The 72089-nt window shown below is 31.6% G+C and overlaps 4 protein-coding genes across 4 annotated transcripts; 1 reads left to right on the top strand and 3 right to left on the bottom strand.

Annotated features, from left to right (window-relative positions):
• Positions 1-17579: 17579 nt before the first annotated feature.
• Positions 17580-21053, bottom strand: LOC115712018 (triacylglycerol lipase OBL1). The gene is made up of 5 exons (XM_030640220.2): positions 20555-21053; positions 19325-19518; positions 19042-19075; positions 18128-18756; positions 17580-18029 (listed from the first exon to the last, which is right to left on the bottom strand). The coding sequence occupies exons 1-5, from the start codon at positions 20883-20885 to the stop codon at positions 17739-17741; spliced, it is 1479 nt and encodes a 492-aa protein (XP_030496080.2). The 5' UTR covers positions 20886-21053; the 3' UTR covers positions 17580-17738.
• A 9942-nt stretch (positions 21054-30995) lies between these two features.
• On the bottom strand, positions 30996-47773 carry LOC115712346 (triacylglycerol lipase OBL1-like). Its single transcript, XM_061114462.1, has 5 exons — positions 47222-47773; positions 39312-39505; positions 36611-36644; positions 34837-35447; positions 30996-31425 (listed from the first exon to the last, which is right to left on the bottom strand). The coding sequence occupies exons 1-5, from the start codon at positions 47526-47528 to the stop codon at positions 31153-31155; spliced, it is 1419 nt and encodes a 472-aa protein (XP_060970445.1). The 5' UTR covers positions 47529-47773; the 3' UTR covers positions 30996-31152.
• Positions 47774-56228: 8455 nt separating this feature from the next.
• LOC115715075 (uncharacterized) lies at positions 56229-56755 on the top strand. Its single transcript, XM_030643865.2, has 2 exons — positions 56229-56418; positions 56502-56755. The coding sequence occupies exons 1-2, from the start codon at positions 56329-56331 to the stop codon at positions 56625-56627; spliced, it is 216 nt and encodes a 71-aa protein (XP_030499725.1). The 5' UTR covers positions 56229-56328; the 3' UTR covers positions 56628-56755.
• On the bottom strand, positions 56450-58100 carry LOC115715074 (uncharacterized). Its single transcript, XM_030643864.2, has 4 exons — positions 57911-58100; positions 57654-57786; positions 57483-57555; positions 56450-57021 (listed from the first exon to the last, which is right to left on the bottom strand). The coding sequence occupies exons 1-4, from the start codon at positions 57936-57938 to the stop codon at positions 56749-56751; spliced, it is 507 nt and encodes a 168-aa protein (XP_030499724.1). The 5' UTR covers positions 57939-58100; the 3' UTR covers positions 56450-56748.
• Between the last annotated feature and the right edge of the window lie 13989 nt (positions 58101-72089).

Raw genomic sequence — 72089 nt, 5'->3', positions numbered from 1 at the left:
TCTACATTATTATGAGTTTTTTAATTTTTGATTTGGCATTGTGTTATTTATATTAGATTATATATATGGGTTTTCTTATTGACAATTATGGCTAAATTATGAATTGGGTTTTTAATAATTAGCATTATGTTGTTTAATAGACTAAAAATCTCAATTATGTCATTGATATCTTTAGTTGGGTCTTGCTATGATATGCTTTTGTAGTATAACTTTGATCATATAAAAATGCTTTGAATCCAATTTTTTAACATTTCTTTATTTTTTGGTATTGTATATGATCAGTTTCTTGAGTTAATCATTTTACTTTGATTTCACTTTGTAAGTGTTTTGTTGCCCTGTAATCTCTTTCTCTATCTCTCTCCTTCTTTGCTAAAGAAAGGTTTTTTAGTCCTATTTTCAATTCTTAACCACAGAAAATTACTGCTTTCCTTTATTTGGAATTTTCATTAACTTAATGGGGGTCTTCTTAAAGTATGATTGTCATGCCTCTGTCATTAGTTTAGACTTTTCTTACGAATTGGAAGAAGATTAAACTGGTGTTTTTTCTTTTTCGCTGAATAAAGTTTTTTTGATAACCAGATTAAACTAATGTTATATATTTTTACACTGGTATATATGCTTTGATATTAAATAAAAACTTTGATATGCTTTATATTTTTGCTTTTTCAGGCATACTATTTAACTTTGTCATTTGTTTACAAATTTGAAGAAGTAGCAAAGAAAATATGTGTGGACTCAAGTTAATGTATGATGATTGAAGACTCTTTGTAAGATTATTATACACTAATTGCTTTGAATTATTGACATAAAAGAAAAAACTACTTGAATAATCTAGAAGAATAGAGATATTATGTGTAGGTTAAAGTCTCTGGTCATTTAATATTTTCCAATCAAACTGACTAGAAGACTTACAGAGTTCAAGGGCTTATAATAAGTCTCTGGTATGTTTTCATCTTGCTTGGTTTTTATTTATTGGTTTTACTCTCCTAACTAATGATGTTTGTTTATTTGTTGCAGGACATGAGGAACAACGCACCTCCATATCTAAATTCCTAAAAGACATATGGTAATTTTAGGTATAAGCAGTTTTAGATTTTGATAACTCTCTTTTGTTCATGGTAAATTTTTGTTTAGCTTCAAAATAATTTTTTAGGTAAGGACTGAAATACAAATTCTTAGTTCAGTGTCAAGGCATTATGTTTGTCCTTATATTTTTATATTAGGTCAACAAGGCACTATGTTTGCACTTGTTGGATCAACTTTACTTGTAAAGGAAGATGAGGATGCTTCTGTGATCTCTATTGAAGGGGTTATATCATTCCCCTCAATGTGGTGAAGAGTGATGATAGTTTCAACTGATCTCACGGCTTTGTGGTTTGTTGTTATTTTATATGATGTTTTTGTTAACATTTCATGTATTATTATTAGTCCAAATACCCTTTAATCATTCACTTTCTTTGACTTAATCTAAGTATTTAATTAGTGTATTTTTACAGTCATGCTATTTGATTATGGATGTACTTGTTAGACCCTAAAACAGTAGAATATGTTAAAAGAAAGTAAATAAATGAGTAGATGAGTTATTATGGTGAATGATATTATTAATAGGTGAATGTAGGAAGAGTGAGAGTTACTCAATGAACTGAGTAGTTTCTAATTGTATCATGGAGAGTCTAGGCCTCTCGAAGGTGAATATAGGCCTGTGATATTCTTCTGTAATTCTTTTTTTTTTTTCTGCAATATCAAGTGTGATCTATTAGGCTAGATCAGTACTTTGATGAAGTTATATTTTTATATTAGATTTATAAGCTATTGTTTTGGTGTTCTCTACTTGTTCTTACTACTGTTATTACCTATAATATTAAGTGTAATCTATTAGGCTATATCAGTACTTTGATGAAATTATATTTTTATATTGGATTTATGAAGCTATTGCTTCTTGCAATGCATAGGGATCGACTTTAACAAAGAGAAAACAGAGTCGGTAATGTGTGTCACTGATGTTGATCAGCAGCAACACTTTGATATGTTATTCAAGGGACGTTATGTACATACATAGTCAAAATTTACCTAACATATGATGGATTAATTTAAAGCTTAAAATAAAATTAATCATACGTGGCTTACCACGTAACATCCACCTAGTATCTTTATATATTAAAAGTGTCTATCTAACGACAATTCTTGGTTTAACGATTCTTGGTTTAACGATTCTTTTTTTTATTTAGCCTATTAACTTAACAGACTGTTAACGTTAAACGTTAACAAATAAATAAACCCAATAATTAAACCCAAAAAATTAAACAATCTTTTTCAAAATTAAAAAAAATATCTTACCCACATATCTCTCTAACAAATTACACGGCTTCATTCCAATTTCACTTTTGGTAAAAATTACACCTTTATAATGAGCAGATGAGATTTCAGTTAGCATTGTTAAAATTCATGACATCTGGTAGGCTGACAGTGGTAGCTTCTTAGGAATACTTGTACACATTAATTTTGATTATGCTCTGTTTTTGACTCAATATCTAAGATTTCTTCACGCCCGGCCCTGGGCATAGGCGGGCTAGGCCTGTGCCTAGGGCCCACCTATCCCAGAGGCCCAAAAAAAAATATTTACCTTTTAAAATTATACCATTTTTTTACTGATTTTGAAAAATACCATATTTTTTTCTAAATAAGGGCCCAAAATATTTTTTTTTTCTATGGCCCACTAAAAGTCAGGGCCGGCCCTGGATTTCTTCTTGGTAGTGAGAATGTTCCTTTAAGTGTTAGTTATTCTTAATTTTGTAATATTTGAACTGGAACAAATGCAACATATATTATAACCTTATTATTATTGTTTCCAATATGTTTTTACTAATATTTGTAGTTTAATTTAAACTCCATTATACTGGACTTAAATGTTAAATTTAAATTTATTATGCAAATCTCTCTAAATTAAATATTATTTATTTTTGATTCATTTATTTTCTTCCGAACTCATAATATAATACTTAATATAAAATATAGCATACGTGCATCGCACGTAACAATATACTAGTATATATATATATTCATAAATAAAGTTTAAGTGAGGAATATTTAGTGGCAAATACTAATTCATTTTACATGTCACGTGTAAAGCAATAATAAATAAGTAAAATAAAATTAATTATTAAGTGAGAAAATAATGCTACAACTAAAACAAAGTTAACTAGTAGAGAAAATTTAATAATAAGTTGGCACTTTATTAATTAAAAAATATTAATTCATTTTTTTAATAAATAGCAATGATTCACATTTCCAAAAAAAAAAAAAGAACAATGATTCAGCTCCACGTTTTTTCTTTTGAAAATGAACTGTGAAAAGAATGGGGGAGTTATATTTACACCCCTAATATTATTAAGTACACTCCAAAAATTTTAATACATTTTTATCATTATTTGAGATGACAAAATTAGATAATTTGAAATTAATTTTTTATAAAATCATTCTTTTTTTAATAAGTACATCCATACATTAATCATTTAATAGAAAAGTAAATTATATAATTAGTTATTTTGGTCTATGTATATGATTTTATATACCATGAATCCATTTAGTTAATAGCTTTCAAATTTTTTTCTCTGATTGGTGATGGGGTTTGATATTTTTCTAGAATCAAATACATTGTAGATGTCACCGTTTTAATATATATAATTGAGTTTTAAAAATGTATACATAAATGTATTCACATGGATTTTGTTTTGTGTACCGTATAAAATTCTACATACTATACTATGTGAGATCAGAAAATGGGTAACAGGAATAGATTTATTTTCTTGTTTTTTTGAAAGTTGTAACAGGTATAGATTAGGATGGAGAGAGGTTAATTAGGAGAGGGAGGTGAAAAAATGTGGGGTGTAATTTTTTTATTTAAAGAAGGCCTAATTTTGTAACAAAATGGGGTGTTTTATAAAAAAGTTAAGATTTTAAAATTAAAATGGGGAGAATTAATTAGATATGGGGTGTATTTATATTTTTTTGGAGTGCAAATATAAATCCCCAAAGAATCTTATTTTATAATTACCTTTATACCCTACATTAGTGTCCAATCTTTAAAGCAATTCTACCTAGTTATTGCTTTTTACAGTGCAAGTAATCATTAATGAAGCAATTATATATATGTGAAGAAAAGTCTCCCACTTTTTTAGATTTCTCTTTTAATAGAACAAAAAAAAAAAAAAAAAAATTATGTGCGGACACATTAATTGTCAATAATCTGAATAGACAATCTACGTTAAGTTTAAAATTTTTTGCGGTGCGATTTGATTTTTAATTTTAAATAATTACAGTTCAAAATGAATCACACTATATATAAAAAAGCTATCAATTTTTATAATATAATTTTTTATCTTTTTATATATAAATATAAATATAAGTAATATGTGTATATTACATTATTTTTGTAGGGACAATTCAATATAATCACTTGATGATTAGTATATATGTTATGATAAAGTTTTTAATAAGATTTTTTTTGGTATCGCTCGTATTGTTAAAACTTTATTAGATTGATTTTCGAATTTTATATTGTTGACCGAGATTTTCGGCAACTACCAAAATATGATTATAATATTGAGCTGTAAGAAAGTGAGAGAAGGATTTTTACGTGGTTGGGGCGTTAATGAGCCTTAGTCCACGAGTCTTTGTTATTAATGGATGTATTTAATACAGATTCTACACTTGAGAGAATGTTACCCTTATAAATACAGAGAATGTTCTTGGTGAGTATTTACTCTTCTTGCTCATATGCAGCCCAAGATTCTCGATCCCATTTAATGAGCTTTGAGGGGGTATTTATAGTGTTTTGGTGGGGTAATCCCTAGAATTGTTCTTACAAACGTATCTGTAAGTATCCATAAAGTTGGGTATTCCCAATGAATATACCATGAGTAATGCATGGTCAAATCCACCAGTCTTTGTAGGGTTTTTATGAGGAATGTCCTTTTTGCCTTGTGATTGATGTGACTCTTCGCGGAAGTAGTAGTCGGCCCAGACTTAAATGATCATTACTGTGGCGCTGCTGTTTGGAGATTGTGCCGTCAGACTTTATTGCGTGTTGCAGCCCCAACACGCTTCCTCCCATGCAGCATTAAATGCGACTTGATTGCTCAGGAGAAGCCTGACACCTCACGGAGAGGCTTTATGTTATGCGAGCTTCCGGGAGCACCTTGCACTCCGGGTGCCTCCTCCGGGACCTATGCCCAGGGTGCTTCCTTGTGGCATACAAAGACTTAGCAAATATTTACAAGTTGTCTGATCCACGTGTCCCTATTCGATTGGTCCACGTATATTGGGTGAAATCAGGGGCAACATTTACCCCCCAAGCCTTGTTTACTTGGAAAATAAACCAAGGCTTGCTCAAGTGCCTCCGGTTGACTCCTCGATTCCTTGGCTCAAGCTCAAAGCGCGTGGGGGCGTATTTAATGATGGCATTTAATGCAGCGATTCGCTTTTTGCAGAGGTGTCTCCGGCCGACTCCTCGGTTTCCCGGCACGAGCTTGGGGCGCGTGAGGGTGCGTCTAATGATGGCATTAAATGCAGCGATTCGCTTTTTGCAGAGGTCGATTCATTTCATGCCCATTGATTGATGCGGCGCATTAATGGTGTCAGGCGGATACTCAAACGTTTCCACCGCCTTTATTGCAACTCAATCTGGCCCGTTGATCTTTTGGGTATTTGAATCGTGCGTTTCCCCCACCGTTCGATTGGTAGGTGGTGACGCCTGTTCCTCATGCACTTTTGCCTATAAAAGCCACCACCTTTCCTTCATTTCGGTTACTTTCCATTCCTTGCCATTTTTGCTCGAATTTCCCAGAGAGAAAATTCTTCAAAAACAGCACGAAACTTTTGAACACTTTGCCATTTTTCCCAGTTCTTCCTTGCTTGCTGTTATCAGTCCTTCTCGTCTTTACTCGACTAAAATCAGGACCCCCAGTTCAACACTTCACTGTAAGTTTCTTGCATCCTTTGGTAATGACATGCTTTTACTTGCTTTGTTTGTTTTTTAAGGTTCGCATTTTGAGATTTGCAGGTATGCAAGTGTTTGGGTTCTTCATGTATTCTGTTTCGTGTTTACTGCTTTAGTTGTAGGATCGCCATTATCATGCCTCTGTTATTATTGTGCATTTTCGTTGAAGAAAACCATACGTTCTTCGTTCAACGGTTGCTTAGGGCATAGAATAGGGTCTTTTTCTTTCTGTTCCCCTTACTGTGTAAAACCACCTTCTGCGATTTTACTGCACCCGACACTTGTTCAGGGAATCTTTCTAGGGTTTCCCATGTGACACGTGTCCGGAGGGGGCCTCTTTCCAGCGGTTAGGGGACCCCCATTCCCTTTTTCTCGACTTAGGGTTTGGTATGAGACGTAACTGCTGGAATTTTCTCTTTCTTTTTTGTTTTTCACAGAATAGAAAATGTCTGCCTCTGGTTCGAAGTCTTCGAAGAAGAGCGGGAAACGCATGGCCACTTTGGAGGAGGTTTCCCTGGGACCCGTTGCCCAGGAGGGGTATAAGTCCCGAGCAACTGGGTGGGAAGCGGCTGAGCTTCATTCCACCTTAACCTGTCCCCATCAACTGGAGAATATTGTGGACGTTTCTGGGATCAAACCTTCCACTTCGGGGACCTATCACCGGCCACCTCGCGACTCGGAGACGCCTAACCATAATTACAGCGGCTTCGGAGCCTCGAGCCAGACGCACCTGACGGCCGGTGCCATGCTCCCACTTCAGAACTACTTTGTTAATTTTCTTGTTTTTGTCGGCCTTGCGCCATACCAACTCATTCCTCATGCTTATCGCCTGCTCTCAGGCTTATTTATTTTTTATGCCGCCCGCGGATGGGGATCTCCTCGCCCGGCGGAAATTTTGTATTTTTATGAACTTGTATCCGTCCCCAAGAAAGGGGACAAACTTAAGGACGGTTTCTATGGGTTCCAGATCCATCCCGCTAACGAAGGGGTGGTTCCGTATAATAGGTAGACTCACGTCAAGGAGTATCGCCATCGCTTTTTCTTTTCCTCCGGGTTCAGGGCAGTGGATCACCCGGAGCTCCTTAATGAGTGGGTGAGGATCCCACCCTATCAGCGGACGGCCCCTACACAGACCTTCCTCCGGAGGGCCCAGGCCTTTGCCTCCTACGACCGAGCCGATCTCGACGTCGGGGGTTTGGTCACCACGGGAAACTGCAAGAAGGCCAAACTTATCTTTCCGCATCAATCCGTGGAGGACTCTAACCTCTCACGGGTCATCTGTCCCAATGTAAGGGCGCCGGTCGCGGAGACGACTTTCCGGGACGAGATTATCGCCACGGCAGAGAAAAAATATCAAGACTATCTCTACCGGAAGGCCCAGGAGAAGGCATACTCTCAGGCCCAGGCGGCCTCGGGGAGGGGACTTCGCGTGGGGAGTCCGGTGGTACGAAGAAGCCAGGCGATTGCCGGGAAGTCCGAGGCTAAATTTTTTGACAAGATTCTTCAAGAAGAGATTGGGGATCGTCCCGCCGGGAGGCCCCTTCGCATTGAGGATTCTTTGGAAAGAAAAGCCCCCAGGCCACAGCCTTCGGTTCCAGAGCCAAACTCAGGGGCTCCTGGTGCTAGCACCTCCGGTGCCGGCGGTAAGTCTCCTTTGATAATTCGTTATGTTCCTTCCGTTGGCGAATACGCCAGTCCTAGGCCTGTAGGGTTCGACGAGTGTCTTCATAGGTTTAAGATGCCATCGACCCGGTGGGGGGATCGTTTGAAGGAATTTTACTTTTCAAACTTAGGAGATTTTCTAGGTCGGTCCCGGATGGGCTCTGGCCCTCCGGAACCTATTCCCTTAGGTCCTTCAGCTTACATTACGTCCAGCTGGTTCCGGCCTTCGGACAGCTATCTCAGAGATGATGCTGCAGCATTAAAGTTCAGGACTTTGCTAGGGCCGAATTAGGAAGTCCGGGTAGGAGTAGCTTATTTGCTGTATCTTGTGTAAGTGGTTTCCCACGGATATCTAACACTTGCTTATTTTTGTGAAACAGGTGTCTCCATGGATGCCATCTTGGAACAGCTTGCCGGAGTTCACACTCCCGTGGCTCCTCCGGCCTTTACCTCTTTCCCCATAGCCCCTTCCCTGAAGGTCTCTTCTAGCGCTCCCCCTGACACTATTGATTTAGTGGACGACGAGGAGGTGCTTCCGGGAGAAGGCCAAGGAAAGCAATGGGGCTTTTCTGAGGAAGTCGCCGAGGGTGCGGGAGAGCTCTGGGCCCTTCCGGAGGAGGCTGAAGAAGGCGAAGAGGAGCCTGAGGTGGCTCTGATTCGTAAGCGCAAGGGCAAGATGATTGCCCAGGACGAGCCCAAGAAGCCTCGGAGAGCCGACACTCCTGCCCATGGTCTCGACGGCGGGGTCTCCCCCATGGAAGAAAATCCTGCTCCCCCCAATATAGTGCTAACTCCGGTCCCCGGGGATGAGGTGAGGCAAGAGCTCCGGATAGTAAGCATAACTATGCCATGGACGAATACTCCCGGGGGTATGCCGAGGTGGAAGCCCTTAGGAGGGTTTTGCGGGTTGAGGTACAGGAGAGTATCAACAACCTGGAGTACCAGGATCCGTGGGACCTTAACTTGGACCCCCTGTCGGACTGGTTCCGCCGCTTCCTTGGGCCCACCTTGGCTCCCTTTGCCGCGGAGATGACCGGTGGGTTTGCTTCTCAGCTTACCCGGTGCGCGCCTAAGCGGTTCGCCACTTGTGCCTCCCTGAACTCTATCTTCCAGGTCCATTACCTCAGCCATTCCCTCACCGTGGTAAGTACTTCGCAATTTTGCTTTTCCCTTTATTTTTCTTCTTGGGAATTTTTCTCTTACACTTGTGCTATTGTTCAGCTTGCTGCTGAGGCTGACCGCCTCTCCAAGAACATCATAAATCACGGCTTCGTTCTGTCTGACTTTGGGGACATGAACGACGTCAGGAAGGTCCTTCAGGACCTTACTGCGGAAAGGCAGATCTACCAAGAGGCTGCTGAGCGCCAGGAGGCGGCTGCCAAGGCCAAAGAGGAGGAGGCCAAACGGAGGGAGGCTCAGGCAGAAGCCATGATCCGGGACGAGGCCCAACGGAAGGACAGGTTGGAGGCCCATCACCAGGAGGAGCTGAGGGCACAAAGCGAGGCTGCTGATAAGGTCAGGCGGGAACTCCGGGAGGCCAGGGAGGCTTTGGACGAGATGGTTGCCAAGGTGAGATCCTTAGAGGAAACTCACCAGGTGAACATAGAGTCCAAGGCCGCTCTAGCTGCGGAGCTGAAGGAGCTCAGGGACTACAAGGAGCAATCCATCAAGAAGGCAAAAAGAGCCGAGCTCCTTTCTACTGTTTCCTGCGCCCGGTGTCCAAAGCGCTTCGATGATGGGGTCTACATGGCTTGGTCTACCAACGACCAAAATATCAAGCTTACCTTTTATCCCAAAACCGAGGAAATGATTGCCAAATTTCGGGAGAAGAAGAAGAAACTTGATGCCATGGTAGAGGCACGTATCGGACCTCGCCTTCCTCCGCGCATTGACTGAGCTGCCTTATGATTGACCCAGTATAACCAAGATTCCACCCGCTTCTTTTATTATTCTCTTTTTTTTTTTTATTTCTTTGTACATATTTGCTGCTGCCTTGGAACTATATATATAGGTAGCAGTTTTTATTCGAAGGGGAGACAATATTTTTTAAGGCCTATCCCCGGGCCATTTATATGTATATGACCTGCCCTTTCGGTCAGGATATTTTATATGTGATCTTTCTTTTGCCACATACTTCTCTTTTTAACCTGTCCTTTGGATCAGGGTTTTTATACTTATGCTTTTTATTTTTGCGCATACTTTTTGACCTGCCCTTTGGGTCAGGATATTTTACTTAGTTTGTTTTTACGTAAATAGTGCGGTATACCCTAGTACCCCCCTGAGTGGCATAAAAACTTTGTTTTTAAGGCACTCAGTTTTATTTAACATGTAGAGGGGGTATACATTTGGACGGTACAAACCCTTTGAACAAAGTCTAAGTTTTATTTCGCTACTGGTAATATCTTCTGAGGTGATCGGCATTCCAGGCTCTTGGCACGGTGGTTCCGTCCATTCTTTTTAGTTTGTAAGTGACGGAACCGATCTCGTCCTCGATCTCATATGGTCCTTCCCAATTTGGCCCAAGTACCCCCACTCCGGGTTCCTGCGTGGCTGGGAAAACCCTTCTTAGGACCATATCCCCAATAGCGAATTTTCTGCTTTTAACCTTACAGTTAAAATACTTGGTCACCTTCTTTTGATAAGCAGCCATCCGTATTTGAGACTCATCCCGGAGTTCTTCGACTTGATCCAAAGCTTCTTGAAGCAGTGCCTGATTCGTGGCAGGATCGTAAGTTGTCCTCCTGTGGGATGGGAATAATATTTCTACCGGGACCATTGCTTCACAATCGTACGCCATTGAAAAAGGCGAGTGACCGGTCGTGGTTCTGGGGGTCTTCCGGTAGGCCCATAATACCCTTGGCAATTCTTCAGGCCAGTTGTTTTTGCAGGCCAGCAGCTTCTTCTTCAAGGTGACCTTCAGCATTTTATTGGCCAGCTTTGGCCGTTTGTTTGAGGCCTGGCTACCGCGGAGAAGCTCTTCACTACTCCGTGTTGGTTGCAGAAGTCAGCAAATTCCTCGCAATCAAATTGCTTTCCATTGTCGGAGACTATTTTGTGAGGCAAGCCGTATCGACACACTATGTTTTTGATAACAAAGTCCAATGCTTTCTTGGCAGTTATTGTCTTCATAGGCTCAGCCTCTGTCCATTTGGTGAAGTAGTCTACTGCTACTATTGCATACTTTACCCCTCCTTTTCCTGTTGGCAGAGACCCGATGAGATCTATTCCCCAGACCGCGAAGGGCCAGGGACTGGTCATCAGGGTGATCTCATTTGGAGGGGCTCTCGGTATGTTCGCGTACCTTTGGCATGAGTCACACTTTTGGACATAGTCTATACAATCTTTTTTCATTGTTGGCCAGAAGTACCCTTGCCTCAATATTTTCTTTGAGAGGCTGGGTTCTCCCGTATGATCTCCACAGAACCCTTCGTGGACCTCTAGCATGATTTGTCTAGCTTCATGGTCCGATACACACCTTAAATAAGGCATGCTGAGTCCTCTCCGGTAGAGAATTTGGTCCATCATCACATAACGATGAGCCTGATACTGAATCTTTCGAGACAGTGCCCTCTCTTGGGGCAACTCACCTGTTGTTATGTATTTTATGATGGGGACCATCCGGTGGGTTCTTGCCCAAGCTTGTTTGTGTGGTCTCTTTTATTTTGATGCTTGGTTCTGCCAAGCGTTCCACTGGTACTACCCCCAGCTCTTCGATTTCGCTGTCCGAGGCTAACTTAGCCAGACAGTCCGCGTGAGCGTTCTTTTCTCGGGGGATTCTTTCTATTTTGTAGTCTGCGAACACGTGGAGCAGTTCTCGGACTATTGTTACGTATGCGGCCATCCGCTCGCCGCGGGTTTGGTATTCTCCGGATACCTGGTTTACGACCAGTTGGGAGTCACTGTAGACTTCCACTCTTTTGGCTCCTACAGCTTTTGCCAATTTCAGCCCTGCTATCAGGGCTTCATATTCGGCCTCATTGTTTGAAGCTGTGAAGTCAAATCGGAGGGCCGCCTGGAGTCGCAATCCAGTTGGTGATATCATAGCCACTCCGGCTCCTGAACCGTTCTCATTAGAAGCTCCGTCTACAAATACCCTCCAGGTGGGGATTGGTGGTACCGGCGTATTTGTTGTTGCCTCGGCTTCGTTGCATTCAGTAATGAAGTCTGCCAAGGCTTGGCCTTTTATAGAAATCCGGGGGACGTAGTGCAAGTCGAATTGACTTAGCTCCATTGCCCACTTGAGGAGTCTTCCGGACGCTTCAGGCTTTTGGAGAACTTGCCGGAGCGGGTGGTTGGTCAGAATCTTGATCGGATGGGCTTGGAAGTATGGCCTTAACTTCCTTGACGCCATCAGGAGGTAAAATACTAGTTTTTCAATGACTGGGTACCTCGTCTCGGCTCCTATCATGCGCTTACTGACATAGTACACGGGATGCTGAGTTTTCTCTTCTTCCCGGACCAGGGCAGCACTGACCGCGTGCTCGGAGACGGCCAAGTAAAGAAACAAGTCTTCTCCAAGGACGGGTTTCGATAGGATAGGAGGCTTGGCCATGTGATCTTTTAGCCTTTTGAATGCCTCCTCGCACTCGTCCGACCATTCGAACTTTTGGCATTTCTTTAGCACGTTGAAGAAGGGTATGCACTTGTCCGTGGACCGTGAGATAAAACGGCTCAATGCAGCTACCTTTCCGGTCAAGCTCTGCACATCTTTATGCTTCTTGGGGGATGGCATATTCAGGAGAGCCTGGATTTTTTCCGGGTTTGCTTCAATCCCCCTTTGGCCGACTATGAAACCCAGGAACTTTCCTGATTTGACCCCGAAGGTGCACTTCTTTGGGTTGAGTTTCATACCGTATCTCCGAACAACTTCAAAGCATTCTTTTAAGTCGCTTGCATGGCTGTTGCATGCTTTGGATTTGACGAGCATGTCGTCCACGTACACCTCCATGTTTCGTCCCAGGAGGCCTTTAAACATCCGGTTAACCATTCTTTGATAGGTTGCTCTGGCGTTTTTCAGTCCGAAAGGCATGACTAGGTAGCAGTATACCCTCTTATCGGTCCTGAAGCTAGTGCACTCCTGGTCTGCCGTATGCATTTTTATTTGATTGTACCCAACATAGGCATCCATGAAAGATAACAGTTTGAATCCGGAAGTGGCGTCTACCATTTGGTCAATCCTGGGCAGCGGGAAACAGTCCTTTGGACAAGCTTTGTTTAGATCAGTGAAGTCTATACAAACTCGCCAAGTTCCGTTCGGCTTGGGCACCAGGACCGGATTGGCCAGCCACTCCGGATAGTACACGTCGCGGATCATGCCGTTGGTCAAAAGCTTGTCCACCTCTTTCTCTAGAGCTTCGGCTTTCACCGAGTCGAGCGGGCGTCTCTTTTGCTGTACAGGAGGCATGTCCGGGTTGACATTGAGTACATGTGTGATGACATGAGGGCTTATGCCGGTCATGTCTTCTTGGCGCCATGCGAAGATGTCGATGGCGCCCTTCAGTGTTTTTATTATTTTGTCCTTTTCCTCCGGGTCCAGGTTCTTCCCTAACCGGAGTACTTTGGTGGAGTCGACGTCGCACACTGGTATTTCTTCGACGTCCTCCATTGGTTCCACGATCCTTTCGGACCCTACACGAGGATCCAACTCATCCTCTTCAGCCATCTCTGGCTCAGCGGACTCCCGGACCATAAGTACGGGTAGGTGGGTGGCAACATTATAACATTGCCTTGCTTCCCCCTGATTCCCCCTCACAGTCCCGACTCCGGCCTCCTGGGTAGGGAATTTTAGGCACAGATGTCGGATCGAAGTGATTGCACCAAAGTCTACTAGGGCCGGTCGGCCGAGGATTGCGTTGTAGGCTGTCGGACAGTCCACCACCACGAAGGTGCAATATTTAAATGTGCTTTGGGGAGTGTCCGGGCATAGGGTGACCGGGAGCCTCACTTTTCCCATTGGGATAAGTGTCGTCCCGTTGAACCCTGTGAGCTGGGATCCACTAGGCGAGAGGTCACGGTCGGTCAAGCCTATCGCGGTGAAGGCTTCTTTGAAGAGTAGGTTCACGGAACTCCCATTGTCAATTAAGACTCTGGCCACCACTTTATTCGCGATGGGGGTCTCTATGACCAACGGGTCGTGATGAGGGAAGCGCACCGTCTTGGCGTCTTCTTCCGTGAACGTGATGGGTTGGTCCATCAGCCGAGGCCTTTGAGCTGGGAGTTGAGTAACTTCCCATATCTCATTGTGTTTTGCGGCCTCGGCGTATCGCTTCCGCTCCTTGCGAGTACTCCCTCCGATATGGGGACCTCCGGAGATCATGGCTACCCGCCCGTTAGGCCGGGGCGGCAGTCCGGGAATATGCTGGGCGTCACCTGCGAGAGCGGTGGAGCCAATACTCTGCCGTACCCCTGGTGTTCCCGGAGGCATACCCCCAGCCACCTGACCCGAATTAAGGTGGGGCAACCTATTCTTGATCCACTCATAGAGGTGGCCCAATCGGATTAGATTTTCGATCTCGTCTTTGAGATTCTTACATTCATTGGTACTATGACCAATGTCGTTTTGGTACTCGCATCTTTTGCTCAGATCTCTCCGGGAGCTGTCTTTGTACAATGGCTGTGGTCTCCGGTAGTGCGTATTTTGCCTAGTGGCGAAGTACACACGTTCCTGGGAGTCCGATAGCTCCGTGTATTGAGTATATTGGGGGGTGTACCCCTTTTCGGCGCTTCTCTCCGTTCGGGTGCTACCTTTGGAGGACCTTTTACTCCTCGATCCCTGGGAAGGGCCTGTTAAGCTAGCAGTCGGGGCAGCATGTGAAGGAGCTTGCCCATTTACTCCGGACGGGTTGCCAAAATGAGAAGATGCTGGTGCCAAAGCTTGGCCTTGGCTATACCCGGGGGTAGCAGAGAATTGTATGCCACTCACTTGTGGAGTTGCGCTCGGGGCGATGCAGGGGCGATACTCCGGGCATGTACCCTGCTATCCCGGTGGGATAATAGCCTCCATAAGCCACGATTTGGGCTTCTTCGAGGTTGATATATTTTTGGACTCTTTTCTGGAAGTCCTGGAGGCTGGCAGCCCCTTCTTGCTGCAATTCATTCCAGAAGGGAGTCCCAGTACGGATTCCTGCTTGGAGAAGTGCAAGCTGTTGTCCGTCATCAACCTTCTTAGTCTTCGAGGCTTCCTCTCGGAACCTCTTGATGTAATTCTTCAAGGTCTCGGTGGGCAGTTGCTTGATATTAGTCAAGGCACTGACCTCCAAGTTGACCTTTCTTGCGGCGACAAACTGTCTCCGGAAGTTGGTCTGAAGCTTGTTCCAACAGCCCACGGACCACAGTTCCGGTTTTGAACCATTCCTCCGCGGACCCACTTAGAGTGAGTGGGAAGCACAGACACTTGGCGTCATTGCTGACCCTCATGACCGTCATGACACGGTTGAACCGTGACAGGTGGTCGCTGGGATCGGAGTTCCCGGTATATGCCGCCATTTCGGGCATCTTGAAGTTTTTAGGGAGCTCCGCCTCCAGGATGTGCTTGGCACATGGCTCCCGATCCTCGCTGTCTGAATCGGAGTCGTCTCCCTTCTGCCTCCGGGAGACTCGAGCAATGTCTTTTCGGAGTATGGCGAGTTCCGCCATAATTCCTTCATTTAACGTACCCGAGGAAACCACATGCCCGTATCTTTTTTGGTCAAGGTGATCCCGGAGGTCACCTTGATTCCTATTGTTTTAATTTCTCAGATCAATTGGAGGACATCTCTGTCCTCTTCTCCCTCTACCCACAGTTCTGGTGCACGAAACGCTTTTCGGTCCCCTCGATCCTGAGGGCCAAGACTCCCTTTTTGGGGCTTGTCCCTCTGCGGACCTTTCCCTTTAGGGAAATCTGAGCGGACCTTTCGCGGATCCTGCACCTTTTTCTTTCGCCCAGGGGTAGAAGTAAGGTTTTTTGTTTGATTTCCCTCAGCAGGATACCTTATAGGGCTAGGCTCCCTAGATTTCTGCTGCTGGGAATTAGGCGAAGATGTCGCTGGCTCCCTGTTGAGTCTAGCGGTCATTGCCTTGGGGTGCACGTGAATGCCAGCTGCTTCCATGGCTTTTTGCATGGCTAGCATCACTTCCTGCATTTTCTGGTTTTGCGCTTTCTGAGCTTCGATCTCGGCTTCGTGATCGATAGCTTTTTGTCTAAGAAGCACCAGTTCTGAGTAACTTCCTTCGTCATAGGCATACTCGTCGAGGTTTCCCTCGTAGTCCTCATCGGGGACTATTTCTTCTTCCTCGGACTCCTCTGCTGCTCTGGAGGCTACATCTTCCTTGTCTGGGTCTTGAGCATCTTCCAGAGGGCGAGGCTGACGTGTACTTCTTGTCTCCACCATATTTGTGAAGTCAAATGCTTGTTGTGTAGCAGCTCTCTTCAGCTCTCAATGAAAGCACCAAAATGTTGACCGAGATTTTTGGCAACTACCAAAATATGATTATAATATTGAGCTGTAAGAAAGTGAGAGAAGGATTTTTACGTGGTTGGGGCGTTAATGAGCCTTAGTCCACGAGTCTTTGTTATTAATGGATGTATTTAATACAGATTCTACACTTGAGAGAATGTCACCCTTATAAATACAGAGAATGTTCTTGGTGAGTATTTACTCTTCTTGCTCATATGCAGCCCAAGATTCTCGATCCCATTTAATGAGCTTTGAGGGGGTATTTATAGTGTTTTGGTGGGGTAATCCCTAGAATTGTTCTTACAAACGTATCTGTAAGTATCCATAAAGTTGGGTATTCCCAATGAATATACCATGAGTAATGCATGGTCAAATCCCTAGGTGCTGTAGGGTTTTTATGAGGAATGTCCTTTTTGCCTTGTGATTGATGTGACTCTTCGCAGAGTAGCCGTCGCTAGACTTAAATGATCATTACTGTGGCGCTGCTGTTTGGAGATTGTGCCGTCAGACTTTATTGCGTGTTGCAGCCCCAACACGCTTCCTCCCATGCAGCATTAAATGCGACTTGATTGCTCAGGAGAAGCCTGACACCTCACGGAGAGGCTTTATGTTATGCGAGCTTTCGGGAGCACCTTGCACTCCGGGTGCCTCCGCCGGGACCTATGCCCAGGGTGCTTCCTTGTGGCATACAAAGACTTAGCAAATATTTACAAGTTGTCTGATCCACGTGTCCCTGTTCGATTGGTCCACGTATATTGGGTGAAATCAGGGGCAACATATATAATGTTTGATAATGATGTAAGCGTAAATTGCTCACCGCACCGCACCGTATTTTCGCAGTGTGATTTTTGTAATTTTAAGATCTCGTGATGCGGTTGCAGTTTGAGAAATTACAAAACCTGCATATGCGGTTTGGTTCGAAAAAAAAGGTTACTCTTCGCCCTGCGAAAAGCCCTAATGACGTATATGTGTCTCATTTGTGTGTGCACATATTATTACTTCTTTAAAAACATACCACTTCAAATTTTCGAACCAAAAATTCCATGGGCAGTTAACATTCCAATAAAGTAATTTGGAAAAAATATGCAGATCAAAACTTCTTTTGAGAAAGAGGCTTGCGAAAGTGAAATTGCATTGGACAATCTTACAAACTTTGTAGTGGATTACCGTGACTTCATCATCAAGGGCATTAAGATCTATAACTGTACTGGATAAAATAGCTATATTGTTATCCCTAAAAAATTTCAATATAAATCAGCAGCCTTTTAGTTACAACGTAAGAATGATGTTTTATAATAAGTCATAATTTGTGACTAAAAGTAAAAAAATTTGTAGTGAATTAGTAAAATAAAAGTGTCCATGGTATATATATGTAGTGTGTAGTGTGGTTGATCAGATAAAAATTGTAGTCTTTGTTAATTTTACTTTTGCTAAACTAAAGTGATTATGTTTTCACATAGGTTATAATAATCGTGCCAACTTAATTTGTTAATATGGGCTTCATTATGCTTTCATATTACATTGATAAATATTATTACACTAATTATTAAGAACAGATCGAGATAGCTTATTATCACATATATTAATATACATAATAATATGAATATAATAAATAAATAAATAAAGATTAACTAATTTATTCCTTATTGAATTTTAGTATGTGAAGTAGTAGCATTGGATTCCTTAGGTGGTAGAAAAATATCTGGAGAGGTTAGGCGAGTGGCATTAACATAATCTTGAGGACAATGAGCTGGTACTCCTGGAATGACCAAACCAATTACCCTAAACAATCTCAAAAAACCACCTTCTCTATATTCAGGACCCATACTCCTTGGAATAGTGAAGCTTCTCACTAATTCTCCAATAGCATTTCCCATCATTGGTATTGCCTTCAGTGGTGAGAAATAGTTTTTGTTTGGCTCCTCTGCTACTATCTGCACGTGCCAAGTAAATATCATTAATAGGCCATTAATTTTTTTACGTGCATGCATGCATGCATGTGTAAATATATATAAATAAATATAACACGTACCTTAGCTTGGTAGTGTCTGTTACTATATACGCACGTGCCAAAATGCTTAAACATAAGGGCATTGTCATCGTAAGGTAGCCTAGGGACCAAATCATTACCATAAACAAATCTAAAGTAACGAATATCATGTTCAACCATTTCATTTTTCATGTAATCTCCAAAGGTGTGATTTCCAACCCTAGGTTGACCAAAAGTGTAGACTCCTTCAAGTTTCCGAAGTAACCATTTATCATCGTGAATTGAAAGAACCGCAGGGAAGAGAATGGCGAGGGCCCCACCCAAACTGTGTCCGGTTAGGATGAACTTAGTTTTGTCGTTTTCCTTCAAAAGAGTGTATAGCTTTTCTCTTATGTCGTAATAAGCTAAGGGTTTTGGTCTTGCTAGGTTGAGTTCGCTGTTTGTGTCTAGGTCTTTAGGAAAACCTACGCTCTTTTGTAAGCCTAGGGCTTTCATGAAGCCACCGTGGATTTTTCCAACTCCTTCAATCTCGTACCATGAGATGTCCACGTCAGAGCTCCACGCGTCAGAGTCAAATGGTTCTGTTCCTCTAAACGCCACTACAATGGTGTCGTGATCTTCACCTTTGTCTCGCATTATAAACGCTTGTGTTGTGGCTTTTCCTTGATAATCTGTAATATGTAATTCATTATTTGCTTAATATTAATAATCAATAGTAATAATTAACGTATGATATATGAATCATGTCTTTATATATTAATCCATAAAAAATGTAGAATTAATTAATTAATTAATTTATACTCAGGCATGTTCTTTATTATTTTGTGTAATTAATCTTATATATTATTTTTTTTTGGTAAATATATACGATCTGATTTTTTTATGCAACATATACGATCTGATGATTTGATATACATTTTTATAAGAATTAATAATTTGGGACAGCTGTTTCGTACCGTTCCAGTAGTCATAAAATCCCACGAATTCCATCTGTAGAGGATAACACAAATAGTTTAAAATTAATTAGCTAGGATTACCAAATAAAATTGTTATCGATCGTATCACTTCTATCGAACAAAAATCTTATCATCAATTTATTCACAAAAGAAAATAATGACTATTATTTTATCAAAGAAAAAAAGAAAATTGCTAATATCATTTTTATAAAAAAAATGAATTAATAACGCAAAAAGAAAAAATATTGTGTCAATTTTTTTTTATATATATATATGTATATACCTTCCATGTGTGAGTAACAGTGTTTTGGATGTGAGGTTGGTTTTCATAGGAGAGCTTTGAAGCCATCATGGAAAGAGCTGCATTGTACCGTACATCTCCATGTTTTATGTTAGAATCAAGCTCTGGTCTCTTGTCCAAATTTCCAATAAAGGAAAAGAAATCTGCTGATTCTTTGTCCGGAATAACAACTCTTCCTATATATAATAAAAGAAGTATTAATCATATATATAATATAAGTTATGATGATCCAAATCGAATATATATTGTTATAATTAATTTGTGGTTATTTATACCTTTTATTGATTAAACTATTGGCTTCATTAATATTAAACTAATATGACTATGAGGAGAGATTGATGGTTGTAATCATGACTTGGTCAACAATTCAACATCTAAACCTACCTACTACGTATTCCCACTTGGACTAATTAAATATTAATTAAGGGATGCTAATTAATTAATTATGAGGGATAATATAATTAATAATTAAGGCTGCTAATCTCTGAGCTGTTTGCAATTGTAAATAATGTCAGAAAAAATATGCCAATATATAGCCAATTATCATTAAGAAACATGGATATGACATGATGATCTTTTGAGATCTTTAACACTTTATATCCATGTGGTGTGGCTAAGGCTAACCCAGCCTCTCATCTCACGTAATTGTTACTTTATATTGAATTGTATTTTATATAATATTTTTTGTGTATACTGGTATTAATTTTTATAAATACCTAAATATATAATATTTTAATATAAATTAAAATTTTAACATAGTATTATATAAAAATATGATATATATATGTTACAATTTAATATATATAATATAATACAATAAAATACAATATGACATAATACAACGTAACAAACCACCCCTTAAAGTTTAAAAGACACATTTCAATTTCACCATCTTTTCCTTTTTCTTTTACCTTTCGAAAAGATATATGTACTCAATTAATTAATATTCCACATTTCTTTCAAAACAATAACTGAAGTCTTATAATAAAACAAAACTAGTACTGTGGTTAACATCAATAGAAAAATTGTAATAAGAATATATCTATTAAAGCAGAAGAACAAAAATCTAACTCATATAATAAGATAAAAGACTCTTTATATATAATTAATTAATCTGTAAACTAATAAATAAATCAAAATTTAAGGGGTGATTAAACATCTTTTTCAGTTTTTAGTCATTAAATAGCAAGGGAATAGAGATAAATAACGAACCTCGAATAGAATTATAAATGAGGTTAAAGAAATTGCCATTACTGGACAAGAGATTCAAGCCCATTTCAATGGCAGATCCAAGAGTGGCGAGTGGCTTGGACACAAAGCTGAGAGTCTTTTGGGCAACAATGGAGAGAAATATGATCCAACGGCGCCCAAAACTTTCCTCAGTGGCACTCGAAGAATCAACGAACTTCCTTTTCTCCATATCACTCGAAAATAATATGTGCATCAAATCAAAAAACCCCACTTCTTCAGGTTTCAATAGCATATAGCTAGCTGAAAAATCTTTGTTACACTCCATATCCATCCCTACTACGGTTTCACCCATATATGTCTAATTAACTTTATATATACTTATATTCTCTCTCTCTGATCTATATATGTATATCTATGATTTGTAAAAATAATATATTGATATATTGATGAAAACTTAGGTTTAGAGACTTTCTATATTTATAGACACAGCTCTTGTCGTGGGAGAACGGTTGGCCGAGTCATAAATCTGACCATTTGGTTTAGTAATAATATATTATAAGATGAGTTGGAAAACTATACCCCACTTTTGAAAGTATAATAATTAATAATGAAAGCTATTATTTATTATTATTACTGTTGTTTAATTAGAGTCTGATCTAGCTAGACACAAGTAATAAGAATACTTTTCACGCGTTAGGTAGATGCATATTGAATTATATATGTATATATTTATATATTCCCAAACATTATTACAAGTTCTCAATTGAAATCATTATATTATATATATATATATGGTGGTGGGATGGGATCACTTTAAATATATATATATATATACTAATTGTGTAGAATAAATCAGAATAGAACACAATTCATATATAAACTTTAATATTGTGTTTAATTGATTATATTATATAATTTATTGATTTATTCAGATGCATACGCTATAAATTATTTTGTAAGAATTTATAACTAATTTATTGGGAAATAAATGTGTATAGCTAGGCACAAATTTGGTCTGGTCCTTTTAAGTTTTTCTTACCATTGACTTAGGCCTGGTCGTCTTTGGTTATGTGCTGACTAGATATATATAGTAAATAAACGTGTTTCTTTAAATGTTGAGAGTCTTCAGACAAGTTGACCAAAAACACACACACACATATATATATATATATACATATGTAAAAGATAATAAAATGAATAAATATCAAATTGCCCCTCCATGGTAATCTTTAATTAATGAGTATTTTTTTATACAACTTTGTAGCTTAATAATAGTATTAATATATATTTTAATTATAGCTCTATCTTCTAAATATACTCTACTCAACTTAATCTAACAGCTCCATAAGAAAAAAAAAAGGAAAGGTTCTATTATAATATATGTTTTACTATGTAACGCAACACACGAGAGATATATAATTGTTTAATTTGTGGGTACGTATGTAAATCCATAATTAATCTATAATTTAATAATTTTATTTAAACTACTATTATCATATTTGACATGATTAATTTTTTTTTTTAAGATTTTACTCTCCATGCGAATAAAACAATAAAACTTTTATTCTGGATCATGCCAGCAAATCAAACCAACTTGTAAATTTCATTCACTAACTAATTATTGAATTAATGTTAAATAAATAAACATGACTAGTGTGATTTACGTACACATATATATAATTAATAATATTTAACATTTAAGTAATCAGCTTAGACGATTTCAGAATGACGTTGTTCTATGTTAAACGAATAAATTAAAATAAACTATATATCGATATCTCTAGAGATCAGAAGACTTTGTGAAAAGATTAATTATATATTGAAAAGAAAATACATATTTATAAATTGATTCTCCAAAAATGTTATCGACTTTTCGAATAAATATATATTCTAGATAATCTTTCAATTACTTCAAAAACAGTAGCTCTAAATAATTGAAACACTTTAAATAGTATATGTATTAAATTAATTTTGTGGGCCAATTATAACATAATTAAGTAGCTTAATTAAATATAATAATATATTAGCAAGGGTATATATAAAATATAAATAATATAGCTAGAGTGGCCCTCGATAGTGGGTGGGCGTATAGATTTAAAAAATTGTATACATATTCGGTCGTTTCTCACGTTTTTGTAAATATGATAATATTTATATATAAATAAAAGAAGAGGCTGCTGAGAATGAATTATAATGTCTATTATAATATTAAGCTGAGAGAGAGAGAGTAAGGACAAAAGAAACATGATATATACTATCCAATAATGAAATCATTCGATAATTTCCAGGGTGCTTCTCCTCTTTTTCTTTCTTTTTTCTCTTTTTTATTTTTTATTTTGGAGAAAACATCAAAGTATACTTGATATATCTTTAAGGGTTGGTTGTTAGGTGTATTGTATTATATTATATTAAATTAAATATTATATATATATATATTATATTTGATGTGATCAAACCGATCACAATGTTCAAATATCAAGAACAATTAATCGATCAAAGTCTATGACAGATTTAACAAAAGCTTAGTGCAAAAGATTGTAAGTAAAAACAGTAACAGAAACTGAATTAAAACAAGAGAGAATGAAATCAAGATTCAGCCATTAAGGAACTTTCCATTAAACATGTATGCAAAGAATACAATGTACATCAATTGGTGATTCAAACTAGAGAATGAGTGAGAGGAAATTGAACTCGAACTGAGCACACCAGAAACTGGTTTCTTAACACCAGTCCTATACCACCTCACAGCCTCTCTCTCTGTCTCTCTCTCTCTTATTTCTGTGAATTGAAATGTGAACCACACCAGGCTAGGAGTTAGTTGAGTCTATTTATAGACAAACCAACTTAACTAACTTAACCATAAAACCGGTAAGGTAGTTAGGAAAGTCCAAAGAGTATTCAGCTAAGACTCAGTTTCTAGGCCACTTTACAACAATTCCACCTTGGCATAGATACTTAGACTTAGAGAACACGAGCAGGAAAGGCTGAACATTAAAGGAAAAATTGGAAACTCATCCAATTTCCTTGATGTTGACCAAGTTCAGACAGTGTCTAAACTTGGTTTGAGTGACACATTTTGTAAAAATGTCTGCAGGGTTGTGGTCAGTGCAGATTTTCTTCACTTGAACCTCTCCATTGGCAATGATCTCTCTGATAAAGTGAAGTTTGATGTCGATATGCTTTGATCTATCATGGAACATAGGATTTTTCATTAAGTGCAAAGCACTTTGGTTGTCACAATGGACAGTCATGTCCTCAGAGTTGAACCCGAGTTCTTTTGATAGACCTTTTAACCAGAGTGCCTCTTTTATTGCCTCAGTTGCAGCCATGTACTCGGCCTCTGTGGATGACAGGGCTACAACTTTCTGCAGGTTTGACTTCCAGCTAATGCATCCACCTAAAGCTGTGAAGATATAACCTGTCAATGATCTCCTTGTGTCAATGCATCCAGCATAATCAGAGTCGACAAATCCTTCAACCTCACATTCACTTTTCTCTGTAGATTTGTAGATCAAACCCATGTTCAGAGATCCTTTAACATACCTCATGACCCATTTTACTGCATCCCAGTGCAGATTTCCAGGGTCAGCAACAAAACGACTTACTATGCTCATGGCATAGGCCAAGTCAGGCCTTGTGCATACCATGGCATACATCAAGCAGCCTACACAGTTTGCATAAGGTATGCCATCCATGCTTCTTCTCTCTTCCTCAGTTTGGGGTGCCTGCTCCTTAGTGAGCTTAAAATGTTGAGCCAATGGTGTCATCACAGGCTTGGCTTCATTCATGTTGAACTTCAATAGAACTTTCTTCAAGTATCCCTGCTGTGTCAGCATGATGAAACCAGGTCTCTTTCTCCTGATTTCGATTCCAAGAATTTTCTTGGCTTCTCCCATATCCTTCATCTCAAATTCACCTTTGAGTTGGCACTTTAACTCTCTGATTTTGTGTTTATCCTTGCCTACTATTAGCATGTCATCAACATACAATAGAAGGTAGGTTTCTTTGTCAAAATAAACACATGGATCATATTTGCTCTTGGTGAATTTTATTTTTTGACATGAACTTGTCAAATCTGATATTCCATTGTCTAGGTGCTTGCTTTAGGCCATAGAGGGATTTGTGTAGCAAGCATACCTGGTTAGGATTACCATTGTCAAATCCCTCAGGTTGCTTCATGTAAATTCTCTCATCCAAAGTGCCATGTAAGAAAGCTGTCCTCACATCCATTTGATCTATTTCTAGATCTTGAGCAGCAGCTTTTGCCATAATGGCTCTAATGGAAGCTTGTTTCACCACAGGTGCAAATATATCATTGAAATCGACACCTTCTCTCTGAGTGAATCCCTTTGCCACAAGCCTTGCCTTGAATCTTACTGAATTTTCATTAACTCCCTCTTTCTGTCTAAACAGCCACTTGCTATCGATCAATCTTTGCCCTGGTGGTCTGTTCACAACAGACCATGTTTTGTTTCTGATCAATGATACTTTTTCTTCATTGATTGCCCTCAACCAGTGTTCCCTGTTTTTGCATTTCAGTGCCTCCTTGTATGTAGTGGGTTCAGAGTTTTCGAGTTCACTGGCAGCAGCTAGTGCAAATGCAGAGAAATCTGCATAACCAAGTCTTGAAGGAGGTCTGATGTCTCTTCTTTCCCTGTCTCTGGCCAAGAGATAGTCATCAAGATCTCCTTGTGTTTCATGAGATTGTTCTTCAAGCTCTTGAGCTTGATTCTCATCTGCTTCTGAGTCTTTGTCTGTGCAGTGTGACTGATCCACCTCAAGATTGACTCTGCAATATGGCTCTTCTGTCTGCAGTGTTGGATTTGGTAATGGTTTCATGGCCATTTCTTCTTCTCTGAAAGTGACATCTCTGCTGATGATACACTTTTTGAACCCTGATTCAAGACACCAAAGTTTGTATCCCTTAACCCCTTCAGGATATCCCAAGAACATACATTTCACTGCCCTAGGCTTCAGTTTGTCTTGCCTTACATGAGCATAGGCAGTGCACCCAAAAACCTTTAGATGGTCATAGGTTTGAGCTTCTCCAGTCCACTTTTCTTGTGGTGTCATGAAATTGATACCAGTGGAGGGACATCTATTTATTAGATAGCATGCTGTGTTCAGAGCTTCACCCCAGAATTTTCTTTCTAAACTAGCTCCTTTAAGCATGCATCTAACTCTTTCAAGCAGTGTCCTATTCATCCTCTCTGCCAGGCCATTTTGTTGAGGAGTGTCTCTAACTGTCAAGTGCCTGGCTATCCCTTCTTTGCTACAGAACTCCTTGAACTGGTTTGAGCAGAATTCCCATCCATTATCTGTTCTAATCTTCTTGAGTTTCTTACCAGTTTGGTTCTCAAGGAGTTTTCTCCAATTGACAAATGTGTTGAAAGCCTCATCTTTGGTTTTCAAGAGATAAACCCACACCTTTCTTGAGTAATCATCAATGATACTCATGAAATAGTAAGCACCACCAAGTGTAGGAATTCTTGAAGGGCCCCAAAGATCTGAGTGCACATATGCCAACTGTTCTTTGGTTGTGTGCTTTGCTGGTGTGAATTTCTGTCTGCAGCTTTTGCCATATATGCACTCCTCACAGAAATCCATCTTGCATGACACCTTTCCTTTAAGAATCCCTTGCTTCTTCAATTCCATCAAGCCTCTTTCACTCACATGTCCCAGTCTCAAATGCCACATCCTTGTCAAGTCATCATCACCTGTACCTGTAACATTTGAAGCTAGGCCAGTAACTGATTTTCCATTAAGAAAATACAAGCCATTTCTATATATTCCTTTCATTACAGTAGTGGAACCTTTAATTACATTAAGTGAGTTTTCATCAATTTTGATTTTGCATCCTTTTGAGGCTAAGACACCAATTGACAAGAGATTTCTCTTGAGTTCAGGAACATACCTGACATCAGTGATGATTCTTTGAGCACCATCATTCATCTGCATCACAATAGATCCAGTCCCTTGAATTGTGCATGCCTTGTTGTCACCCAATAAAACAGTACCCCCTGTTTTCTTCTCAAGATTGCAGAACATTTCTTCACAAGGACACATGTGAAAAGAACAACCAGAATCGAGTATCCATTCTTGTCCAGAATCTGTGTTTGACACCACCAGAACACCAGCTGAGTCATAACCATCAGCAACATCAGCTTGTCCCTTTTCTTTGTTCTTTTCTTTCTTCAATTTGTTCTTCAAAGCAAGACATTCATCTCTGAAATGTCCTTCTTTCTTGCAATAGAAACACTTCTTGTCAGTTGTGTTTCTTGAACCTGTCTTTGCTTTCTGGTTCCCTCGATCACCACCATGTTTGTAGTTCTTGTGCCCTTTCTTGTCATGTCTTCCTTTGACAAATAGACCTTCTCCATTGTGCTCTGTTTTGTCATCTGATTTGCTTTGAATTTCCTTAGAATTCAAGGCTGCTTTTACCTCAGACATTGTAAGAGTATCTTTGCCATAAAGAATTGTATCAACAAAGTGTTCATACAATTTTGGCAAAGAACTCAGTAGGATTATAGCTTGGTCCTCTTCATCTAGCTTCACACCAATATTGTTCAAGTCAAGAACAATCTTGTTAAAGTCATCTAGGTGTCTTCTAAGCTCCTTGCCATCTTCCATCCTCAAGGTGTACAGTTTCTTCTTCAAGTACAGCTTGTTTGCAAGGGACTTCTTCATGTAGATCGTAGCAAGCTTTTCCCACAGTCCAAGGGCTTTCTCCTCATCTGCAACTTCTCTCAGTACTTCATCTCCAAGACTGAGAAGAATTACAGAATGTGCCTTGGTCTCGATTTCTTGTTTCTTCCTCACATCTTCAATTGCTTTCAATGCATCCACATTAATGGCTTCTGCAATGCCTTGATGTACCAGCAAGGCTCTCATCTTGATTCTCCAAAGGCTGAAGTCATTAGCTCCTGTGAACTTGTCAACCTCGTACTTAGTTGATGCCATTTCTTGATTTCAATCTTGTTGCAGACAGACTTTAATCAAACACTTCTTGATCTCCTCGATTGAACCTCAGCTCTGATACCATTTTATGTGATCAAACCGATCACAATGTCCAAATATCAAGAACAATTAATCGATCAAAGTCTATGACAGATTTAACAAAAGCTTAGTGCAAAAGATTGTAAGTAAAAACAGTAAAAGAAACTGAATTAAAACAAGAGAGAATGAAATCAAGATTCAGCCATTAAGGAACTTTCCATTAAACATGTATGCAAAGAATACAATGTACATCAATTGGTGATTCAAACTAGAGAATGAGTGAGAGGAAATTGAACTCGAACTGAGCACACCAGAAACTGGTTTCTTAACACCAGTCCTATACCACCTCACAGCCTCTCTCTCTGTCTCTCTCTCTATTATTTCTGTAAATTGAAAATGTGAACCACACAAGCTATGAGTTAGTTGAGTCTATTTATAGACAAACCAACATAACTAACATAACTATAAAACCGGTAAGGTAGTTAGGAAAGTCCTAAGAGTATTCAGCTAAGGCTAAGATTCTAGGCCACTTTACAACAATATTTTCATATAATACTATTTTAAATTTTAATTTATACTAAAATATTATTTCTTTATGTGTCTATACAAGTCAATACTACATATAGATTTACATAAAAATATTGCATAAAATATAATTCAATATAATACTATACAATACAATACGACATAATACGGCATACCAAACGAACACTAAAAGGCTTAATTAGTTGAAAGCCCAAAGCAGATACAATTAATCAACACTATCAAACACAATTAGGGCCAAAGACAAGAGCGGAGCCCTGGCCACCAAGTCTTGGCTGAGCTAGTAAATATGTAGTGAAATTATGAGTGCGTTTTTTAATTAGCCTTACACACGCGCACAAGTTCGAGTAGGCGATGCTAGAAGTGTTAGAACAATTAAAGACAACTAAAAAAGTACAAGAAGCTGCTACAATATTTTAACTACAACTGTGATCTCATGGTCCGGGAAGGAAACATAGCAGAACCCGAAACATCTTCTTAGCTAGCACTAGGGGTGGCTCGAGAAGAGAGTGAACTAGATCTACGGGTAGGCGTGGAACGAATAATTGAACCTATAGAAGAGGTAGAAGAAGTATGCATCAGTGATGAAGATCATACCAAAGTCATCAAAGTGAGAAAGAATATGCCTCTGGTTGTTAAAGAAAGGATAGCCTCCACAGTCAAGAAGAACGGTGATGTGTTAGCCCTGTAGTTATTCTAACATGACTGGAATCGGCCCTCATGTAATCTGTTATGCATTGAACATAGATCCAAAGGCAGATCTCATATGCCTAGCCAATCCAATTTTGGTCCTAAAGCCTAATGGTACATGGAGAATGAGTATAAATTTCACAAATCTAAATTAAACAAAGCTTGCCCAAAAGACTATTTTCCACTTCCTCGAATCGATCAAATGGTCAACGCAACTTCAGGCTACGAACTCTTAAGCTTCATGGATGCGTACTCTAGCTACAATTAGATTAAAATATATGTAGCTGACCAACACACGATCTTCCAGACTGATAAAGAATTTTACTACTATAAGGTCATGCCTTTTGTATCGAAGAATACCAGAGTAACCTACCAGAGGTTGGTTAATAAAATGTTTAAAAATGTGTATAAAATGTGTTGGGGAAGAACAAATGTCAAAAACTTCCATGAGCCATAATGAAGATTTAGAAGAGACTTTTTCTATCATTAGAGAATATGGAATGAAACTAAACCTAAAGAAATATACTTTCAAAGTTTCTTCAAGAAAATTCTTGGGTTTCATAGTTAGTTCTGATGGCATTGAAGCAAACCCAAATAAGATAAAATCCCTTCTAAATATGCATTCACCCTAGAAGCATAAAGATATTCAAAAGCTGACTTGAAGGATTAGAGCACTCAGCAGGTTCGTTTCCAAATCTAAAAATAAGTGCATACCTTTATTCAATGTACTTCGAGGAAACATTAAATTTGAATGGACAACCGAGTGTAAAGAGGTATTCTAGATACTCAAAGAACACTTGACAAAGGCTCCTATATTGTCCCAACTAGTTGAGGGAGAGTCGTTGTTCCTATATTTGGTAGTGTCAGATCATGCTATAAGTGTCGTTTTAGTGCGAGAAAAAGGAAAGGTACAACTTCCTATATATTATGTGAGCAAAAGATTGTTGGGAGCGGAGTCGAGATATCCCATGATCAAAAAGTTTTCCTTTTGCTTGCTAATTGCTTCACAAAAGTTAAGACCATACTTTCAAGCTCACGCCATCAGGGTACTAACCAACCACCCTCTCTGTCAAGTGTTGCAGAAGCCAGAGTCATGAGTAAGACTCCTAAAGTGGGAAATGAAGCTAAGTTAATTTTATATTCAATATCAACCAAGAAACTCGATTAAAGATCAAGCCTTAGCAGATTTCATTGTGGAATGCACAGGGATGAACAATGATCTTAAAATGCCCATCCTGGAGTTAGAAGTCTGGAAGATATACATAGATGGAGCATCAAATGAGAAAGTCTCTAGAGCCAAAATAATCTTAATATCTCCTCAACAACTCCAAATCTAAAGTGCACTTCGATTTGAATTTGAAGCTTCCAAAAATGAAGCTGAACATCAAGCTATGATTGTTGGCCTAAAATTAGCTAAAGAAGTTGAGGCCAAGAACATTGAGCTGTACATTAATTCACAGCTAGAAGTCAACCAAGTGTCAGGAGAGTACCAGATGAAAGGAAAAAAGATGACTAGTTACGTAGCAAAGTCTAGGGAGCTATTACAATATTTTAAGCACTATTTTATCAAGAAATTCCCATGGATAAAAATGCCTTCGCGGACATGCTAACTAAGTTGGAAACATATCCAAACATAGAGAAATACAAACTACTCCCCATCGCCCATCTATGTACTCCAAGCATAAAAGCACTAGGGGTGATGGTATTAATCACTCAACTTCCTGGATGGCTCCAATCCTAAAGTATCTAGAATTTGGGATGCTCCTGGAGGATAGAGCAGCTTCACAAAAGATACAATACCAAGCCCCTATGTATGTAATCATGGATATGGAAAGTTATTCATGAGAGGATTATTGATCCCATACTTAAGGTGCGCTTGGACTAAAATAAGCGTTGTTATGCATGAGATTCATGAGGGGCGTGTTATAACTAGCGATTCTATTAGTTAGTTAGTTAGGGTTAGTTTTCAATCTTTAACTTTTCTAACTAATTCTGGTATTAATCTTTTCTTGTAATCTTAAGCTTAACTTTTCTCAATCTAAAAGAAGGTCCGATGATCTTATCAAAGGATCAATTGATCTCATTCATTAATTTACAAATATTGTCCATTTCTCTATTCATTAATATTCTCTTTGTTCCTTTCTCCTTTCTCTATTCACCTCACAATATACAACTAGAATCCCAATTTTATAATAGCAATTCCAAATAGAAGCAATCCTACCAATAAAGATACTTCATGCAAATATTTTGGCATATATATTTCTGAATTATAAAAGTAATAATATCTTACATAATACGACAACCCAACATAATATGATATGTATGCCAAATATTATATTAAGTATATTATATATGGAACCCTTTTAGAGCCCACATGTACTTACAATAAACTACTGAGATTTATCCTTGGGTGGAAGGAGAAAGTGAGGAGGGGAGGTGATGAGGCGTGTTGCATTGACATAATCTTGAGGACAATGAGCTGGTATTCCTGGAATAAGCAGACCTACTATCCTCATAAATCTCATCAAACTCCCTTCTTTATATTCATTACCCTTCCATAATGGTAGAGTGAAGCTTCTCACCAATTCTCCTAATGCATTCACCATCATTGGTATCACCTTCACTGGTGAAAAATAATTTTTGTTTGGTTCCTCATCTACAATCTACAAATAACCATATATTAATCATCTCTTTAATCTATGTAACCAATCATATAAATATATAAGCATATGCATAAGAATTAACTTATATTTTTATAGAAATATATATACCAAATTTTCAATAAATAAAAAAATTAAGTTAATATTTTTGGATAAGTTATAATTCAACAGTTTTTTTTTTTTATATATATAGTCTAAATTATAAATATTGAACGTTTAACTAAATTTTTAAATTTAAACTTTTTTTATTTTTTATTGCTCACTCAAAAATTCTATTACAAAAGCCACTTCCCAGCTTCTATACACCTAATTATGATTCAAATTCTATATGCAACTATTTGGCATATCCAAGCTCTATCAACATTACTTATTTTCTAGACTTTACTAATATGATGTACTGTATTTAAAACTTTAGAAATCATATACACATTTTGGTTTCATGAAGATTCATTCTTGGCTGTCCAAATGGAGTACACAGTAGCTTTAATTGCTATCACATTCATGCTATTTCAGATGACCAAGGGCATTGGTTAGATAATGATATTGATGTTAAAGCAACTTTTTTTTAAAAAAATTATATAGGAATCTTCTCGGCTCGAAAATGAAAAATAGAAGGAAAGTTGTAAAGCAGATTGTGCAAGAGATTTTGATTCTTTATACTGCTACACAAATTAAAACTGCATTATTCTCCATAATAGAAGCTAAAGCCCAAATGGGAGAAGACTTCACTAATATGATGTACTGTCATTGTTGCAATTAGGCAAATTATTTATGGAGGTAAACTCAACTATTCTTACTCTTATCCCCAAAATCCAATATCCCAGTTTAGTAAGTGATTTTAGACTCATATCTTGCTGTAATGCGATTTATAAAACAACTAAGGTCATTTGTAACAGGCAGAGACTCATTTTACCTAGTCTCATAGCAGAAAACAAAGGGGCCTTTGTACACGGGCGATTTATTACACACAATATTATGATAAGTCAACACTTAGTGAAACTATGGTTGAAGCAATACACGACAACTTTTATTGCTATCACATGCATGTCATTTCAAATGAGCAAGAGCAGTGATTAGATAATGCTATTTATGTTAAAGAAACTTTTTTTTGATGTTCTATGAGAATCTTCTCGACTCGAAAATGGGAAATAGAAGAAAAGTTATGAATTAAATTGTGAAAGAGGGTCGTAGAGCCACTGTTTTACAAGCTCAAGAGCTTTTGATTCCTTATATTGTGTGGTTGAAGTTAAAACGATATTATTCTTCATAACAAAAGCTAAAGCCCAGATGGCTTTAGTAGTGGTAGGAGAAAACTTCACTAATGTTGTACTGCTAGTGCTGTAATCAAATAATTACTCAAGGAGGTAAACTCAACTATTCTTATACTCTTGTTCTAAAAATCAAATGAACTAGTCTAGTAAGTGATTTTAGACTCATTTCTTGCTGCAACTTGGTTTATAAAACCATTACTAAGGTCATTTGTAGCAAGCGGAGACTCATTTTACCTAGTCTCATAGCAGAAAACCAAGGGGCTTTTGTACATGAATGATTTATTGCACACAACATTATGATAAGTCAAGATTTAGTGAGACACTATGGTCGAAGCTAAGACACTATGGTCAACATTATAATTTATTGACTCCTCTTTGTTCTTTTACAAAATTTCTACTGATGTTATGCTTGTTCTTATCTATGTGGATGATATTATTGTAATAAGCAACAACTCAGAGAAGCTAAGACAGGTCACAAAGAAATTGAATCAGGTGTTTGGGATTATTTAGCTATTTCCTTGGTGTTTAATTCCACTAAGATGACACTTGGATGTATTTATCTCAAGCTAAATATATATTAGAACTTCTCCAAAACAACAATATGACACATTTGAAGCCTTGTCCAACACCCATGACAATGATAAAAATGCTATCTATATTAGGTGGAACAATTTTTGAAAATCCTACTGAGTACAAAAGCTTGATTACAAGGTTGCAATATCTAACACACACTAGAACTGATCTCAGTTTTGTTGTGAACAAGCTGAGTCAATTTCTCAAAGCTCCAAAAGAGGTTCATTGGTTTACAACCAAGATAATTCTCAGGTACCTGAAAGGCACCATCAACCATGGACTGCACATTAAGAACATCGACAGATTTGCTCTAACAAGATACTCAAATGCTGATTAGGCATTTTTCCTTGATGATAGGAAGTGAGTAGCTGGTTATTTTGCTTACTTTGGCAATCTCTTGGTCCTTGAAGAAGTAAGTTGTAGTCTCTCGATCAAGCACAGAGTCAGAAATATAGAGCCCTTACTTAATTCTCTACTGAATTGGCCTAGATACAATATTTACTTAAAGAATTGAACTTTCCTCTTCAAGAAATCCTAGTAACCTGGTGTGACAACATGGACAAAGGTGCCCTTATTTCAAATCTGGTCTATCATGTTAGGAAAAAGCATACAGAATTGGATACAAGAGATAAAGTGCTTGCTAAGGTTCTTGACATCAGATATGTGCCATCAAAAGACCAAGTTGCATATATTGTCTCACTAAAAGCCTTTCCAACTCAAGATTTTATTTTCGTATTGACAATTTAGGTGTGGTTTTAACCCTACCTGATTTGAGAGGAGGTATTAAAAAATGAATTGGTTACCAGTCCCCTTTTGGTCATATTTTATTCTTTATGGCTGTTAGTATCCAGCCATTGATTTGTCCATAATTTGTAATGATTAGGAATACTGTTAATCCTCTCTTTTCTCTCTTTTTTGTTAGAAATGTCAGAAAAATATTCTCTCATTATGGCCAAGTGTTCTTGTTCTAGAAACTTTTGTACCCCTGCTTTTTGGTTATATATTTCGAATGGATTGTGTATAAGCATATAATATAATAATAAAAACATGTAATTCATTGATATATGTGTTCAGTATAATAACTATATTTAAGTTTTCCTAGAAGCTTTGATTAGGGGCATATCTTGGTCACAATTGATCAGTAAATTTTGCAAAAAATTGTATGCAACTTTCGTGGCTATATATTGGGTGTGAAAAGTTCGAAATGAAGCTATATGGATGAATCAAAGGAACTGAATTGATTTGGTAGTTCAAAGAATACTTAAGGAAACTAAAAACATGATTAATAGTGTTATGCCAAAAAAAAAATTGTATAGATATTGATTGGTTTGAGTCTTTGTAAAGATTTGAGTTCCAAAGTTCTAATTGTAATATTGTTTAATAGTACTTAGGTCTCTGAAAAGATGCTGCACCCTAGAATAAGCTTTATGGATATAAGTTATACAAGTACAGAAAGCATAGAGAGACACCCATAAAATTATCTATATAAATAGTTAAATACTAATACACATGTAAAAACTAAAGGTCGTAATTAATAATAGGTTACTATATTATTATATATGGTACGTACCTTTGCTAGGTAATGCATGTTACTATAAACGCACGTGCCAAAATGTTTAAACATTAATGAATCATCATCATAAGGAAGCCTTGGGACCAAATCGTAACCATAAACGAATCTAAAGTAATGAATATCATGTTCCACCAATTTATCTTCCATAAACTGACAAAAGGTTTGGTCTCCAACCCTAGGTTGACCAAAGGTGTACACTCCTTCAAGTCTCTGGAGTAACCATTTCTCATCATGATAAGAAAGAATAGCAGTGAACACAGCAGCTAGGGCCCCACCCAAGCTGTGTCCGGTTACAATCAACTTGGCTTTGTCGTTTTCTTCCAAAAGCTTTTTTACCTTATTTCTAATTTCGTAGTAAGCAAAGGGTTTGTTCTTTTCAAAACCAACCTCTTTAGGAAAACCTTTACTCTTTTGTAACCCTAGAGCTTTCATGAAGCCACCGTGGATTTTTCCTACTCCTTTAATCTCGTACCATGATATGTCTATGTCAGAGCTCCATGCGTCGGCGTCGAATGGTTTGGTTCCTCTAAAGGCCACCACAATGGTATCGTGGTCTTCACCTTTGTCTCTCATAATAAAGGCTTGTGTTGTGGCTTTGTTTTGATAATCTGTTTGTAATTTGTAACAATAATATATATCATTAATTTTTAAATCATAGCATATGTAGAGGGGACTCAATATACTCCACCTAATAACTATATTAATAATTCTTTTAAAAAGATATATATATGGGTATGCTCTTAATGGGTATTACCCATGCATGGGTATTTTATTTTTGACCATTAGATCAAATATCTAATGGTTGATATTTATAATCATTAATTAAATATTAAAAAATTAATATTTCCTATTTTGTTATTCTCTATATTCCTAAAATAGATAAAACTATTAATAGAAATAAAAAATTTATAAATGGAATTGTTATTTAAAAAATAAAACACATTAAAAAAAACTAACAAACTATTTTTTTTAATAAAAATCATTCTAAAGATTAAGAAGAAAAAAAGTGTATATTTATCTAAACTAGAATTCTAAATTGTATTACTGAAAACAAAAAAATAATAATTTTAAGCTTTAAACTGTAATACATATAAAATGTATAAGATTTTTTCTAAAACTAAAATCTTTAATTTCATAATAATTAACAATTATTTATATGTTTTTATTTTTCAAAAAAAATACTTGAGCTTACCAAAATCTATAAGAACAAAAGCAATAAAAAAAAATTTAACAAAAAAAAAAAATGAAGGAAGAAAAAAGTGTCATAAACATTATTGAATAATAGCAATTGCCAACACAAGAATTTCAACACAAAAAATTATATTTACCCTAAACAAGATTATCATCTTCCAATCCTAAAAATATAAATAATGAACAATACCTCATTAGTTATTCTAGGAGAATGATGCATGGTAATATCAAAAAATCATTGGATGATAATAATATTTCTCTAACAATGATAGCCTAAGTAAGAACTAAGAAGTATTGTAGCGTTTTATTTTTAAGAGTATGAATAATATTAAGACAATTGGATTCCACAATAAAGCTCTTATTCTCCTAATAAAAAAAACACATTAATATACATGTAAATGATTTTTAGTTTTACAATAATAAATTATTAATAAACTCACAATTTCATAAAATAATAAAGTAGTAATTTCAAACTATTAGTTGTAATTATTATTTCCAATTTTATAAAAAAATAAATATAATTTTTTTTTTAAATTCTTCTTATTTTTAATTAAACATAATTTTTTTTTTGAATTCGTACCGTTCCAACAGTCGTAAAATCCCAGGAATTCCATCTGCAAATGATTAATCAAATTAAAATATTAGTTTATTTAAGAAACACACAAACTATAATTCATTATTATATTTTTTTTTAGAAAAAAAATAAAAAAGGATATCATTAATTTAATTATGATTATTTTAAGAGTGACTAAAACTTATAACATAATACTTTCCCCCTTTTTGATGCTTTGCTAGGCTTTTGGCCTTTTAGCTTACGACTGGGGCTATCGCGGGTCGAGGGAGGTCGCGTAAGGATGAGACAATGGGGAAAAATAAATCAACGGTGAAGAAGAAGAAGGTAAAGAGGGGACTGGCGTCTTCTGATAAAGTTGTACTTGATGCTTCAAGGACTGAATCTATTTTCTCAAACTTTTGGTTTACAACCAAGTAAGGAACAATGAAAGCGTTTATTGTTATTGTATATGGTTTAAGCAGAGGTGACTTGTGTGATTGAGTCATTTGGATTTTGGTAGAAGCAATCTCTTGTTTAAATATTTCAGAATTCCTATTTGTACTAAAAAGCTCCCTGTCCCTAATTGTGAAACTTTGATTGAAAAAATAGTTCAAAGAATTAGACTTTGTTTGGCTGTGTTTTCAGTTTTCAGTTTTTAAAATTGTGTTTTTAAAAGTGAGAATAGAAAATAGTTTTTTATCATTTTAAAAATTTACCGGTGTTTGGCACAAATTTTTAGAAACTATTTTTAGATTTTTTTCTTAGGAAAAAAAATTAATATTTTAACACCATACCATTACATTAACCCATCCGGGTCTAAGTTTGGGTATGGTTTCGGGTCTAGGATCCGAGTATGTGAGTAAAATACAAAATATAATATGTCAAACAAAAAAAAATTATTTTTGAAAATTGAAAATAACATTTTGATGTTTTCTGTTTTTTAATTTTTCATTACTCAATTTTTAAAAAACTGTTTTTAAAAAATTTTGCCAAACAACCCCTATTAGTTTTTAAAAACTGTTTTCAGTTTTAAAAAACACAAAAAACAGTTTTTAAACTGTAAAGCCAAACAACCTCTTAGAGTTTGGAGTTCCCGAAACATTTTGTATGCGGGTAGAACAGTACTGGTTAACTTAGTCATGAAATCTATCTATTCCTATTAGGCTCAACTCATGATAAATCCTAAGTCTGGGCTGAGTAAATGTTATATGCAAAGTTTTTTATGGAAAGGAATGTCTCATTCAAATGGGTCGGGCCTAGTTTCTTGGGATGAAATGTGCAATACGAAAAGAGAAGGAGGTTTGGGGTTCTTGAAGAATCAAAAAATAGAAATGAGACAGAAATTGGGAAATATGTCTAGGCTATAGAGTCGAAGCAAGATTCTTTTTGGGTAAATTGGGTGAATTATGTGTACATTGGAAAAACTGATTGGATATCCTATGAGTCCCCAAGTTCTGGTAGTGAAAACAAGTAGTTTGAATCAAGAACAAGCTCAGGCCATCTCAATTTCCAGTCTAATTTGTTAGATCTCTAAGTCTAAGAGGTCAAGAGGTTGTTTAACTGTGTTTTCAGTTTTTCAGAATTTTATTTTCAAAAGTGAGAATAAAAAATAATTTTTTGTCATTTTAAAAATTTAATGGTGCTTGGCTGAGGTTTATTAAAAATATTTTTAGATTTTTTTTTACTAAAAAAAATCAATATTTTAGTCCATACCATGACATGAACCTATGCTACCCCAAACCCAGACCTAGACCCGAACCCGAATTCAAACCCCAACCCCAATCCACACCGAGACACGGACCCAAACCTGGACTCGAACTGAGACCCGAACGCCAGAGCCATGACCTAGACCTAGACCCAAACCCCAGACTCCGAACCTCGAACCCATACCCGAACTCGACCCAGAACGGTACTCAAAACCAGACCTAGAACGTCCAGACCCTAATACCCTGGACCCCGGACCCAGGGCTAGGTCCGTGGTTCGATTTTGAGTCCTTGTCTAGGTCTTGGTCTGGGTATAGGGTTTGGGTTTTGGTCCTAGTTCGAGTCCAGATTCGGGTCCGGGTTTAGGTCTGGGTCCAGGTCCGAATCTAAGGTATGGGCTCGTGGTTCGTGTCTGGGTCTTGGTTCGGGTTCAGGTTTTGGACAGCACCCGGGTCTGGTCCAGTTCAGGGTCCCAGTTCGGGTCCAAGTCGATTTTCAAGTCTGGGTTCGAGTTCTGGTGTCCGGGCTTAGGTATGTGGGCGAAAATGTAAAATATAATATATTAGACAAAAATAAATTATTTTTGAAAATAGAAAATAATATTTTAATGTTTTTTGTTTTCTAATTTTTTAAAATTCAGTTTTTAAAAAATTTAGCCATATGACCCCTATTAATTTTTAAAATTAAAAATAATTTTTAAGTTATGAAACTAAACAATTCCCAAGATTTTGGAAACAAGTTTGCTTTGCTTCTTTGGCAGCTATGCTATATCATGTTTGGAGCAATAGGAATGAAACTTTTTGGAATTTGAAAATTTATACAATTGACTCTATTGTAAAGAAAATTAAAGTTGATGTAATGTTTAGAATTAAAGGCATAATGTCCAAAAAAAAAAAAAGTCACAAAATGATAGAGTTTAACTTGAAGAGCTGTAATAGAACATTGCAGGCCTCTTTTAATTTAAGGTGCTCTTAATTAGGTTGTATTGTTGTTCTGTGTTAATATATGATCAATATATATATACCTTCCAATTGTGAGTAAGAACGTTTTGGATGAAGGGTTGATTCTCGTAGGAGATCTTGGAAGCCATGATAGAGAGAGCTGCATTATAGCGTGGATCTCCATGTTTGATGGAAGGGTCAAGCCTCACTCGCCACTCAAGATTTGCGATCACCGACTTGAAACTTGCTGATCCTCTCTCTGGAATAACTACCTTTCCTGTACGTGTAAATTAAATTATAATAATACACCTACTACTACCTATACAAAAGATGATGGTCAATATTTTTAACTTTGACTTTGTCTAGCTATACATGTATAATGAAAAATGTTAACGGACACTAACGGTGCTTATCACCTTCTTATGTGTTAATATTGTTATTAGTCCAATTAAGTATCGGGTCTCATATAATTTAATATTATAATTTTAAGGAGTATTGCTAGCCAATCACAATACGACATGTCAAGAAGACGCTAGGCATCCCTGGTGCCTAATAGCAATACTCATGTATAATTATTGAGAAATGTTAAAGGGCATTAGTGCTGCATAGTTCTTTCCTACGTATGCGTCAATATTATTATTGGTCCAACTAAATATTGTTAATTAATCGTAAAGTGACATGTCTAAAAAATGCTAAGCACCACTAATAATTAACAGCCATGCTCATAATTATTCATTTGACTACAATGAAATTATTGATTAACTATTATTATACCGGGAATGCTTTTTTGCATTTTTCTATCCGTAAACATGTATTGTATACGTAACTACTACAAGTAAATGCACTGTGTGACCTATCAAAATATCTATATATAATATAAAGGAAAGGACAAGAAGAGTTTATGTGTCATTTTATAAAATTTTCTTCCTATTTTTCTTAATTTCTAACACATTTTCTTATTTTGTTTGAAAACTAAACCACACAAACAAACTAAAAGTCCCACATAGTTTAAAAACTGTTTAGGTTTTATCTATGTAGGTTATAAATAATATTCTTATTACAATACTTTCTTTTATCCAAAAAATATATTTTTTTTTTATGGTGATTGATTAATTTCTTACTCAAGTTTTTATTTTGCCTAATTAGTCTCAATTTTTTTATTTTTTTTTTCTGAAAAGAATACAAAATATATTTTTGTACTTCTCAATATTTGTCAAGTTTAAAATAATTATAAAAAAAGATCTTTAATTAACTTGACATATAAAAAATATAGTAATTATTTTCTATGTGGGTGATTGGTGAACTTAATCTTGCCCATTGTAATTTTTTTAAAGTGAATGCAGAATATATTTTTGCATTTTTCAATCTTTGTTAATTTTAAAATAATTATAAAAAAAATCATTTAATTATTTTTTCGTATAAAAATTATTTTCTTATAATTCTTTATTTCAATTTTATTTAATAATTAAAATTATATTAATATATTAATAAATGATATTTATTAGTATAATAAGACACCTTAAATATATCTTTTTTATATATACTTCTTTGATATGAGACTATTATGAATGTTAAACTTTTAAGTTATATATATTTCATCAAATATGTAAATGATAGATATTATTTATTTACACATATTTTTACATTTTTCAATCTTTGCAAAATATTTAAAATTAAAAAAAAAAAAATCAGTTTTTAACAAATAAATCAATATGTATATAAAAGAAAACACTAAAGAAAATGAGGTGGCATCCTACAATATTTTAATATATTTTTACTATAAAAAGAATTTTAGTAAATTTAGTTTATTTTATATATTTATAGATATTGAGAAATATGACTTCTTAGTAATTTATTATTATTATTATTATTATTATTATTATTATTATTTGTGAAAATCTCACATGAATTAAGAACTACATAATTAATATACTTCTAAACTATAAACAAAGTATTCTTACACTAACTTTTAAAATTTTCTTCCTATTTTTCTTAATTTCTAACACATTTTTCTTATTTTGTTTGAAAACTAAACCACACAAACAAACTAAAAGTCCCACATAGTTTAAAAACTGTTTAGGTTTTATCTATGTAGGTTATAAATAATATTCTTATTACAATACTTTCCTTTATCCAAAAAATATTATTTTTTTTATGGGTGATTGATTAATTTCTTACTCAAGTTTTTATTTTGCCTAATTAGTCTCAATTTTTTTATTTTTTTTTTCTGAAAAGAATACAAAATATATTTTTGTACTTCTCAATATTTGTCAAGTTTAAAATAATTATAAAAAAAGATCTTTAATTAACTTGACATATAAAAAATATAGTAATTATTTTCTATGTGGGTGATTGGTGAACTTAATCTTACCCATTGTAATTTTTTTAAAGTGAATGCAGAATATATTTTTGCATTTTTCAATCTTTGTTAATTTTAAAATAATTATAAAAAAAAATCATTTAATTATTTTTTCGTATAAAAATTATTTTCTTATAATTCTTTATTTTAATTTTATTTAATAATTAAAACTATATTAATATATTAATAAATGATATTTATTAGTATAATAAGACACCTTAAATATATCTTTTTTATATATACTTCTTTGATATGAGACTATTATGAATGTTAAACTTTTAAGTTATATATATTTCATCAAATATGTAAATGATAGATATTATTTATTTACACATATTTTTACATTTTTCAATCTTTGCAAAATTTTTAAATTAAAAAAAAAAATCAGTTTTTAACAAATAAATCAATATGTATATAAAAGAAAACACTAAAGAAAATGAGGTGGCATCCTACAATATTTTAATATATTTTTACTATAAAAAGAATTTTAGTAAATTTAGTTTATTTTATATATTTATAGATATTGAGAAATATGACTTCTTAGTAATTTATTATTATTATTATTATTATTATTATTTGTGAAAATCTCACATGAATTAAGAACTACATAATTAATATACTTCTAAACTATAAACAAAGTATTCTTACACTAACTTTTATTCAAAAAAATATGGACAGAAAATATATAAATTATTTTAACAAAAGAAAACACAATAAGAGTTTATGTATCATTTTATAATTTTTTCTTCCTATTTTTCTTATTTTCTAACATATTTTCCTATTTTTTTTTTAAACCAAACCACACAAACAAACTAAAAGTCCCACATTGTTTCAAAACTATTTAAGTTTTATCTATGTAGGTTATAAATAATTATAAAAAAATCATTTAATTTTATTTTTCATATAAAAATTAATCTCTTATAATTATTTATTTTAATTTTATTTAAATAGTTAAAACTATAATGGTTTATTAATATACGATATTTATTAGAATAATAAGACACCTTAAATATATATTTTTTATATATATTTCTGTGATATGAGACTTTGTGAATGTTAAACTTTTAAGTTATATATATTTCATCAAATATGTGAATAACAGATATTATTTATTTACACATATTTTTTCATTTTTTAATCTTTGTAAAATATTTTAAATTGAAAAAAATCATTATTTTAATAAAAAAATCATCTATATCTATATATAAATATAAAAGAAAACACTAAAGAAAATCAGGTGACATCCTTCTATATTTTGATCCATTTTTACTATTAAAAGAATTTTAGTTAATTTAGTTTATTTTATATATTTGTAGATGTTGAAAAATATGACTTCTTAGTAAAATTTATTATTATTATTATTTGTAAAAATCTTATATGGATTAAGAACTACATAATTAATATATTTCTAAACTATAAATAAGGTATTCTTACACTAACTTTTGTTCGAAAATATAATTAGAAAATAACAAATGATCATAATTTTTAATATTTTTACTCATTTAGTAAAAATATTAACAACTATTTATTAGAATATAAATTTATGAAATAAAAAATACGAAAAAATAACCATAAAATAATTTTTTTTTAATAATTATAACGATAATATTTATCACAAAATCTTCACTTTTTTTTAATATATTTTAAAATAGCAAATTATATTTTTACTTTCAACACTATTAATTTGTTTATAATATACACATGAAAATGTTATATTTTAAATTATATCATTTAATATAATATATATACATAAAAATTATAAAAGTTGAACAACACCGCGCGAAGCGCGGCTTAGTTCCCTAGTTTAATATATATAACCAAAATATATACATATTGAAGACTCTATTTCAATTAATATAGGAATATATATATACAAAAGTAGTAGGCACCAAAAATGAAGTTTCTAGTAATATAATCTTGTCTTATATTTAAACAAAAATCTTAATTTATTATCTTTTGTATGATTCTTTTAATTTTATTTTTTTGAAACCAGATTCTTTTCACTTTATAGTATCCGTAATACCTTTAAGAGTTTAAAGGTAAGTGTCACCACCTTTTTCCATTTTCTTCTAATAAATAAAATTGTATATTAATTTTATTTTGTCAAAAACAACTATACATTATTATAAATTGACTCGGAAAATATATAATATAATTAACACACACTCCCAACTAAGTACTAACCATGCAGATTGGTATTTTTTTCTTTAAAATGAAATTGGAAGCATTATTAAATAATAACGAAGAATAAATAACACGAATTGGTATATGTAAGTCGTGTATATATATAAATCACTACAAACAAAAATTTACAATTCTTTAGTCACAACAAAAAATTATTTATATTAAAATATAGTATTTAGATATATTATCAATAATTTAATTTTAGTTACAATAAATATTATGACGACTAACATACTTTAAGTCACAACAAATTATAATTAATTTTTGTAACTAATATTTTTAGCCACGAAACTTTAAGTCATAATGTAAGAATAATAATTTTTATTATAATTAGTCGCACAATTTTTATTTTTAGTCACAAATTTTATTTTTATTAAAAGTATAATTTTTTTAATATTTATATCATCAATATTAGATGGACCAATCAAAATTTACCACGTGTACATTTCTGTACACCATGTGGCAGTCCATTTAGTACTTAGCAAACCAAATGGACAGAAGTACAAAGCAAAATTATTGACCGCAAATTTTTCAATTTAAGAAGTCGTGCCAAACTTCAAAATTCAAAAAATTTTGACCGCAAATTACCTTATACTGTGAATTCACTAGTTCAAATAGAATAAGCCCCATTCCACGTGCCAAACATATGTCGACCGCATATATCCCAATTGATAATATTATTAATTTACATTTTGTTTATAAATAAATAAGACCAAACATAGCTAATTAAATTACTACGTGTTTAATGGGGTTTTTTTATTACTACGTGTTTATAAAGGGGTTTTTTTATAAAGGGGTTTTTTTAAATTACTACATGCTTCAAAAAAAAATTACTACCTGTTTATAAAGGGGTTTTTTTATTTTTACATTTCAAAATAATTTTTTTTTTACATTTTTATGAAATTGTATATTAAAACTATTATTGCAACTAGCGCTGCAACTACTTTAGAAACCCAAATCGTAAATTTGAAAAAAAGTTAAAAAAAAATAGTATATGGAATAATTTCCCTATTTTATATGTATATATGTAACAAGATTACTGTAGGAGTTAACATAAATTTCCTATTAATAGGAAAAAAATATTAACCATTAATTTTAAATTATATAGTTATTATAGTATAAAGTGTATACTTTTATGATACCATTACTCGTGTACAATTATAATATTATACATATTATTATAATAATATTTAATTATATATTAAATATTACTATAATATATTTAATATTATACATGTAATTATATAATTAAAAAATATATTTAAATATATATTTTATTTTAAAAATAACATAATATTAATAATTAAAAAATATATTAATTTTTTAATTTAAATTATTATTATTTAAAAATTAATTTAAATTATTTTTATACAGTTATTTATTTTCAAAAAATAATTTTATTTACGAATGTTATTATTAATTTTTAATACTAATAGTTAAACTATAAAAATAAGTAATTACTTAAGTATTTTCACTACCAATTTGTTTCCATATATAGTTCTACCATAATAATTTTTTAAATTAATTTGCTTTATTAATTTTTTGAAGAAAGATAATTTCTGGTAATCAAATTGAGTCAATTACATCCACAAGGGAATCTCCCTTCAAAAAAGGAACTTACAACTCTTTTATATTTTTAAGAATTTATTTTACACAAACTTCTTTTCCTATACATGATTAAGTCTATTTTTAAAACTCTCTTTAATGTTACTATCTATGATTCATACATTTTTTTCTTATTTATACACAACTATTTAGTTAAGTCAAATGCCATAAATTACACTCAGTAACACATTATTATGAACTTAATTTAATTTTTATGACACATTTTAACATATATTTTTCTCATTTTAAAATTATATATGTGTTCTTTTAACATATTTATTTATTTATTTCAATAACAAAAAAATAAAATTAAAATAACAAAGTCCATTAACTAATTAGTGTAACAAAAATAGCTCATTAATGTATACACACACGACATATATAAAGCAACCTTCTATTTTTTTCAATAATTTTTTTTTTAAAGCAGCCACTTTTTTAACAAAAAATAAACAATAATCACACTACAAAAAACTGTTTTGTGACAATTTTTTAGTCAAAACATGAATTTTTTGTGACTAAATGTGACTTTTAGTCCGAACAAAAAAAATTACTTGTGACTAAAACATAATATTAAGTAACAAGTTGTTGTTAATTTAGTTTTAATCACAATAAATATTGTGACTAAAAATACATTTAGTCATAACAAATTATAATTTTTGTGACTAATACTTTTAGCCACGAACTTTTTTGTCACAACACAATAATGATAATATAAAATTAGCCACAATTATTTTTATCTTTAGTCACAAATTTAAAGTAAGATTTTTTTTAATGTCACATGGATATGTATACCATGTAACCTCTATTTGACTTTAATTTTATTGGTAAAAAAATCTACACCATGCCATGAGGTACAAACTAAAGATACTACATTAAAATTATCCTCTCTATATATAAATGTTTTGAAAATATAATTGGTTCAAAATAGTTATCTTAACTTGATTTAAATCAACATATTTTTTATCGAGCATTGCTAGCTATTAAACATGAGTAATGCTTAGGACACCTTCTAGACGCGTCATCTTGCAATTGGCTAGCGATAATTCTTCAAAATTATTATATTTAATTATATGTAACCCGATACTTAATTAGACCAATAACGATATTAACATGTAGAAGAGTTCTATAGGCACCACTGATATCTTAGTCCATTTCTCTTTTTTCTCTCATCATATGTTTGACACAGCTGTGCTGTGGGAAAAAGCAGTTTTAGCTGTGCTGTGAGAAAAAACAGTTATACAGCAAAATTGTAGAAAAAAGCTGAGTTGAGTGTTTGGTAAATTATAAATTTCAAAGTACTATGGGTTGTTAAGATCTATTATAATCACAATATGTAAAAACTTATTTTATATAATAGTAGTTTTTTTTTTCAAATATAAATTTATATGTATTTGACAAAAATAATTTATAGTATTTTTTTATTATATTTTATATATATTCTTGAAAAAGTTATTATTTTTTTTTTTTAATTGTTTACCAAATCTATTTTTTTTTATAACTTTTTCAAAAAGTAATTTTTAGTTTTTCCCAAACGGTCCTTAGGTTGTCCCGTCAACCTGAAAAACAGTCTATCTATATCAATTTACAAAACGTTTTTGACCAAAAACAAATTATGAATACACTCTTAACCAATTATTGGGTAGTCCGAAAAATCATTTCCAAAACATATGTCTAAATTGATATAGGAGTTTATAATAATTTTATTTTCTTTTTCTTTTGTTTTTTTTAAATAAAAAGTCCATAAATATAATAATCAAACTTATTATATTAGATATATAATTAGTAATGATCATTTACTTATAGAGATATGAATTATTAAAATCATATATAGGATATCGATCGAACCTCGAATAAAATTAAGAACGAGATTAAAGAAGTTGCCGTTAGTTGACAAGATATTCAAACCCATTTCAATGGCAGAGCCAAACATGGCCATGGGTACGGAAAGAGCATGCAAAACCTTCTGAGCTCCAATTGATACAAAAATAATCCAACGCCGGCATAAATTTTCTTCGTCTTTATAAGACGAGTCAACCAATAACTTCTTCTTCACCACTTTACTCGAATATATAATATATATTAAATCAAACAAACCCACTTCCTTTGAATTCAGTAACATATAGCTATCTGAAAAACTCTTGTCACACTCCATATATTATATATTATATATTATGTAAAGAGTATTATATATATATCAACTATAACTATTTAGCTGTGTATGTAATGTGTATAAAAATATATACTACGTAGACAGTTTTCTATATATTTATAGGCAAACATGTGAAGCTCCTCTCGTGTGGGAGTCCTAATTTGGCCAAGTCAGGATTGGCAGCCATAGATGCGTGTTATTTTAGTATAACTGTAAAATTACCAATCATTGAAAATGATATATTCATTAAACTCCAAAAAAAAAAAAAAATTGATTTATCGATACATATTATATATTATGAAAGTTTTTATTTATATTTCAAAAATTTATATGGACATTCTATTTTAATAATTTTGTATTTTATATAAAATTTATATTTTTAATTGTACCAAGTTTTTTCTTTCAATTTATATTCTTAAAAAATATATCTATTTATATTTTTTTTTTATTTAAGACATCTCTGTGATTAAAATATATCTATCTATCAAACAAAATTAAATTAAAAATTAAATATTATCTAATATCTCAACCAATATTCATTAATTTAACTATATATAAACCAACAATGAGCTAAATCATTATTGTGCTATTACTATAATTAAACCTTCAATATTTATTTAGATCATCACCTAGCTCGAGGAGTAATTAATTAATTAGTTACGTACCAACACATTATATCTTGATTATTCTTATTCTAGTATAGCTAGCTAGTGCTATCAAGCTTCTTAATTAGGATTATACATAATAATATATGAGCATTGTTATTGGGCACCAGTAGTGTCTAACACCTTCTCGACATGTCGCGTTGCGATTGGCTAGCGATACTTCCTAAAAGTTATTATATTAAATTATATAGGACCCGATACTTAGTTTGACCAACAGCGATATTGACACATAGCTAAGAATGTGCTAGGCACCACCACTATCCTTTAGCATTTTTCATAATATATATAAACTTGTCCCGAGTGTAAGTTACCTCTTATTGTTGTGTTTCTAACGACGTTGCATTTATTATATATATATATACCCCCAACATGCATGCATGGTGACCAAGTAGCGTGTGCTTTGTTTCTTTTGTTTTATCCATGAGCTTCACATAGAGTTTAAGAATTTATATTCAAATTCGTCAAATTATATAATAATAATTTACATTTACTGATTTATGTAATAGTAAAAGTCTAAAGCCGGCCTTTTCTAGCTCTAAAACTAAACCACACACTAATTATTAATAAATTAAATGAGTTGCATTGTATCCCCATTGTAGAAAAAAGTCCTCTATATCAAAAGTAGTTTAATTTGTTGGACATAGCTAGCCCTAGCTAGGTGATTAATTAACAACGGTATACACCTATATATATATTTATATATATATATATGCGTGTGTAAGTATATTCGATCGTTTTTCACGTTGTGGTTGAGAATAAATAACATGACTTTTTCATTAATCATTTATTAGTGGAAGAAATATATGATAACTGAGAGACTACACAATGACAAGGTGACGTACGTACGTAGGAGAAAGAAACGAAGACACGCAAAGGAAAAGGAAAAGATGAAATTAGGGGTTTTTTCGTGTACAACAAAAACAATTATATTACAAAAAATGTGCAAAAAAAATACAATTTTAAAAATGTACACATTTAAAAATATATTTACAAAAATTCATACATATTTTTAATTAAATTATAATAGATATATTAATGATTCAACTTTCTATATTTATATTTGTATAACTATTTTTTATGACTAATTGATATGGTATTAATGAATAAGCCTACTAATTAACAAAATTTATATATTAATAATTAAAAAACATAATAAGATTCTAATTATAAACAATAATATTTAAAATATACAGATGTAATATTTTAAATATAAGATAAAAAAATAATTAACGATTAAAAATAATAAACAGTTTTAAATTAATAATAAAAAGTGAAAAAAATACATTAAAAAAATAAACAAAAACAACTCATCAAGTTTAACAAAAACATATATAAATTAAAAAAAAAATACTAAAAACAAATAAACAATATTAAAAAAATATTACAACATGATACACAACAAAACATAATAAAAAAAACCACAAAACAACAAAAGAAAAAAAACAACTAACAAAGATAAAAATACCAAAAAAATGACATTTATAGATGGAGCATGAATAATTCTTCCACCAAAAAAATAAATTAAAAAAATAAACAAAAACAACCCATCAAGATTAACAAAAACATATATAAATTTGAAAAAAAAAACACTAAAAACAAATAAACAATATTAAAAAAATATTACAATGCGATACACAACAAAACATAATAAGAAACACCACAAAAAAACAAAAGAAAAAAAACAACTAACAAAGATAAAAATACTAAAAAAAAAAAAGACATTTATAGATGAAGCATGAATAATTCTTCCACCAAAAAAATACATTAAAAAAATAAACAAAAACAACCCATCAAGTTTAACAAAAACATATATAAATTTAAAAAAAAAAACACTAAAAACATATAAGCAATATTAAAAAAATATTACAATACCATACACAACAAAACATAATAAGAAAATAGTTATACAAATCTAAATATAGAAAGTTGAATCATTAATATATCTATTATAATTTAATTAAGTATTTGTATGAAATTTTGTAAATATGTTTTCAAATATGTGAATTTTTAAAATTGTGTTTTTTTGCACATTTTTTGTAATTATTTAAAAAAATGTATACATTTATGTAAAATGCCCATGAAATTATTGTATATGCCCCACCCTTCCTTTCACTTTTATATCAATATATATTTAATTAACTACTTTCACTTATCACTTGTATAAAATAGCTAGTACTTTTTCCAAAACTTTTAATTTTTATAAATATCAGTTTGAATCATTGAATTTCAACATTTGCCCATTAACCTAAGAGGAAATTACAAGCTTTTTACTATTTGTACAAAAAATATGATTTTTTTTTTTTTGAAAAAATTATCTTAAGAAAAAAAAGAAAAATGAAAAAAATTAAGGGTAACTTGATGAGTAACAAATTACCATAAGGGAGTAAATATTTACCTTATATTGTTTTTCTCAGAGCTAAGAGATAGATATGAACCAATGGAATACATGGTTACTTGTGTGGATGAAAATTCTAATTAATTTTTGCATGCTTCAAAATTAAAACAAACACAAACTTTGAAGGTTAGAAAATATGTTAACAATCACACTTGCTTATTGGATGTCATAGACAAGCAAGTTATAATACTATTGTTCAAATAGTAAAGAAAAAAATACAACTCAATCAACAAGAAACATGCACTGAATGACATAATATAAAGGACTTGTTACATGAGTTTGGAGTTTCGATGGGATATCAAAAGACTTGGAGAACAGGACAAAAGACTCTAGATTTGGCAAGAGGAAACCCAGAAGACTCATACCAGCAACTACCAATATTTTCATATGCTAAAAATAGCAAATCCAGGAACAGTAACTGAATTGATTACGGACAAGAAGAACCGGTTCAAGTACATGTTCCTAGCATTGTCAAATTCAATAAAAAGATGGAGACATATTGCAGACCAGTAATTGTTGTAGATGTCACATTCTTGAAAATAATATACGAAGGGACATTATTTACAGCCTCAACAATGGATGCAAATAACAATATATTCATATTGACATTTGGAATAAGAGACTCAGAGAATGATTCATCATGGGAGTAGTTTTTTATCAAACTAAAAGAAATATTCAGAGAAAGAGAAGGTACGATTTAAACAATAATTTACAACTAATACATCTATTTTAGTGTTTGAATTTTCTAATTATTATTATACTAACATAACAAAAATAACCAATTTCAAATATATATATATATATAAAGAAACTGGTTAAAACATACAGAAACTAATATTTGATAAATATTGACATGCAAGCATGACCATCATCTCAGACTGGCACAAAAGCATAAAAAAGCAGTAGCAAACGTTTACCCAAATATATTCTATGGAGAATGCATATTATACTTGCTTAACAACGTTAAGGTCAATGCAAACATGAAAGTAGTTATTTACCTTATCATTTAAATTATCAGATTCAACGCTGGTTTATTGAACAGATTCTGATTGAGAAACGGGATCAACTATAGGATCTAAATCCTTAAAAAAATAATAACAATGTATTAGATTATACATAAAAATACATATATAAAAAGAAAAAAAAATATATATAACTAACAACAAAAAATAAATAAAACCTTGACATCAGGATAGAATAATTTCTTTTTACGAGACTTTATGTTTTTTAGCACCTCTCTTCCTTTTCCTAACATATTAAACAAGTTGATTAACATTTTTATCCATATTGATTGTAAACCTATTGAACAAAAAGGATACAAAGAAAGAGAAATAAGAAAATAAGTACAATAGATTAACAGTAACCATATAAAAATAATAAAAATGTAACTGTCAACCCACACCACAAATACACAAAAAAAAAATTGTCACAACGTGGGATAGATAGTTAGTGCACCCACTAAAAATATCAACAATGAAAAGAAATAGAACAATACAACATACTATATCAAACCAAATCAAAAAATAAAAAAATAACTTGGACATAATAAAAAAGTAGTAAAAACATAACAAAAAAATTAAAAACACCAAAAACAAAAGCCGAAAAAACAAAAATTAAAACATATAATACAAAATTAAACATAAAAAATAAAAAAAAAATAATAACAAATATAACCAGTTTGAAATTAAAATAGAGATCAAAAACCATAAAAATTAAGGACACAAAATTAAATTAATTAAAAAACAATATCAACATAAACTATTAGATAAATAAAAAATTGGTTTCATTTAAAAAATAAACAAAATACCTATAATGGAACCGGTTCCATAAACACTAAAACAACACCTAATAAAAACTTAGCATATACTTAACAGATTCATCAAAAACGAAAATAAAAAAATATCCTAAAAAATTCATGAAGCTAAAAATAAGAAAGATCTGGAAAACCTAAATAATGAACACAACACAAAATTAAAGAATAAAAAAATAAAAAAATAAAAAAATGATCAAGCAAAATAATAGAAAAATATGAATAAGAACACAAAACAAAAACACAAAAATAATAAAAATCACCACTAATCATCACACAAACAACCCATACAAACAAATATATACACAAAAATCTAAATAAAATACTTTAAGCTCTAAACTAAAAGAATTAACACAAGAACTTATAAGAGAATGTTTACACATCAACTTTCGAACCCACACAAATTGTTCCAACAATTCAAAGACACGAACAAACACAATCAGAAGGATGAACAACACTCGCACGCAGGGGCAGAGGTAAGTGATAGCCTAAGGTGGCCCTGGCCCCCAGCCCAAAATACATCATGTTCTCATTAATTTTATTATGTAGTTTTATTTCTATAAAATGTTATACTACGTGTCCACTCTTAATTAACTATCATAATGAATATAAAATGTTTTCAAAGAAAGTTGAAATATTGTTTAGTAGTATATCTATAGGCCATATATTATATAATATATATTAAAAGTAAATAGTATCTTTTTTTTAAAAAAAAAAGTTTCTCTTTTTTTTTTTTTAAGTGATTGATTGATTTTTATTTATTATCAGCTAATTATATATATAAATAATTTTTATGTAATAATATATATAAAAAATATAAAATTAGTTATTGTTATTTGGTATTTTAAAGAACCCAACACCATACTATTGTAGTGTCTTATAATTAGTTGTCGGTTTCCCATCATTTATTAAATTAAAATTTGTAAGACCTAATATTAAAATGCATCAATAGCATTATGCAACGTCTTGTAGTGTTTGGCACCTTAAGATACCTCTTAATATTTTTTTCTTAAACAACAGTCCACGTTATTAGAGTTATTTTGCGGCATAACCTCCTAAAGTGGGCAGGTTTTTGCAACTAACCTCCAATTCTAAAATTTTGGTGGTAAAACCTCCTAAACCCAAGTTCTGTTAGCACTTAGCCCCTCCCGTCCATTTTTGGCTGTTAACTGCCATGGCGGAATGTCCACGTGTACACAGTGTACACGTGGCACAATTTTATTGGTCCACGTAATAAATATTTAAAGTTAAAATAAAAATAATTATTTAAAAAATAAAAAATAAAAAAATAAAATTTTTTCTTTTTCTTTAAAATTAAAAAAACAATTTAAAAAAAAAAATAAAAAGTAGCAAAACCCTAATTCCTCTTTCTCTTCTCGTTCTCCCTCTCTCTCTCAGCCTTACCCGCAGCAACCTCAGCCCCTCCCCATCCGTGCGCCGGCCCCTCCCCATTCTTTTCTTTCTTCTTCTTCTTCCTCGATCTCCTTCTAACCTCAGCCGCTCTTCCCTCCACCTTCGCACCTCCATTCACTAAACCAGAAACCCCCACTCGAACCACACTAACCAGCGACTCCCCCACCTGCAAACGACCCACCTTCACCATCTCCCATCACCACGTCCCACCTCCGTTCACAAAAATCCCCACCAGCAAGCTGACACGCAGCCCTCATCACCCAAACCGAACCCAGCAGCAAAAATTGCACTACCCAGTAACCTCCATTCACCCGAAGCCATTACGTGAATCCCCCACCACCAAGCGAACCACCTAGTCGACCCCACTCAAGCTCCGACTCTGTTCGCACACACCAGTACACCACCAGCAACCGAGGAAGCAAACAAGCACCTCCATTTCTCCATTCCAGTCGACATCATCTGAGCCCCGTTCATCCAACCGAGGAAGAAGAAGAAGAAAGAAAAGAAAAAAAAATAGAAAAAGAAAAAAAATATAAAAGATGAAGAGGAAGTTTTCGAGGAGGGAATCGGAGATGGAATTGAGAGCTTGGTTGGCTATGCGTGGAGATGGAATGGGGAGTCGGCTGGGGTTTGATGGGGCTGATTTTGGGGGCTAGGGTTTCAAAGATGAAGAAGATAGAGAGAGAAGAAGAAGGAGGCGTGAAGAAAGAAAAGAGAAAGAAAAGAAAAGAAAAAAAAATATAAAAATAAATTTTTTAATTTTAAATTTTTTTACTTTTAAATAAAAATATTTTTTTTTATTTTTTATTTTTAAAATAATTAATTTTTATATTTTAATTTTATATATTTATTACGTGGATTAATTGAATTGTGCCACGTATATATTGTGTACACGTAGACATTCCAACATGTCACTTAACAGCCAAAAATGGACGGAAAGGGCTAACTGCTAACAGAAGATGGGTTTAGGAGGTTATACCACCAAAATTTTAGAATTGGGGTTAGTTGCAAAAATCTGCCCACTTTAGGAGGTTATGCCGCAAATAACTCACGTTATTATTATTATTTTTAAGGCATTGCTATTGGGCATTAGTGATGACCAGCACTTTTTAGAGGTGATGCCACACGATTGGTTAGCGATATTTCTTAAAAGTTATTATTTTAAGTGATAAGAGACTCGATACTTAATTACACCAATAGACATCAAGAAAGATGTTAGACACTAATAGTGATTTTTAATGTTTCTCTTATTTATATTTTTATGAAAATTAAAAGTTAATAAAAATCTTTTTTTCTTATTAGAAAACAGTATTAAAATACTTACCCAATAGCTAGGTATCATTTTTAAACCAAATAATACTACCCAGCATTTTTTTAAAATTAAGTACTCATATTAAATTAGATTTAACTGTATGTATAAATATATTTTTGGTCCCCCTAAAATTTAGCTCTGGCTTCGCCTCTGCTCGCACGAACAAGGGAAAAAAAGGAGAAGCTGAAAAAGAAGAAGAAAGGAAACATGCCTAAAAAAATCCTAAGCAAAATGAGAGAAGAAATAATGAAAACCAAAGAAAAAAAAAGAATAATGGTAGAAGATTGATTAAAATGGAGATGAAAGCGGTAGTAATGTACTCAATGTGGTAGATGTGCATGCAAAAGTAAGCTATTACAGCTACTGTAGTGTCAGCTTATTTTGAAAAAAAATTAAAAAAAAAAAAAGAATAAAAAAACAAAAACAAAAAAGAAAAGTAAAAGAAAATATGGGATTTTAGAAAATATTTACAAAAATATGGCATAAATAAAACTTATATAATTGAAAATAAAACTAAAAAATTATATCACATAAGTTTTTTTAAAAAATATCATAAAAAGTAAATACTAAAAAAAACCTCATATTTTATGTACTTTCTACTATTAGAATGAGTCAGTGACAACAAAATAAAAAGTAAAAGAGAAAAATATATGAGCAAATAGATTTCAATTTCCACAAATATGTTTATGAGGAAATCACACTACATTTCTCTTTTAATTTGATGTCTTTAGTTTTTACCCTTTTTTTCAATATTTATTATGTTTATTTCTTTCTTAATCATTCTACCAATTTTACTCCTATCATTTCATGATAATTTTTATTCTTCTCTAATCAAAATTTTACTGTAATTTTCCCACAAACCTACACATTTATCTATAAATAATACAAATCTATTATATTTGAGTATGTGAGGATAATTTAAGTACAATACTCATAAGAAAATATATTTAAATTAAATTGTATTTGAAAGTAAATTTGATTAATGTATAGAAGGAAAAGAGTATTCATCAACTTCTTTATATAGATAGAGATTTATAGAAGCCCAAAAACAAATTGAGCCTATTAATGTAAGAGAAGCCCACCATGAAAGATCCAACTAATCTAAAATCTTTCGAGGCCAGGACCTATTTAAAGAAACCCTCTTCGCATTCCATCACTTTCATTATTATATTATCAGTCAGAACAGAGAAGAGAAGAGAATAGAAGAGATGGAGAACAAGCAAAAACTGGAGCTGATGAAGGACCTGAGAACCCATCAAGTTGCCGTAGCAGAACTCAACGCTCTTTCTTCTACTCGGGTATAGTATATAATTATATAATATTTGTTAGTTTGTATCAAATATATTTATTAATTTACCATTAAAACAAAAAACAATTTCAGTCTGTTGTGTATCACAAGAAGGGCAACCTCTATTTTCGCACATCAATCCAAAAGGCAATGGCTTCAGAGCAAAAGCAAGTGGATGAAGCCAAATCTCAACTTCAAAAACTCACCTCTGCTGCTTGATTGATTCTTATCATATATATATATATATATATATATATATTATATTGTTGTGGTAATTGCATCATTGACTGACTGTCTTTGTTCACAACAAAGTAATGAATAAAAATGGTTTCTTTCTGTTCTAATAATCTGAGTCCAGCTGTGATTTCTGGAACATGACTATGGCCATAGTGATGAGAGAGGCGTAAATGGAATTGGGTATCTTCTGAACAACCTTTCCAACGCCTGGGACGCCTTCTGTGGCCCTCTTTGTGGCCAATGCCACTGTGGGTGCCACAACCAATGTCAATATCAGTCCTTGACTCACTGTGATGAATGTGTTTTCTGTGAGCCGCTTTATGAATTTTACAAATTCTTCACTGTTGATTTCTCCATCTAGGTTCATATCACACTCCTGCACCACAATCACATACATTCACATATCATTATCATTACATTATGTTCAAAATTTGTTTGATTTAATTATGTGTCTCACAATAACTCATATGATAACTTTCTCCAATTTGTTACACTATAATTTGATTATAGAAGGCTAGTCACTAGTTACCATCATCAATCACATATAACCAACCAACCATAAAGAAAAGAACGAATTCTCAAGTTGGAGTCAGAAATCAGTAGAGTTGGCAGGTAGAACAAAGTATAGGAAAGATTCAACCCAGTTTTGAAGTTCATGAAGAATTACAAAATTCCTATTTGGGAAATAGATATCTAGATGAACCCACATTAAAAAGTTGAGCTTTACTCATTAATCTACACAAATATGTAACATTTGGGATTGAACCCACATGAAAAAAATTGACCTTTACTCATTAATATACACAAATATGTAACATTTGGGATTGAACCCATTACCTCAATAATAGCTCGGACCTCATCTTTGGAGGGTGGATCGAAATGGGGGCCAGGCAAACGCTTGTTAAGGTCACTGCAAATATCAAATATATATATATAAGTACTTATTATATGTATATAAAGAAAGAGGGAAAAAAAATGAGGAGAAGAAGGGTTTAGAGAGTTTCAGACTTAAAGACTAGAAGAACTCCAATGTAGAGATCTTCAAAGGTAAGAGTAGGCGAAACCCTTTCCGATTGATTTATAAGTTTTGTATAAACCTTATCAGTTATCTTTCTTATTTGCTTTTCTTTCCAATCCTTACCTGCCATGACAAAAGGAAAAACAGAAAACCATTAAACCAAATCTGAGTTGACCAGATTAATCATGGAGATTATGCATATAATCACATTCATCATATCCCTTAAATGAAATAAAACGAATAATACCTTGAATTTTGTTGAACACCTGTCCCATGGATGAAAAACACAAGTAAAATTGAGAAAAATGGAGATTGAAAGTTGTGGTGTGGAGGTGGGTGCGATGAGATTTGAGAAGAGAAAAGGGTACAAGGTTGGAGTTTGTGGTGTTGTGTTGTGACGTGGGAGTCTGGACTATGGACTCACATGCCCAGCCAATGCGGTGCCACCACGATGGGGCTTTATTATTTTATTATTTTTTTTTTTTGCAAGAAATTAGAGTTTATTATTAATTAGAGGATCAATTTAGCACTCTTATTCTACCTAGAATATAATATTTAACTACTGAAATTTGAAAAAATTTAGAATGCACCCAAACAAAACTTGGATGCATAAACAAGTCTCTTACGTGTTTTTGGTATTTAAATTTTTTTTATATTGCAGTAAATATTGTAATTATTTAAAATATTTTGTAAATTTTTTAAAAATTCGAAATAATTTAACATCCCAAAAATAGGATTTAAATCATTTGTTGCATGTGTGTTTCTTTTATTTTACATGCGTGTCAATAGATTGTTTATACCCCACTTTTTGTATTTTAAATTATTTTTAATTTTTTAAATATTTAAAGTACGTTTTAAAATTTAAATAACTATAATATATAATATCATTTAAAATAAATAAATTATAACTATTTAAATATTGAAAATACAAAAGACATATTCGTACATCTGTTTTTAGAAAGTGTATTATAGAAGCATCTTTTAAGTATATAAGATCATCTCCATATTTTAGTGAGTATTTGATTATTCTTGCTCCAATCATGCTTCATATTTTAGTTAGTATTTGATTATTATAATGATATTTTATTATTTAGATTTATTAAATATGAATTAATTTAATAAAATAATGAAAAACTAATTTTGGATTAAAATACTATTAAAAAATTTAACAAATGTATTTTCGTATTTTAATATTACTAATTTATTATTTAATTAATTTCTTAATCAAATATGGAATAATAAAATTGATGTTTAACAATTTTTTTTTTTTTTTTGTAGCTACAGAAAATAATTATGTAAAATAAACAAAAAAAAAAAAACAGTGCATAAACGTGAAAACACACAAGATTTTTGTAAGTAGTTTTAATAATTCTTGTAGATTGTTACTAGTCCACGAGGCCATGCCCAGAGATAAGATTCATTAGATAGATCTCGAAAATACGAAGTAATTGACTTATGCATAAATACTCCCTCTTATTGTATGCTGTAAGTTTGATGTATTCCACCTTCTAATTGAATCTTGTTGAAACTTCAATTGCTCGACCTACCTTTCGATCTCCTTGAAGAGTGCCTGCTTCCTCCTGAGTCAAGACTTGAAAAGTAATCTCCCAAAAGCTTGTAGAACCTTTTCCCGAAGGTAGCACTATTGTTCTTCTTCTTTTGTAGACTTGATTACAGACTTAAGACAATACAAAATACATAAACACACACACACACACACACACACACACACATATATATATATATATATAGAGAGAGAGAGGAACAACATCTTCTCTACAAAACACAATATCTTCTTCTTTTGTAGACTTGATTACAGACTTACAATACAAAATACATAAACACACACACACATCTCTATATATATATATAGAGAGAGAGAGAGAGAGAGAGAGAGAGAGAGAGGAACAGCATCTTCTCTACAAAACAAAACAAAGACGCTCTTTTCTAAAGATATGAATACAATTCAAAGTGTATAAAAGAGATACAGGACCTAGCTGCTTTAAGGTGCAATTTATAATCAATATATACCTTATAAACAGCTCATACATGGTCTAAACAAGACCAAAACTCACTTGGAAACTTTCCTAAAATAATTCTTCAATCAGCTCATATATTTCCTGTTCCGTACCCACAGAATCGTGAACACTAAGTGTGATTTTCCTTTTATATAAAAGAAAAGTCTTGCTTCAGTTTTCTTCACAAGAAATATGATAAAATATCTTAGAAAACTCACAAAGGATGAGATATACACAACTGGATAGATAAAAATTAGATGAGTCATTAAACTTACCATTTATGTCTTACTTTTCATAAATAAAAAAGTTAGTCATATTTTCTTACTTATATAATTCAATCAATAAAAAAAAAATGAAAACCAAATAAACACCTCAGCTAAAATTAATATTCAAATTCCAATTCACCGATGTTATTGACCGCAATATATCAAATCAAATACCAATGGACGCCACTATTCCAACACCAACAGTTAGACCGTTCGTTGATATGGATTCTCGAGTCCTAATCCAAATTTTTGTGATATGGAAAATACTGGAAAGTAATGGACAAGGAATGAAAATCCTCCTAGTTAGTTTAGTTAGGTTTAAGTCTGACGAGAATAATATTCGACAACTAGCAATTCATTTATTTATAAAATATTTTTATCAAATTAAAGATGCTAAAAATAGAATTAACAATCTTTCTCTTTGGCACTTTGATTGACAAAGTGTTTTAATTATAAGAAAAAAAAACATGCATGAAGTGTTAGAAACAAACAATAGAGAATAGAAAATATTCCCCGTGCATGAAAGTATACTAACACATAAAATATATAACTTTTTAAACAAAAAAGTTCACAAACCATAAACAAAATAAGTCTTCCATAAAGGTCCAGAGTTAAAATTAACAATCTAAAAAATAAATACTACTCCTTTTTTAATCTATCAAGGAGCCGAAGATAACAAGAACAAATAAACAAAGTTATGATAGTTCAATAAAACATAGATAATAAGCAAAAAGATAAGATAAAAATGAACCACTTAAGCATTCGCATTAGATTGAAAAAACATCATCATGTTGTCCATCCTCATGAGAAGTAGGACTTGACTTGTCTCCATTCTTCTCAAACACAAGTTGAATTCAACCATTTCTGTAGGAGTAAAAGTGGAGGCTAATGCAAAGCAGGTATTTCCCTTAAGGGCGAGTTGTCATCTGGTCGATAGGGAGACAACAACACGATAGAGAAGCTTGTTATTGGATGCTTATAATTGATATATATTTGACTAGTATATATATTTTGACAAAGTAAATGGTTCAACGGGACAGTTATTTCTTTGGTTCCTACAACTCCGACGATGACATGCTCAATTTAGATGCACTATTAGTTCAGGATCTCACAAGATTCACTTTTTATAATGTTCCTTTTAATTTTTAGATTAATTTTAATTAATTAAACTATTTTAAATTTTATGATAGTATATTAATTAAACTTGTTATAATGGGAAAACTCTTATACATTTTTTTTTTTTAAATTTTGTAAAACAATTTTTTTTCAAGATACTTTATTATGAAGAGCGTTGTCAGTGTTTAAGTATACTTTAAGTAATACTTCTTGCGTCATTCAATAAGTGTTGGGTGAAGCAAACACAAAATTCACAGTATGACAATTCTGAGATGAATCATGCTGGAAATGTAACCCTTAGTCTCTTAGCATACTCGCGAGTAGGTAAGTCAATGAGCTGCAAGCTCTGTAAATAATTCTTTATCTACCATTTTTCAAGTATTGTAATTCTGTTGTGTATTCTGTATTGGGGTTTTTTCATTAAGGTACAACAAAAATTAATATATTACAAAAAATGTGCAAAAAAACTTAATTATAAAAAGTCATACATTTTAATAACATATTTACTAATATTTAAATCATTCAATATAATATTTACAAAACTTACTATAAATATATATATAGGAGGAGGTTCTAATGGTTACATTTTTATTGTAACCACATGGTTACATTTTTTTTAGCCATTAGATCACTATTAAATGGTTGTGATTAATTTGGAAATTAAATAAAAAAAAATTAAAAATGACCTGTAACCTGATATTAACCTTTTAATTTATTTCCTTTTAAAACTTTAATTAAGTTTAATTATATTTTAAAATTAAATTAAGTATAATTATTAATTAATTTTTTGTAATTTATTATTAAATAAGGATCTTTTAGCAATTTATTTTTTTTACACTTAAATTATTTTAATTTATATAACAAAATTCTTAATAATTTAAAATTATACACATATAATTTCATAATTAAAATTTTATTATACTTATAATATTAATTTAAAATGATTACACTTCCTTATACTTCATGTATTTCAATGTATCTTAATAATACCCTCTCTTGTATTGTCAATATTGTACTTTATCTGGGTTCTGACTATATTTGTTATCTTATTCTTGTTTAGATTTGTTTCATCATCAACTATGTGTGCTTGAAAGTATGTTTTTTTATCGATCCAACTTGGGTACAGTTTATGATTGCAAGATAATGTGTCATAGGAATGGGAGTCAATTTTAAATGTTATTGTTGCTGCTAGCACTTTCTTTCTAGAACTAGTTTCCATTGATGAGTGCCTTTTAATGTAATTTTAATTAAACATTCGGGCTCAAGGCTGAATGGTATTTCATTATGTACAGGGCAAAAAGGTTAAAGTTCTAATATTCCTTGTCCCAGCTACCCAAAAGGTTTGTCTCCCAAATGCAATGCTAAAATAATTGGTTGCTTAAAGTTGTCCATAAGAGAAGAGAAATTTGTCTAGCACATCCTAATCTACAGGTGTGGATGGACTTATATAGTCTTCTAAATTTTTATCAATCTGCAAAAAATTTAAAAAATCACTCCAAACAGCTACATCAGAATCAATCCATTCATGGCTAACATCTTCTTCGCATTTCTTTTTCACAAAACTCATGAAATGAAAAAAATTATCTTCATCTTCGGACAAATTTGCTATAGGTTCTATGTTTTTCGTTGTCAATTATTTTCAATGTAAGTGTGGTGGAGAGTGAATGAAAGAAGATAATTGCGAGTAAGACTTTAGTTAATTAGAATTTATAATTAAAAAAATAAAAATCAAGACTTTAAAGATTAATTAGGTTTTAATTAAGTGTCAATATAATATCATGTTTTTTAATTTATAAGGACACATCCTGTAAAAAAAAAAAAAAAAAAGCAGGGTGTGTTCTTATAAAAAAATTCATTATAAGGATAAAATTTTAATTTATATAAAACTAATTTTAATTTTTGTAAAAAAAAATTGTAAATATTAAAATTAAATAGTTTAATTGTTAAAATGATTAAGCTAAGGGATTTATATATAAATAAATAAATAAATATTTATAAATTTTAATTGCTAATTAAGATCTTCTTAAATATTTATTTAATTACTTAAAATATAGGAAATTATAATTAATTAAATCTAAAAATAGAATTTTTACTTATTGGTAACCTTCTATTATAGGTAAAAAAAAAAAATGTAACCACATGGTTACAGTAAAAATGTAACCATTGAATAGTCACCCTATATATATATATATGTATACATAATATTCTTTAAATGTGAATTATAGATTAAGGGAAGAAGTGCATGATGAAAAAAATAAAATTTAAGAAGAAGACTAATTGTAGTAATTTAATTAAGAAAATAAAATTATATAAATTTATTATATTAATAAAATATTTTATTTATAATAATATTATTGTTATTGTTTAAATTATTTTAATTTATAATTATAAATATAATAATGTACTATGTTTATTATAGTAATGTTTTAAATTTTTTTTAATAATAATATCACATGTTTATTTAGAAAAAAAAAAATAAACACTTTTACACAAGAAACATGTTAAATATTTTTTGTTATTATAATATAAATGTTTATGATTTATTTTAGTGTGATTTATTATATATTATGTTTATTTATAGTGTATTTATTATAAAATATACGATTTATTATATATATAAATTGTTTTATAAAAAATAAATAAACATGTTTAAAAATAAAATAAATAATAAACAGTTTAATATAATAAATATACTATTTTTTTTATGTATAGTATAAATGTTTATTATCTATTTTACTATAATTTATTATAAATATATGTTTATTTTAACAAAATATTTAATAAAAATAATAAACAATAATGTATTAAGAATTTATATCTATGTTTATTTAAAATTAAGTAGAAAAAAACGCATATGTTCAAAAAATAAAATTAAATAAATAATAAACAGTTTAATATAATAAATATACTATTTTTTTGTATAGTATAAATGTTTATTATCCATTTTACTATAATTTATTATAACTATATATCTTTATTTTAACAATATATTTAATAAAAATAATAAACATTAATGTATTAATAATTTATATCTATGTTTATTTAAAATTAAGTAAAAAAAAAACGTATATTTTTACTAGTTATAAATATATTTTATATTTATAATTAATCTATATTTTTTTATCAATATATTTATCTTTATTATTTGATAAATCACATGTTTATTAAAAAAAAAATAAACAATTTCATAAAATTAATTAAATATTTAGAATAATCATGATTATATATGTATTGATTTTGAAAAATATACCATGCAATTATTAAGATGGATTATAGATGTGATTTGTATGCCTAATACAAATTTTATTATTTATTAGTATTATCCTTATATTGATTATGGTTTGTAATTATTAACATATAAATTTGGTTATTTTGAAAGCTTACTCATTAATATAATAAAAATTAGCCATAAAAATAGTTATAAAAAGGATAAAAATCTAATTATGGTAATCATTCACATTAATACATCCAATATAATTAAGGGCTTTTTTCATAAATGTACAACAAAAACAACATAATTACAAAAAATGTGCAAAAAAAAAATTATTTTAAAAACGTATACATTTTGAAAACTTATTACATGAAGCCATACATTTTAATCATTAAATGATAAAATATGTTTATTAAAACTCAAAATAAACAATTTCGTAAAATTAATTAAACAGTCTTATAAAAATAAACAAATTAAATATTTTTTTATTAAAAGATAAATGTTTATTATCTATTTTAGTATGAATTATTATAATTTAATAAGAATTTTTTTAATAAAATACAATATCAAAATTATAAACACTAATGTATATAAATATAAATCAATACCTAAAATTACTAAAAATAAACATGACACATAGAGTGATATAATAAACATATGTGAATATTATTATTTTGTTTATTAAATTAGTATGTTTAATAGATAGAAAACAAAATAAACATATATATATATATACAAAGTATTTTCTATTATTAGTATGTTTATTATAATTGTAAACATAAAAATAGACATAACTAATTTATACTATACTAAAATAAGTATATTTTTTTTTTCTATTGTTTCTATATATTGATTATTTTTTAATGAGTTAGTGAACGAATTTTCTATTGAAATATAATTTTTACATCAAAAAATAAATAAACAGACATAACTTTATAAACTCCAAAAATTATTAAATAAACAAACATAACTTTATAAATTCTAAAAATTATTTAATTAGAAAAAATAAACATAACACAATAAACAAAGAAAAAGATAAAGATAAACAATTTTATTTTTTTATATATATTATTTATTTTTCAAAAAATTACTAGAAAGTAAACATAACATACATAGAGTGATATAATAAACCTATGTGAATATTATTATTTTGTTTATTAAATTAGTATGTTTAATTAATAGAAAATAAAATAAACACATATATAAAATATTTTATATTATTGGTATGTTTATTATAATTGTAAACATAAATATAAGCATAGCCAATATTACCATATATATAATAATCAATAATTATTACCATATATATTATAAAAAAAATTGAAAAAAAAGTTTTTAGTTATATATAAAAATGTATGAGAAAATGATAATAAGTTTTTTTGCACATATTTTGTAATTAATTAAAATAATGTATACAAAATTGTAAAATGTCTTATAATTAAATTAAGAATTTGTATGATTTTATGTAAAAATGTTTTTAAATGTGTAACAATTAATTTTTTTTGCACATTTTTTGTAATTAATTAAGAAAATGTATACATTTATGTAAAATGCCCATTCTGTATTTCCCGAGATAAATCTTCTAAGTTGATCGTTCATCTCACCAATCTTATCAATTAGTAGTTATTATTCATGGCTCGTCCTTATCTTTAAAAGGGCGAGTTTTAATATTTTTACCACATGTATTTTCTTAGGCGATCAGTACTTTAGTACATGCATTAATTGCTCTATAACACGAGTTAGTTTCTTTACACGTGTCAACACCATATTGTTGCTCGAAATATGAGTATAACAGAGACATAAAATAATAATAATTTATTTTATTTTGTTGTTAGTTTTGCGAAAAAGATTTAAAAATTTTAAGTAATTCAATATTAAAAAGTAATCTAAAATAACTGATTTAATATGCACGTTTATAAATTTGATTGGATTTGAGTTATTATGGAGATTGGATTGAATCTAAAAATATAAAAAAATAAAACTAATTAATATAATATGATACAATTTTGAAATTATTAAATTAATTGAAATCTTAAATTAATATATAAGTAAAGAAAAGAAAAAAAAAATACTTCTAAAGTATTGAACTCATGACATTTAATTATTTTAAGAGTAGTTATTATTAAATTCTTATAAGTTGAATATGTTATAATTTTCTATAAGTATAATTATTTTTTAAAAATAAATTTAATTAAAATTTTTTTATGTAAATTTGAAATTAAAAAAATTATATATAATTAGGAATAAATTTTAAATAGACATAAAATAAAAAGCGCAAAAAAAATTAATTTAAAGTTTGTTAGTTGAACGTATAATTAATAATATTCAAGATTAATTATAAATTAAAAAAAATATATTAATCATGGTGTAGTATCAAGGGTTAATTTAAGCCATTTACTATCATTTATTTTTTGAAAAATGAACAAAATTTCATTGAGAAAAAATTAGCATTGAGTACATCATAAAGAAGAGATCGAAGATCTTTCATCTAAATTAGCTCACCATTCACCCTAAGTGCGTGCAGAGCTAATTCATGCGTAGCGACATTAGCTAAAAGATTTGCATGAATAAGGGACGCCTTAAGAAAATTGGACATTAAACTAAAAAATACATCAAATAGAGAGCCTAAATCATTACAGAAATAAAATCTCTTAAGAAAGGGAAAGATCAAAACGAAACAATCACGCTCAAAAGAAATGAGAGGAAGTCCAAATCTAACAACAAATCCAATGCAACTATTCTAAGAGCTACAACTTCTGCCTGAAGAACTGTGAGATTTCCTTGAGTTCATCTTAATCCAACCAAGAAAGCAAGAATTGTTGCTAAAAAAGTTAATACCTAGACCAAAACCATCAAATAAATTTAATAACTTTATAAATAAACGTTAAAATAACAGTTTTTAAATTATGTCATATAAATTAGTAATAAAGTAAAATTTTGAAGAAAGAGAATTGTAATAAAACTTATCTTTTAAAGTTCTTGCAGCTTGACCAAGTGAGTAAATAAAAACATACCTATATATAAAATATGTAAAATTTAATTAGCACACTACTTAGTGATGATATTAAAATAAGAATTTTTATTTAAACAAAAAATATTTTGAAATATTATATTATGAAGAAAAAAAAAACTTATCTTTACTAGCTGCGAAACAGATCATTAGTGACTGCTATTTCACTATATTCTTAAAATAAACACAAAACAATTACCACTATTTATATATTGATTTCAGACAAGCACATTGAACACATACTACTATACTTACAAACAAAGTCACAACTTCCACAAAACAAAATCACTCAACTTTTAGAAAACAATAATTTTCAATAGACATTAAAAGGTAAAAATAAAATAATCAATTAATTTTTGAAAGGTACTATATAAATTAACACATAAAAAAATAAATAAATTATATAGCCATTTACTATTTTTATTGATAGGTAAAATACTCAATTCTAATAGCTCTCGTATATAATATAATATATAAATATATAGTCCGAATCGAACCTCCTCAAGCTCTTTATAAACTTCTTTCAGACATTTCCAATCTCAACCGTTAACTAAAATTGGAGATAGAGAAATAGAGAATTTTGCATAAGTCTTGCTGATCAGGGGTCTCTTCCATCGACTTATTTCTTATACTTTATTATCTTCACACCAACTAATTAAAATAATGCATAGCAAAGCAATAAAATAGCTCTAGTTAATATATTAATTATGTCAATTTCAATATGTATATTATATTATATATATATTCCAGTTTGTTTTGATCATGCATGTTTCAGTATTGATCATATCGACCAAAAATTAATAAAGTACCATTAATTACATAACATGCATCACGTGAAATTTCTGTGAAAAATTTAAACCAAAACTACTTATTAAGAAACGCGTCGGATATATATAGTTAAATAAATATAAATAAATGTATATACATGTACATTACTAATGAAATGAAATCCTACCTAGCCTCCCTCTAATTATTAATATGTTTTTCTTCTTAGTCTTTGTTTGTATTTGAATAATAATTTTTAAAAATTGTGAGTGTAAATTTATATATATACTAAAACATTCTAATACACCTCACCTTGCATAAGGGACAAGAGACATGTAATTGAAAAGAATTTCGATGTTCAAAAATATAGTACTAGATCCACCTGCCCCTTTAAATTGGGTACACTGCCAAAATCTAATCCAACCAACCAACCATCTATTTTATTGTCTGCATTTTAACGTACATATATGCATACATTATTTAAATAATTAACACATACTCACTTATATATATTTGAAAAATTTACTGAGACAAAATAGTTGGCATTTGTGTGTGATAATCAAAACCCATGAATTTGTTTTCAATTATACAACTTATATTATTACTATTTGCTATTATTAATTTCACACTACACCCAAATTAAATATAATAATATATACTTTGAAAGAGATAACATGCAGGGTCATCAAGTGGGGAAAAAATAGTAGAGATCTATTGCGTGAATATATACATAATTTTATTATCTTATCATGAAAAAGGATATGATGATATGAAAGTTATCTCTAGGAAAGAAAAAAAAAAGAGTAGATGGGAACATGGGAAAATGATAGGAAAAAAAAAGGATAGGGTGTCAGAGAAAAGGATACAATGCACTTGATCTATCATAAGGGAGTAGTGTTATTAGGAGAGCCATAGTCATTGCATATATATTAATTTGATGATATATAAATGAATTTAAATATTTATGAAAAGGGGGACTACCCTAGCCCTTTCTCATAAAATCAATGAGAGACCCTTCTTTTTTAGTGTATGTTGGGACCTTAGTGGGATATCTCACATGGGGCCTATTTTTTTTTTTTCTTTTCAGTAGATGCGGTTTGACCCAATTTTTTTTTTTTAGTAATAATAATAATAATAATAATAATTGTTTATGTATAGATATATTTAAAAATAATATTTTTGTTGGATTTGGATTGGAAGAGATAAGGAAAATGGTGGTTAGTGAGGCATATGATTGTCTCTTGACAAGAACACTTGCATTATTCGACCCTGCCTTGGGAGGCAACCTACCTCTCCATTCCGCTGGCGCCCTTGAGAAAACCACGTACCATCATATCTCTACATTAAATTAATATAGCTATAACTATATGTGTATATATATATACAGTGATCTAATTATTGGAAAGAATTCCAGATGAGGTTTTTTCTTTCTTACCGAAAGAGAGAGAGAGAGATTTGAATTTGTAAACAAACGTATATTACTATTATGTTGTAATTATACCATGATTAAGTGCTATTATATATAGTATCATTAATGTTTGTCTATGATTACAAATGAGATTTTCTTGTTGTTGATGATTGATCAATCTTATTATATATTGGCCATTAATTTCTATATATTAATTGTACTAATCCTCGTTCTTTAATTACATTTTATATTAAGCTTAACTTATGTTTATTATTATATATATTTTAATATATAGATGATTATGCACGCTTAACTAATAGTTTATTGGCATATTTTGCTAAATTATAGAGTATTATATATTATTATTAGCTAATGGTGGTGTTGGACCAAAATATCTAAACCATGAGTTATCACTGTATATACAATTAAAAATTAAAAAAATTATTATATTAAAATATGTAAGAGTCAATCTAGCTAAAATTATCCAATATTACTCAATGTGAAAGGATTGACTCCGAAACCATTATTAACCACTCGTTGGGAGAGTCATGTAGATAGTGTTAAGGCTATAAGATCTCAAATGTTAGATTTTAGAAAAGCTTTACTTGAAGTGTCAGAAAATAATGGACTTGATTCTAAAATAAGAAGTGAAGCAAATTCCTTAGCAACAAATAAACTTGGTGATTTTGAGTTTTTAATAGCAATTATTATTTGGTTTGAAATCTTATCTTCAATTAATTTGGTTAGCAAGCTTTTACAATCAAAGGATATGTTTATTGATGTTGCTATGGATAAAATAAAGGAGTTAATTTATTTTTTTTTTAGCGATATAGATAAACAGGTTTTTATAATGCCTTGAATAGTGCTAAGGAAATTGCTATTGAAATGAATATCGATCCAGTTTTTCTTCAAAGGCGCATAATTCGAAGAAAAAAGCAATTTGATGAAAATTTGAATACCCCATTTGTTGAGTTATCTGGAGAGGAATCTTTTAGAATTAATTATTTTCTTTACCTTAATTGACCAAGCCATTGTTTCTCTTACTAAGAGATTTGAACAATATCAAGATTATGAAAATATTTTTGGTTTCTTATTTACTTCTGACAAGTTACAATCGTTAGACAATGCAAATTTGAAGTCTTGCATGTTGTAGTCATTTTAAAAAGGCATTGAAACATAATGAACAATCTGATATTGATGGGAATGAATTATGTGTGGAGTTGAAGTTATTAAGACAAATCTTGCCAAGAGAAAAAATGAGAGCTATTGACATATTAAATTTTTTGAAAGGTATAGATTGTTTTCCGAATACAAGTATTGCATATAGAATTTTGTTGACTATTCCTGTGACAGTTGCTTCTGCAGAAAGAAGTTTTTCAAAGTTAAAGTTGTTAAAGTCCTACTTGCGGTCTACCATGTTACAAGAAAGGCTTAATGGATTAGCATTAATAGCGATTGAAAATGATGTTTTGGAGACGGTAAAATTTAAAGAGTTGGTTGATGAATTTGCTTCAAAGAGTGTTCGAAGGATGACCCTTTTTAAGTAGAAGGCTGATATCAGCTTGAAGTTGTATTAAAAATAATAACAATTTTAATAAAAATATTTGAGTTATTTATGCTTAATTTTGTAAAATATATTATCTTACTATAATAATATTTAAAAATATTATTTGCAAATTATAATTTTTTTTATAAGGAGCCTAATTTTTGTAATTAAAACAGGCCTCTGGGCTGTATAAAACATATGTATACTTTTTTTTTTCAATGTCAGAACCAGATATACATTTGAAACCTTTTAAAATCTAAAATTGTATTAGTTTAATTACTAATTATATTAGCATGCAGCAAATATTAAACAATTATAATAGTGTTTGTCATGGAACTAGGCAACATTTTCTCAACTGCTTTCGGGATAATATTTAGTAGTACTAAATAATATTATTTTTTAATTAGGGGAATTTTTAGTGAACATTGTTGTACGTGCATTCTAAATATACATAAATAATTAAAATATAGATTATTATTATAAACTCTACTTAAATATATATAATATCAAAGAGATAGTCAGATAGATGATAATATATAAAGGAAAGCGTGTATCTAAAGCCGTTAAGCATAGTACTTTTGTCTACGCATTCTAATAAAAAAATTCCTTATGTTTTGGAGTATGAAAAAGTTTGGGTTGAGATCTATATATTCTACATGTGAAAACTGTACTACTCCACATTCAGTCACTTATGTATATTAACAGAAAGAAACTACGAAAAACAAAAGCTGCCAAAATTATGTATCATCACGTCATAATGTGCTAGCTATCTTGGCTATATATATTATAAAATATTCGTAAAAAATTAAGTTGATAATTAATTAGACAACAAGATCCCTAATGATATCATCAGTATTAATATTATATATTTATGTGTACACACGTTTATATTAATTTGATTGATTAATTAATTAATAGATTTTATTTGGAAGGAATATATATATATATATTGTGTTGGAAATGTCTTGTCACACTGCATGGAAATTATGAAGATTACTGTATATATATATACGACATATATATAGATAGGAAGAATTAATGAGAAAAAAGTCAAAAAGAAAAATTAATTAAGCTAGCGAAATTGCA

Source organism: Cannabis sativa, chromosome 4 (genome assembly GCF_029168945.1).
Source record: "Cannabis sativa cultivar Pink pepper isolate KNU-18-1 chromosome 4, ASM2916894v1, whole genome shotgun sequence".
NCBI classification, from domain to species: domain Eukaryota; kingdom Viridiplantae; phylum Streptophyta; class Magnoliopsida; order Rosales; family Cannabaceae; genus Cannabis; species Cannabis sativa.
This window is presented reverse-complemented; position numbering and strand designations above follow the sequence as displayed.

Excerpts from the sequence above, each read along its gene's own strand:
- LOC115715074 (XM_030643864.2), bottom strand. The coding sequence starts at position 57,938 with ATGGGACAGGTGTTCAACAAAATTCAAG. Across the intron at positions 57,787-57,910 it reads GGTGTTCAACAAAATTCAAG|GTAAGGATTGGAAAGAAAAG; the intron begins GTATTATTCGTT and ends TTGTCATGGCAG. Across the intron at positions 57,556-57,653 it reads GGAGTTCTTCTAGTCTTTAA|TGACCTTAACAAGCGTTTGC; the intron begins GTCTGAAACTCT and ends TGATATTTGCAG.
- LOC115712346 (XM_061114462.1), bottom strand. The coding sequence starts at position 47,528 with ATGGAGTGTGACAAGAGTTTTTCAGATAGCTATATGTTACTGAATTCA. Across the intron at positions 35,448-36,610 it reads ATTTTACGACTGTTGGAACG|ATTATCAAAACAAAGCCACA; the intron begins GTACGAATTCAA and ends AATTACAAACAG. Across the intron at positions 31,426-34,836 it reads ACATGCATTACCTAGCAAAG|ATTGTAGATGAGGAACCAAA; the intron begins GTACGTACCATA and ends GGTTATTTGTAG.
- LOC115712018 (XM_030640220.2), bottom strand. The coding sequence starts at position 20,885 with ATGGGTGAAACCGTAGTAGGGATGGATATGGAGTGTAACAAAGATTTT. Across the intron at positions 19,519-20,554 it reads CATTTATAATTCTATTCGAG|GAAGAGTTGTTATTCCGGAC; the intron begins GTTCGTTATTTA and ends TATTATATATAG. Across the intron at positions 18,757-19,041 it reads ATTTTATGACTACTGGAACG|ATTATCAAGGAAAAGCCACA; the intron begins GTACGAAACAGC and ends TACATATTACAG.
- LOC115715075 (XM_030643865.2), top strand. The coding sequence starts at position 56,329 with ATGGAGAACAAGCAAAAACTGGAGCTGATGAAGGACCTGAGAACCCAT. Across the intron at positions 56,419-56,501 it reads ACGCTCTTTCTTCTACTCGG|TCTGTTGTGTATCACAAGAA; the intron begins GTATAGTATATA and ends AAACAATTTCAG.